At 37.0% G+C, this 62,017-nt stretch overlaps 2 protein-coding genes across 2 annotated transcripts; both read left to right on the top strand.

The window, feature by feature from the left end:
* The first annotated feature begins 26,184 nt into the window (after positions 1-26,184).
* Positions 26,185-27,920, top strand: LOC140138309 (monocarboxylate transporter 6-like). Its single transcript, XM_072160220.1, has 2 exons — positions 26,185-26,899; positions 27,796-27,920. The coding sequence occupies exons 1-2, from the start codon at positions 26,185-26,187 to the stop codon at positions 27,918-27,920; spliced, it is 840 nt and encodes a 279-aa protein (XP_072016321.1).
* An 11,086-nt stretch (positions 27,921-39,006) lies between these two features.
* On the top strand, positions 39,007-58,995 carry LOC140136788 (uncharacterized). The gene is made up of 9 exons (XM_072158382.1): positions 39,007-39,630; positions 51,057-51,444; positions 52,491-52,744; positions 53,171-53,347; positions 54,571-54,889; positions 56,472-56,641; positions 56,909-57,092; positions 57,667-57,841; positions 58,808-58,995. Exons 1-9 carry the CDS (start codon positions 39,340-39,342, stop codon positions 58,968-58,970), a joined length of 2,121 nt encoding a protein of 706 aa, XP_072014483.1. The 5' UTR covers positions 39,007-39,339; the 3' UTR covers positions 58,971-58,995.
* Positions 58,996-62,017: the final 3,022 nt, after the last annotated feature.

Genomic DNA, 62,017 nt, shown 5'->3' with positions numbered 1-62,017 from the left:
TTTACCCAGATAAAATAATTTTCAAAGCAAGAATGAAAACCCTTTTTGTCAGGGTTACAATTTTAAACGGTAATCGAATAATCGTTTTCAAACAGGGGGTGCGGCCGCCCCTCCCCCTCAAATTTGCCAAAGTGTACAAAAAAGTTCAAAAAGTTCTAAATTTGCGAGCGTAGCGAGCAAAAAAATTCAATTTTTTTACGGGTTTTTCGTCAAAAGTGTCCAAATTTTGAAAAGTCCACTTTTCACAAAATCGCCCCCCCCCCGCCCCTTGGGAAAAAAGTCCACTTAGCAATGTATGAATATATGGAGAGGTCAAACAGGTTGTTTATTATCGTCAATTTTAATATTTTGCGACAATGAAAACAATTAACACTGAAGACACACTCTGGCACCTGCTACAACTTGAGAACAAGTCCTCAAACGTTCGAAATTTGTAGTTGCTACAAACTACTCGGCGGTTCGACTCCCGCAATGTAAATTAAAGATAATATCAGTTTGTAAAAAAAGTAACCGAGTCTGCGTTGCAACAACGACTGAGCCCTACGTGTTACAAATGTTCTTCAGCTAAGACCATAGATCAGTACGACAGCAACTTAGCTCACTTCCGGTAATTTTTACCGGCGTGACCTCTGCTGTTACGTAACGCAATGTTGAAAATCAAGTGGCAAATACGGTTTTTCAGAAAACATCAAAAAATGGAATACACGAGTCGTATATTGAGCCCATAGATAAGATATGAAACATGAGTATAAGGTAAAGAATAACGTGTACAAGTTGAATTATTGTGGAAAAAATGAATGCTTTTGGAGCGCGAAGTAGCCTAAAAATAGGCATGTCCACTAAAAATTGAAGTACTTTTAAATTGATTCAGACCTAACTTATTGGATGGGAATTGATGAAAGAAACATTTTGCCGTTTAAATAATCTTAATCGGACGTTTCATTCCAGAGATATGGCCTTTCGAGTGTCACGGTTTTATATAGGGCTGCTAGAACATGTTAAAAAGTTAAAGTCCAAAAGGAATACTAACAGAAAGTGCAACTTTAAGGTACTTTTTCTTAATGTATTTATTAACTATCTTATCTGGAACATTATATTTGCTTATAACAACATGAAAATAAGATCATCCTGAAAATTTAATCGATTTTGTTGACATACAACAAAAAACTATAAGACCTCAAAACCCATGGTTTGTTTGTTGAAACCTCAAGCATGATCATAGATGGCCGCCATGGAAAATATCTCCATAGAGGAGATGAACAATAAGTGCATTATTTCAAATGAAAAGCGGTAGTCTTAAACATTGTTCAATCTTTTAAGGTCAGCACATTTTATCTTCAAAAATTATTATATTTCATCATGGCATAAGTTTGGTAACATTAATCACTACCAATTTTGAGAAATTTGCTCCAACTCAAAGGTTGTCTTTACTACATTGAGCAATACACTGTGTGCATGGAAGCCATGATGGTCCCCGGTGTTTATACTCCCTATGAAATGGACATGGTAGTGAGAAGTGCACGGGGAAGTGCATGATTTGAGATGGGCCGCGGTAGGCTTAAACATTCTTAAATTTCTTAACATCCTACACATTTTGTCTTCATAAATAGTTAAATTTTATGAGTATGTAAGTTTGCTTGTCTGATTCACTCCAAATTCGGAGATAATTGCGTTTGAACACCTGATGCACGGAATGGTGTCACTTCAACCTGTTGTAGTTCTCATCTCATTAAATTTTTCATTAAAAAAGTTGATCTCTTCATGCAGGAAGGTCCTCTCTATTTACTGACCAAACAGGAAAAAGTTTGGTGAATGTTTTCTGGTGGAATCAGGAATTTCTTGAAACACCCTGATATAGGCCTACATTTGGATCAAAACAAGTATGTACGCCATTTAACATGCCTGGGATTTCTTGTATCGATCAGTTTCTCCATAGACAATACGTGTGTGAGTGCACGCACACAGTAAATGAAAAATCGTTCTAGTGGAAACTGTATTGAGAGTGGGCATCCCTACTAAAAAATGAGAGAAAATGCATGTCACGATCACTAAAATGGTTATATCTACAGCTTGGAGGAAACGCCGGTCTAATGCTTTTCTGTTATGATAAACATTAACCAGAGCTTGTATTAAATTTTCAGCGAAAATGAGCGGTGGAACAACCTACAATCTACGAAAAAAGTCCTTGGAACGCTTGGTACACTCTGTCGAAATCCCGTGCAGAATGTCATATGATCATGGAAATGACGTATATTTTGCCTGGAAACAAGCATGACATCTACAACAATGATTTACCCTTCCCCCCCTCCCCATCAATCAATGTTGGAACACATTGGGAAACCGCTGAAGACATTGGCATTTCTCAACATTGAACGGGGGAGAGGGGGGGTGAGAGTTTTCCGTTATTTACACGCAAGCGTTCTAAGACATATTTCGTTGATTGTAGTCGTAGGTTGAAAAGTTGTGTTCTTTGAGTCCTCGTGTCGTACGCGCACGTTGCAAGTGTCACGATGCTTCACGAAGCCGGCGCTGTCTATTTATGCATGTTATATTGATCAATATAACAATTAAAAACGTCTATTGTTATATATTTTATTAATGCAAAATACTCTATTGTGTAACAAAATATTGTAGTCGTCAAAGAAGGTAGTATCATCTCATTTAACTGAAGTACAAGCAGTTTTAAAAAGACTGTTGTTGAGTGAGATACCGTGACATGTTGAACGAGAAATAAGACAGCACAATAATACTCGTTGTAAGAACAAGATGCGATGGCTTTATAATAGTGGACAGAGCGAAGGTCTTCAGTGCGGAAGGTTGAGAGTTCGATTCCCATCATGTTATGCTTAGATTTTTTCAGTTCCGTTTTTTTGTTCTCTCCCTTTTGTCTTTAATAATATAGGCCTAATGCATGTCAGCTTGAAGGCCCACCTTTTTCATGATTTATTTCTTGTTGCTAAGTATTTCATATTTGGGCCTAATCCTACATTCGATTTGATATCTTTTTTAAAAATTGCATTTAAGTTCAGTAGCTTTCAATATGAAATAATTTCAAATAAAGCATGTCAAACTTAAGTAATTTTTAAGTTCAAGATTATACTCGGAGTAGGATTACCGTATCAAATAAAGGAACATCAACACAGATTTTCACGATTTTTAATTGGACTAGACCCTCCCCTATCGACAACATATTTTATGAGCTTTTATGCATACATATTAAATCACGAGAAGCACGAATTTCAAACCTAATATTTTGGCATATTTGTCATTTTTACACAGTGTCCAACTTACACCTCGGATTACACCTAATTGGAATCAGCCAAGTTCGTTTTCCAGATAGAGCAACTAACTTTGATGTCTTATTTAATCCCCCATAGAACACCCGAGTTAAGCGGTCAAGATATTAGGTGCTTTCTTTCATTTTATCTCGCTACTCCTGCTTCAAATGTAATGTGAAAACCTTCCTGACAGTTATTTATTAATATTATAAATATTGTTATCATTTTTGGAATAACAAACTTCAAATTTAATAAAAATATGAAAACTAGGATTTAAAAAAATGAGTTAAAATAAAATCAAAAATCAAAGAGAGGTGCTAGCGGGGTTCGAACCAAGATCGAACTTCCAAAATTTTAATTTACCCCCGGTATTTACCACCAAGCCATACCAGTGATATGATAGATACGGTAATAATAGCAATGTTATTCCCACTCATGGCTCACTCGTGAATTATATTTCTGGAATGAATTAACACCGTCCAAATAATGTAACACAAACCTTTATGCCGACTTTAAAATTGTTTAAACGTTGGGAGTATTATTTTCAAGGTAAATAACCAACAATGAACAATTGACAATGCAAGTTTCTTTGCAGGAAAAACATCGATCGGCCTTTATATTGCGTGACAGTAGTCACGCACAAACATAAACATTTCAACGTGTTCAATATACGACTAAAAATATACCCCAACCAAAATTGATGAAATTTTCAGGCAAGCTCACTTTAGTTATTCTATAACATGACACCCATTTGATTCCGGCGCTTTTTCTTGCTTGATGATATGAACATTTTGTGTTCGTGACATGCAATTTTCTCATTTTCCGAGCTACTTTGGACATGTTCAAGCTTCTTTATTGTCCATTTAATTTAACTTTTACAAGTTATTTGTTGCTTTACACAATGTTTGATATCTTATCTGTGGTTAGGGTACATAAATGGAGCAATATACGACCCGTGTCTTTCATTTCTGGAGCTATTTTGATAAAACGTGTTTGCCGGCTAAAATTTCAACATTGCGTTACGTAACTCGTGTTCACCAACCCGTATAAATTTTCTGTCGAACAAAAGAGGTCACGAAGTTGCCGTCGTACTGAGATATGCCAAATTACAGTCAAATAACTTAAAATGAAAATAGAAAATTAAAACACTCATCAACTTACTTTGTGCCACGACCGAAGCCAACAGAACACATGCAACAAAAATGAAACTCCTCATGGTGAAAAGTCAGCCGATCTCGCAAACTGGACGGCAGCCAGAAAAAGCAGGTAAATTGGGTCGCTCTCCTCGTCGAGAGCTACTGAACGGCAGCACAGATTCGAACCAGGAACCAGTGGTTGGTCCAATCGGAAGTGTTGGTATGGAAGCCGAGTTCCCTGGCAGATACCGTGCGCCTTGTTCAAGACCCACGAGGAGAATGATTTGAAACTCTTGGACGGACAATGTCAGCGCACACACTCGCTGACCAATTGAATGCATCAACGAATCTTTTATTAAAGATTTGCATGAAGCATTATTTTCTTTTGTCTCTTTTTCAGTATCCGGGATCATTCGAGCTTAAAAACCAGGTGTATATTTCAAAGGGTAGCTGTACGGGGTGGTCCAAAACAACTGTACCCAATTAAAAGGTTCATATCTCAAAATTGAAAAGTCTGCTTCAAATTTTTTTCACATATTCGTAAAAAAACATCTTCTTAAGAGTATTTGGTGAAGAAGCTATTCAAAAATGTATTAAATTAAAAACGTGACGCTAGTTTCAAATCGAAGGGTCAAAATTAACTTTGTCCACGCGAAGCCCGACTGGCTGTTGCTGAGACTAGTTGGTTTACTAGTCTCAGGGCTGTTGCGTCGCATCACTTGCAATAGCGAGTTCGATAGAGAATGATAACCACTCAGTATTCCCACACATTTGTTCAGCAAATTTATATAACACAATCAAATGAATCAAACATAAACAATTTAAATCTCAAGCTCCGATATTTCGTCATGATATGCAGCTTTCATGCTCCAAAGATATAAGAACAATTCTCTTCAAATATGCAAAAAGCAATAATTATTGTAACCTCAGACCTCGCTTTTTGTCATTACGGAATGCATGATATCTAAGTTATTGCACTTATTGCGTTCCTGGTAGGTGCAGGTAATATGGGACAGCAGGTAATATGGGACACCTGTTTTCATTTTAACAAAAAGTAGCTTAGAGAAGGTAAACACTTTAAGTTGATTTGTTAAGTGTTTAGAGACATCAATTGTGCTTCTAGAAATGCAGTTTTGGAGTCTGTGTATCAAACTCTTGGAAATCAATGCCAAAAGAGTGAAATTGCCCAAAAAATTATGTCGTTTTTTGGCCTGATATAAAATCAATGACGTCACATTTTATGATTGTGTATCCAAAAACTCTGGTACTGTGGGGGCATTTGTCATTTTTTATGATCTTTAGGTGATGGGTTAAGCTTATCAGCAGGTAAAATTCCACTGACAAGTGGCACTTTCCTTTTATAAATGATTATTTTCTCTGATTTTCAACTGAATGGGTGCAGGTAATATGGGACACATAGGAAATTGTGTGCATTGTCAATGCGAAAAGCAAAACTATTTAGAAAATTGAATTTTCTTGTAGATTTGAAGTGCTTTTATGTTATTGCAAAACGGATCGTGGCGAAAGCTAATAAATAATTCATACCAGGGTTTAATTGATCTGGGATGCGGACATTTCATTATTCGCAAACCACCGGGATTCGATATAGGTTTGCGTTGTAAAATGAAAATGAATAAGAGTGTCATCCCCCTGGTGATACCTGAATTTATCGGTCGAGCTAGAGTTTTCAAATATCATGCGAGACGAAGTCGAATTTATCGGACAGCTGGGTTATGTACAAAGGTATAGGATGCAAGATTCTGAAGACATAATAATTAAGTTGATCGGGTTTAAGTGGTATTAATGGTATTGCTTCCGCGGGCGGACAAACAAACCGGACAGCCAACAGATGAACATCAGAACTCTTGAAAATAAATCAAATTTGTTGAATAGTTTCTTTACAACATCGTCCACAATTTGTAACGGACCCGCGATTTTTACCCAGATAAAATAATTTTCAAAGCAAGAATGAAAACCCTTTTTCTGTCAAGGTTACAATTTTAAAATATCATTCTTAAATTACCGTTTTAAGGGTATACGAGGTATTGTTGGTCGAAGCAGCCAAAAAAACACGATTTTCATTATCTGAATCAATATATTATTGAAAAATAACACTTTTTGCAAAAGTTCATTCTACAAATCGTATACTTTGAAAACTTCTCAATTTATTGTTGTTAATGAATTATGTACGTTTTACAAAAGTGTTGTTTCGGCGCTTACAACATAACCATAGGACCTACAAAAGCATACTGATATTTGAATTTTTCGACACGCTCGCTATGAGTGAGCAATGCAATTTTTGCTAAAGCTCGCTACCATTCGCAAGATGCTGTGAACTATTTTTTCTGTTGCTTCGACCAACAATACATCGTATACCCTTAGGAACCGGGGGCTTGAGGGGCTCGGCCCCTCAATATTTTTTGGTGCGGGGGGCACACATTTGTCGTTTATGCAATCCACTTTGTATTGTCGACGTTTAAAATCATCCCAGCCAACCAAAATTGCTTCTCATATTTATTTTGCATGCAGTTGCATTGTTTTCTAACATTTTTGCACAAATTTATTAATTTTACTCGTATGTACGATAAACCATTCACGCGTAACTTAACTACTCTATGTTCGACTCAATTCACTTCCCCTAGGTTCGACTCCCCTCCCACTGCAGTTCCAATATAAATTGAAACTCCCGGCTCCGACCGGGAGTTCCAACAGGTGATATGTATGTGTTTAATGTTCATTCACATACATACTTTAGCCGTCGGTCCGAAGAAATCGTTGCTCCAAACATGATTGCAGATTACACAATTGTAATCATTTTTCAATTCAAAATATGACATGAAAACACAGGTGAGCAATGTATGAATATATGGAGAGGTTAAACAGGTTGTTCATTATTGTCAATTTTAATATTTTGCGACATTAATAATGAAAACACCGAAGACGCCCTATGGCACATGCTACAACAAGTCCTCAAACGTTCAAACTGCTCCCACTGTAACTACTCGGGGGGCTCGGGGTTCGACTCCCGCTATGTAAATTAAAGATAATATCAGTTTTTAACCGAGTCTGCGTTGCAACAACGACTGAGTCCTACGTGTTACAAATGTTCTTCAGCTAAGGCCATAGATATGCCAAATTACAGTCAAAAAACTTCAAATGAAACTAGGAAACTAAATGATTCAGTAACTTACTTTGTGCCAAGACCGAAGCCAACAGAACACATGCAACAAAAATGAAACTCCTCATGGTGAAAAGTCAGCCGACCTCGCAAACTGGACGGCAGCCAGAAAAAGCAGGTAATTGGGTCGCTCTCCTCGTCGAGAGCTACTGAACGGCAGCACAGATTCGAACCAGGAACCAGTGGTTGGTCCAATCGGAAGTGTTGGTATGGAAGCCGAGTTCCCTGGCAGATACCGTGCGCCTTGTTCAAGACCTACGAGGAGAATGATTTGAAACTCTTGGACGGACAATGTCAGCGCACACACTCGCTGACCAATTGAATGCATCAACGAATCTTTTATTAAAGATTTGCATGAAGCATTATTTTCTTTTGTCTCTTTTTCAGTATCCGGGATCATTCGAGCTTAAAAAACCAGGTGTATATTTCAAAGGGTAGCTGTACGGGGTGGTCCAAAAACAACTGTACCCAATTAAAAAGGTTCATATCTCAAAATTGAAAAGTCTGCTTCAAATTTTTTCACATATTCGTAAAAAAACATCTTCTTAAGAGTATTTGGTGAAGAAGCTATTCAAAAATGTATTAAATTAAAAACGTGACGCTAGTTTCAAATCGAAGGGTCAAAATTAACTTTGTCCACGCGAAGCCCGACTGGCTGTTGCTGAGACTAGTTGGTTTACTAGTCTCAGGGCTGTTGCGTCGCATCACTTGCAATAGCGAGTTCGATAGAGAATGATAACCACTCAGTATTCCCACACATTTGTTCAGCAAATTTATATAACACAATCAAATGAATCAAACATAAACAATTTAAATCTCAAGCTCCGATATTTCGTCATGATATGCAGCTTTCATGCTCCAAAGATATAAGAACAATTCTCTTCAAATATGCAAAAAGCAATAATTATTGTAACCTCAGACCTCACTTTTTGTCATTACGGAATGCATGATATCTAAGTTATTGCACTTATTGCGTTCCTGGTAGGTGCAGGTAATATGGGACAGCAGGTAATATGGGACACCTGTTTTCATTTTAACAAAAAGTAGCTTAGAGAAGGTAAACACTTTAAGTTGATTTGTTAAGTGTTTAGAGACATCAATTGTGCTTCTAGAAATGCAGTTTTGGAGTCTGTGTATCAAACTCTTGGAAATCAATGCCAAAAAGAGTGAAATTGCCCAAAAAATTATGTCGTTTTTTGGCCTGATATAAAATCAATGACGTCACATTTTATGATTGTGTATCCAAAAACTCTGGTACTGAGGGGGCATTTGTCATTTTTATGATCTTTAGGTGATGGGTTAAGCTTATCAGCAGGTAAAATTCCACTGACAAGTGGCACTTTCCTTTATAAATGATTATTTTCTCTGATTTTCAACTGAATGGGTGCAGGTAATATGGGACACATAGGAAATTGTGTGCATTGTCAATGCGAAAAGCAAAACTATTTAGAAAATTGAATTTTCTTGTAGAAATTTGCATTTAACATTCAAAATCATGTAACAAAAATGTTTTTAGAACAAAAGAGTGATTTTCTGAACTTTTTGATTTTCACCATAGAGATAACACAGTGTCCCATATTACCTGCACATGCAGGTAATATGGGACACTTGACGATGACGTCATTTTGACGTCATAGCGTCCAAACAAACATAAAAACAAGGTAACATTGCCTGTTTTATTAATCTTAAAGGACAGGTTGTTCATCATAACAATCTCTTGTGGGCATATCTTCTTTAGTTTTTATGCAAATAAGCTAAACGTCCTTAATGGTCCCATATTACCTGCAGGTACCCTATGTTCGGCAAATATTTGTTGCGTCGAGAAGTGAACTGACTTTGGGGTTAGCTGCAAGTTCCCTTTGAACCGCTGCAATATTTGCAGCTGAACGGCCAGTTCTTGGACGTCGTCCGCTTCGTGTTTTGTATCTATTCATCAGTTGTGAAAGTTGTTCGTATGGAGAGTTATGGTAGGTTTCGGCGGGACTCGGGGAACGAATCCGAAATTGACGCTGCACTTCCAAAAAGCTTTCTGTTCTTAAGTATACCTCTGCCATGAAAATCCTTTGTTGTGTTGTGAATTGACTTATATTGACACCTTGCAAACCTATTTAGAAATAAGCCACGCAGTCAAAAAATGCACGAAGGTCCATTTAAAATTCAAAAATTGCGCCAGGTGAAACCTTTGTAATTGTGTAATTGTTATGCTAATTGTTGGTCAATGACAGGAGTGAAGTTCGAGTACATGACAATTAAATGGGGATTAAAATCGATTGTATTTGGTTCATGAATGTAAAACAATTATCACTTTTCAAAGACAAGCCAAACGTATTTACCAATTACATGTATGCCTAACGCATGTATGCCTTACTCTTAGCAATTGGACACATCCCATTGAATTACGTGTGGACAAAGTGATTTTTGGCCCTCGGACGTAAAACGAGCACCATTTTATTAATTCAGCTTCTTTTGCTTTTATTTCTTCATCACATACTTTTAGAAAGATTATACATTTAGAATATGTAACAATATCATGAATAGCTCTTCTACAATTCGAGCAACCACCCTCTGTAATTGGGTAAAGTTGTTTTTGGACCACACTGTATACTACGTCAAAACGTATTCCGCTTCGAATAAAAATAGGTACCACGCCGAGTTGAATCAGATTAAATAGCGCGCTATTATAATCCTGATTGTTTATTGTTTGCTAAATCCAAGCGAGGTTATCCCAAATTTATCTACAAACATTCGCTTGCATTTTCTGTATTAAATGCTAAAATGAGCTAAAATAGAACAATTTTTTTGCAACTGTTACATCTTTTCGCCAATTTTTTCCCTGTATATAACTTTTACCAGTATTTAGAGCATTTTTGTCCCGCCATTTTGAGCCAGGGGCAACGTACACGTCGGGAAGTTAGCCTGGCCCAGGACCCTGGAAAAGGTAAATATAATCCATTAGTTTTTTACCAACATGACCAAGGTAATTAACTCCTTTTTTATTCAAACTTCAATGATAAAACTCATGAAGTCCAGTGGTATAAGTTAATAATCATGATAATCCTACTGAGTTCGGTTTTTCTGATCTTTCATTGATCTTTCATGTGTCAGTTTGCCCAACTTCATAAAGTCATTAAAATCATAAACGTTCTGACAACGTTTTAATTTAAAACACAAGGCAACAACATTTTTAAAATTTTATCAAAATGTTATTGTAAAATATTTTTGGCAAACATTTTTGCAGCATATTTTGTAAATTCTGAAATAACATGAATGTTTTTGCATCGAGTTTTTAAAATGTTTTCAGAACGTTATGAAAACGTTTTATACCTTTTATATAACCATATCCCTGATATAACCCTACAATAAACCATTTTGTGTTTGACCCCCGGGGTTTGACCATGACATATTTTGCGATGTAAGCTTAGAATTCATGAATTAAGCACCCTGGATATGTGATATGTATCTTATTATGAGTCACTATGTATTAAAAGATCAACAATTTGAGGCCATTTATATCAAAATGGTTGCATGTTTCAAAATTTTGACCCCTGTGTAGAGACCAACGTTTGGCATTTTACTCTTTCTTTCGCCTATAACTTGATAAAAATTCCCTTTAAAAGGGAAAGCCAGCCTCAATGTAGAAGAGGTCTTGTAATTAGTTTTGGTCAATGTGAAAGGCATTTTTAGGATCACGCTTACATCTACATGACAGTCCACCAAACCATCAACGATGAGAACATGCACACTGAAACAGCAGAAAACATTAATTCCTAATCTCAAGTCAACTCTTTTAATTCATTACATGTACTCCAAATTGTTCTGGTCTGTTTGTTTTGTTGTTGTTGTTGTTGTTGTTGTCGTTGGTTTTTTGTCTTTTCAGCTTTTTACCCACGATATCTCAATTTCCAATTTTGTAATACCAGAACTTACGAACTCAATATCTTCGCTTAGGAATGTCCGATTTCACTGCTTTCGATATATACACTGCCGGTTTGAGTTAACTTACATGTACATTTTATTTTAAACTAACTTAATTAATTCGCAATGTATAGTTTAAGCCTACTATATTATAATAGATAGTGGCCAGCACATTTATAAAGGACTGGTTACTCACTACAATCTTCACTCTTAAACTGTGTTTTTCTGAATGTGCTGATCATGTTGATTGCTAGTCGGAAACTCCTGCGAAGCTATGGACATGGCATCTTACATACTCCATTCTATAACAGTGTGCCTAGTGCCTTGTGTGTTTTCTCTTCAATCATTTTGTTGAATGTAATTTTATGAATCAAATAGTTATGTGTCATTTTATTTATAATAAAGCAGTTATTAAATTAATAAAGTAAGACAATTTATTTATCTATAAGTGCATGTCAAATGGGGTACATTGTTCAATACTATATGCATAAATTATGCCCATATTATAGCTAGGCCCTAAAAACTTTATTTTGCATCGGATTTTTCCCGTTGAAAAGACAAAACTGATATTTATGATAGCAACCATTTCATCAATAACATTTTGAGTCATTTTTATCCATAAAACGACACAGGATATGATAGATAACTACTTTCACATCAATATGGTCCATATGATCACAGATTGTTGAGAATCTGTGATATGATCCGAGGATATGATGAAGATTTTGATTCTATAGATCTGTTATCAACATGATATCACGCTGTTCAGTGGTCAAGGAGTAAGGACCCCCGGTCAAGGACACTGATATGACATCATAGGTGATGTCAGATTTTCTTCTGCTGACCATATGATGCTATATATAGGCCTATTAACTATTATTGTTACATTTAGGCCTTTAAACTTTTAAAGTCATAATTAATTAGTTCAAACATAACTTTGGTAATACTCACTCGTTTTCGTTCGTTGAAACGGCAAAACATACTTACTTTTCCTAACAAATCGAATTAAAATATTTTTAAAAAAATTAAACCAAAAAAAAAAAAAAAAAAAAATCATTCCAATACCACTAAAATATAATCTCTTGAGTAAACTGACCCCAAACCTGAAACAGGTACCAGCCCCGAATGGGCTGGCGAAAACGTTCGACGGTTCAAACTATGTTTTACGTTTCATTATGACCCGAGGAATACATCGGTGCGGTTTTGACCACAATCTAAGCACTTGTAGTTTTGAACGCCTATGCGTGGCTTAAGGGAGGGGTATGAACGTTTGGACAGTATTTATTGTGGGACATTAGAGCACATCAGACATATCGAATTGCATTCTGAATAAAAACAAAAAATACTGTCGAAACGCTCAAAACGCTCATTCCAGATCCCTTAAACAAACTGGAATAATTTGAGACTATTTTTTAAAATCAAAATAGAAGCACTTTTTACGCGACCCTGTGGATCTCAAAATGTGACATTATCACGACCTTTTTGCCCAATTCAAGAACTGAACATCAGAGATAGGCTAACTTTTCTTATACGATGACAGAAATACATTTCTCTGTTTTTACCCGGATTCGACCAACTTTGAAATTTGGAACGTGTATATCAGCGGCCATTTTTGTTTTATGCAAATTAGTAGTATCCCCCAACTTCTTTTTTCTCTCCTTTGATAATTGGGGGGGGGGTCTTTCTGGGAAACTTAAACCAAAAAACACTGATTTTACAATTTTGTCCAGATATACCTATTGTTTAGACTATTAGTCTACAAAATATAAAGGATAGGCCTATAAAGACCGACATACACGAGGCAATTTTCCAAGCAATTGCCTGTTGCACACACCTTGCAACAAGATTGCTCTGTGTATTTTGGATTTGCAAGGAATGAATCCCCCGTGCATCAGGCAAATTAATCCCCCGAGCAACAGGCAAAAAAGTAGAGATATGCTCTACTTTCAAGGTTGTTGCATGCAATCTAACCTCCTCCAGCCAATCAGCTGAGTGAACACCGGCTGGTCACTGCATTCATTTGGGAATGTGTAGGAGGCACCATACCAGCTTGATTCACCATCCATACCATGATAATGTGTGCACATGCTACATTATAATACACTTGTAGGCCTATGTTGTTGTTGGTGGTGGTGTTTAGCCCTTTTGATCTTAGTTTTCCTTAGCCTTTTCTTTATGGAAAATTGTATAGATATACAGGAGAGGATGGCAATCTTTTGCTTTCAGGACAACACATGAGCCATTTTGATATGATTACGAAATCATTAACCACTACTTATGTTTTGCCCAAACGAATGGCCACGCTCAAGGAATTGCAAGGCCCCACATTGCTTCGTGTATTTTGATCAATTGCTCAGCTTCATGACCCGGCTTCATGGTCAGTGAGCACATAACTCACCCACTAAGTAATGGGCCTTGCAATTGAAATTGCCTCGTGTATGTCCTTCTTTAGACGTTTTAACATGTTTGATAACATTAAAAATTATCATGAGAATCCGTGAACAACTATTATGATATTTAGTCCTACTTTACTCGTCCTACTTTAGGAGCTTGCAGACCTTTTGTACTCTGTTGCCAGGGACTTATGAATAGGCATTAGAATTTCTATGGTAAATGACATAACTGGTTTGATATAATAGATGGGCGGACCCCAACGATCACGATTTGCTTCGGTGAATTCACTTATTCTTATTATTGTCGTTTTATCTTTTCTGTTTCGGGAGCTCTATTGTTCAAAAACGAAAACGCCACGCATGGCCATTTTGTTCCGACCTGTTTAATAGTTTTGAGACGCATAATGGGCCGAAGGACATCTGACTAAGGCTACTGACAATTGCCCGGTGACTGACCTCGCTGTGTGTGAGTCGAGCATGGTAAGGCATAGGTCATTATGCTTTTAGACTACCCACGATTGGCCTATACACTGCGCTATATAATTCGGCACATATAAAATCAGAATTATTGTCAGTTTTTGAGTTCAAGACGCAAGCTTCTTTCTCAAGACGCAAGCTAACGACTATGATATCTGTTCAACACATATATTCAAGTGCAAGGAACCACATCTGGTTTCTTTAGACGAAATCATTTACGGGAGATATTCATCATTTTCTACCCCGGTATCCAAAGATTTTCGTCTGAATATCAAATCGTGCATAGCAAATTCACGTGTATCGATCCCGGGTATTGATTTTAGTATCTCTGGTGTACCAAGTAATATTATTAACCAGGCGATGTCGGTGTGTAGCAGTGGATGACTGTTAATAAAGGCTGGATAAGACAAGATTATGGAACACCCACAGTGTGTGGAAGACCGGTGTTTTAGTGGTCTAGCGCCCCTTTCGCTGGTCAATGAATAATATACATTTAAAATAGATTTGAGTATGTCAATTTTGCCTGAAGCAATTATCAGATTACCAATTCCAATGAAAGAAATACAATTAGTTTCACTTCAACGCACTTCTTTGGTGTGGCATATGACCAAGTTTTAAGGTGTATTTGGGACGAAAATAATTCCCCGTTTCATCTCTACATAATCATATGACCGATTTTTGCGCGATTGCACGAACAAGTATACGTAATTCTTGGCAACACTGATTACTAGTACTATACTACTGATTAATGTATATTTCTACGCTGGGCTATTTTCTCGAGCTACTCCCGCCTAGGCTGAAGTACCTATACACCCAACGCAAGTCAATTGAAGCCGTACAATTTATCGCGAATTTACGACCGTAAAATTTAGACACTTCTTTTGTCTAGATTAGCATCAACCCTCTCATCTCACGTTTTTCATGTCAGAAATTAACATAACTCCCGAAACCGGATCTTCGTTCAACTTTTCTGTAGACAACAAAAGACTAGAATAAAAGGATTGTTCACAGGTACCATGCTAACACTTCAAAATAACAATGAGATCCGAAACCGAAAACTGAAACCGAAACAGAAACAGAAAAGATAAAACGACGGTTACTATTTATGTGAGTGGAAGGCCTTCAACTGCACAGGTTGAGTGAACATGAAAAGCCAGCTTCGTAGTAAGTTACTTAAGCTGGCTTTTCATGTTCACTCAACCTGCACAGTTGTAACCAAAATGATGTGACAGGAAAAGGCTTTGGCTCTCGCGCGACTATACGTGCGGACATTTGATCAGGATTGCTCGGAATGTTTGTGAAAACTTGCTTACAAAACATTAATAGCATGTTAACAATGTTTACAAATATTTTACAACAACATTTTAGCAGCATTTTTAATTTGTCGTTGTATATGGTTTTGTTTCGTATAAAAAGTTTTAAAAACTTAAAAACCAAAATCAAAACATGCGTATAGCACGTTTATAATATGTTTTAACAACTTTGTTGTTTTAAAAAACATTCTTGTGATTGCTGGGATCCCGTCTAAGCAGTATTTTTTTTTCAATTTCATCACCAACTTTCATTTATCGCTGATTTTGTTACTTATTTTGAAATAAATCCATTTGGAACTAGAAATTCAATGTTCGAGGTTTCTGTGGCACTGGTTTGGCTCTCATCCAACAAAAGATCCTATAGGCCTTGGTTCTGAGAGCTGGCAAACTTGCTCGTCAAACTTGAAATGGAACAAAGGGTACAGGTCACCGGTCTTAAGCTTCGTTTTCAAATTATAAGCAGTAAACCGAACGTAGGTCAAGGTTATGCTTCAATTGGCTTTGATTATTTTGCCCAGAATACTCAGGTAATGAAACACCTGCACCTGAGATAATGACAAACTATTCTTTGGTTAAAATGTTCTTCCAAGCGGAACAATTATTTCGGACGAATTTCACCCAAATCGGGCAGTTTTTATTTTTACCCTTCTGGAGACCAAAATTTGACATTTTACCTTTTTACCTAAATGAACCATGATAACTCAGGAATACATTGCCATAGGTTTTATAACTTTGAACTTTTAACCCTGCTTAACTTTTCTGGTCATTTTGGTTAAAAACAACTTAGCATTTTACCCGACTTCCCCCATTTTCTACTTTTTGTTGTTGGGAAGATCGTTTAGAGATACTTACAACATGTACAACAAGAAATGTTGATGTTTCAATTTTGTCCAGGCATACCCATTATTTTCATAGTACCGGTAATATGAGTAGACTAAACACTAAAAGGAGTGTCGTGCTTGGGGTGTCGGGCCCTCGGGGTGTCGGGCCCTCGGGGTGTTGGACCCTCGGGGTGTTGGCCTTCGAAGTGTCGGCCCTCGAGGACCCGTCACCTTTAATTTGCAACCCATCTGAAAACCGTAGGCTATTGGTAATAATCACTAAGGAATGAAATCAAAACTCGACCGGCGGTTGACCGGCGATTCCGTCCGGATCCGTCCGGTTGCCATTGTTTAGAGCTAATACATTTTGTACGGAACCAGCGGTCAACCGCCGGTCGAGTTTTGATTTCATCCCTAATAAGTTAAATTAAGTACGCCCCATACTGCAAATTTGGAGAAAGATATTCAGTAAATAATAGGCTATACATGATGTAAGAACAAGGTTTCCAAATAGGCATAATATAGAAAAATTTGCAATAATATTATGTGATTCTAAATGAAATCTGGAGCTATGAATAAAAGGTTGCCGGTTTTGCAGGACACAATGTATGTAAGTCAAGTTTGGCACCTTGCCCTTCGTCTCGTCATGGTTGAGGTATATTAAATATAAAGTTTAGCAACCTGCTCTTTATAATGGACCAAGTTCGCCAACTAAACGCTTAAATCGACATTTAAAATAGCAAAATGGATTGTTTACCAGGTATCTGCTAGCCATCTTTGAATGATAAAACATCATTGTAGTTGAAAGCAAAATACTTATACGCTACTCAAAATTTGGCCACACCGGAGGAGCGCTTTCACCGATTGAACCAGCATCGTCTTTGAACAGCGGCGTATGTCGTTGCTCTGAAGATTTGAGTTTAATTTTGCTTTTACCGTCGTATATGAATATACATCATTATAATAGCGTTCGGCATGGATAGAAAGGATAGTATTTGGTCGTGGGTCGTGTTAGCGGCAGTGACATTCACACTGTTTTTGGAGATAGGAATAATCAAAGGTTTAAGTGTTCTGTTACCAGACTTAAGAGAGCACCTTCGTACCGACACATGGGTCATAGGAGCGTGTATATCACTATTACCTGGATGGGGGTATCTGTTAGGTAAGTTATGTTTTAAGGGTAGACGAGGTATTGTTAGTCGTATCGTAGTCTACTGTAGTAGACCATTTTAATTTATAATCCCCCTGACCATGGAAACTCCACCAATGACCTGTTCTGATCCAACTGCTAGCTATCCATTGTCACTGGGGGTGTGTTGTGTTTTATGCATGGAATGGTATGAATAATTATTGTTTATCAAAAAGGGAACGCAAAGAAGTCTATGTTGGTCGAAGCAGCCAAAAAATCTAAATCAATATATTATTGGAAAATAACACTTTGATGTTTTGCTAAAGTTTATTCTACAAATCATATACTTTGAACACTTGCTTGATTTATTGCTGTTAATGAGTTAAGGACGTTTTACAAAAGTATTGTTGTTTCAGCCCTCTTTACAACATAACCCAAGAACCACAAGACCTACAAAAGTATATCTGTAATATTTGAATTCTTCTACACACTCAATGATCAATGCAATTTTTACCAAAGCTCACTAACATATCCAATATTCATATCACTTGCAGGCAATATTAAAGCAATATACAGGGTGTCCCAGAAAAAAATACCGAGCGAATGAATTTGGACGTAAATCGAGAAATAGACATCAGAATCCACAATTCTAAACATCAGGGTATAACCCATCTTACTCTACATCTTATACGTAAATTTTACTGGAATCGGTTGACTGATTACGAAGAAATGACCGATTACATAACGCATCTATACGTCAACTCACTTCATTCCAAGTTTGAAAGAAAGATCATTCAACACAATGCGCATTGTCAATAATATTGTCAATTGGCTTCATGTTTTGTTCTGCAAAATGCTTTTCGTTCTTTTTAAACAATCTGTTTCTTGCAAAACATTTAATAAGGTTTTGTTCAAATTTGAAAACTTAAACAATCTGTTTCTTGCAAAACATTTAATAAGGTTTTGTTCAAATTTGAAAACCTACACCATATTTAAATAGAAAGCATGCATGTAAGACGAAGCTCGGTACTTGTAAACATCTTTTTTCGTTAATGTTGATATAAATGTTGCATATTTATTGCATAAAAGAATTTCAGCTGGCTTAAAAAAATTCTCACACACATTACCATTTTGCAATATTTCGTAGAAAGTGTAAATGCCAAGTTTAAATCTTTTAAGGGGGTACTACACCCCTGGCCAATTTTGTGCCTATTTTTGCATTTTTCTCAAAAATTATAGCACAATGGTGACAAGTAAGATATGTATGTTATAGGGGCAAGGACTACAACTACTGTGCTGAAAATTTAGCAACTCAAAGCAAGAAGTTATTGATTTATTGATCAAATATTGGTTTTCCCTCATTTTTGACTGTAACTCCACAACTGTTGTCTGTGCTGAAATAAAATTTCCAGTGCAGTAGTTGTAGTCTTTGCCCCTATAATATACATATTACTTGTCCCCAAATATGCACTATAATTTTGAGAAAAATGCAAAAATAGGCACAAAATTGGGCAGGCGTCTAGTACCCCCTTAAAACTTCAACATAATGTTGCATGCTATATCAACAATAACACGTAAACTGTGAGCACTTGATCATTGTCATTCTTCACTCAAATGTTCTTTGGAAAGTTAAAATATAACATACTTGCACAACCTAAAGAATTAAAGTTGGAAAGTTCCAATTGCAGAAATCAAAGTTTTCTCGGGCAAACTGTTATTCATGAAAGCATGAAAACATAACACCGTCGGATTATAAAATAGATAATGTGGACTAAATTTAATGAAATACACGAACTTTAGGAAGCGGTGAGCGAGTGTGAAAAAGGGGTCTGTGATCAAACTTGGAATGCACGCATTATATAATCGTTAATTTCTTCGCAACCAGTCAACCGAATAAAATAAAATATTCGTATGTGATGCACAATAACATAGGCTATGCGCTACATTTTAATTTTTTTGATTCTGATGTCTACTTCTCGACTTACGTTCAATTTTATTCACTCGGTATTTTTTTCTGGGACACCCTGTATTAAACCAATTATTGCGAGCAATATTTCCCCATGTAAAGCACGGTTTAATAAGTAATAATGTAAAGTCCTGTTTTGTCAATATTTAATTAACAGCAGGAAAGTTGGTTGTATACAACCACGTTTTTTGAAAATGCATAAAAAGTTTTACTGTTGCTAAAAATCTAGCTAATAAAAATGTTTGATTCATTATGTCAAATCGTATTCCAGCTATAATTAACATACTATTATATGCCATCAAGCACCGTGGCGCATCATTATTCATATAGCTATAAATATTGAGACAAATTCTTTTGAGATTGGTATTATTGTGATTAATGCGGTTGCTTTGAGTATAATGGGGTCATCATTAGCTCCACAGCAACGATAAAAAAGTTTGAATGGTTAAAAAACATGTGTGTTTGCCTGTTCATGATTATTTAGAGCCTACTTAGGAACCGTTCACAAACACTTGTTAGGGGGCCTGATGCAAAAAAATCATCACAAAAATTTTCGGGCCCCCTTTTCACATCTCAAAATTTCTGGGCCCCCTTTTTGACGTGAAAATTATGGTTCAACCCCATAGAAAAGCATATATGTTCCCAGGAAAATGTATGGTCATTTTTTCAGGGCACCCCTTTTTGCATCAGGACCCCCCTAACAAGTGTTTGTGAACGGTCCGTTATTTGTAACGATTGTAGGCCTATCATATTGTGTATTTGAAGGGACATATATGCCTAAGTTGTGCACTTGCACTGTTAGTGGCGGCACCAGGATTTTTTCAGGGGCATGAGGGGTGGGGTGGGGGGGCAAAGTGAATTTCAGGGGGGGGGCAAAATCGACAAATTTTGCGCAAAATTGCCGCAAAAAGTGGAAATTTACGTAATTTTGGGTGTTTTGCCTCAAAAGTGTGGGAGGGGGCAAACGGGGGGGGGGGTATTTGAGGGGGAAATGCCACCCCCCCCCATTAGGCCAAGGATGCACACCATGCAAGCAGTCAAGTTAGCTCAATCGACAAGGCGTTCGACTATGGTGCGAGAAGTTGCGGGTTCGAACCCTGGCGGTGCAGTGGTGCAGTGCCAAGTACGCTCTCGTGAAAAAATTGAGTTAGCTTGAAATTCCCCTGGACAAGGAACTTACTGATATAATTGTCCCATTGGGCATACTCTATTGCATTTAAGCTTAAAACTTTGATTTGTAGTCCGATCGAGTGCAGATCCGCCGGAACACGCTTTTCAATACGGAATAAATGCTAACCTCATCGTGACATCATTCAAGCAGCAAAGTTCATTTCCCATTGAAAAAGCGTTATCCGACGGATCTGCAGTCGACCATTTAGTTTGTATAATTTGTGCACAATTGATAGATTTTCACATTTGATCTTTTCAGTTACCGTATAGGCCAATCAAATTAAAAAAAATCACCCACCACTAATAATTGCAACAGAAAGCATTTAATCACCATTCATTTCAGAAAGGTGCCTAATTTGCATAAATCCAAAATGGCTGCTTATGCTGGGGTGAAATTTCAAATTTGGTCAATTGTTGTTAAAAACCATACCAATGTATTCCTTTCCTCATAAGGATTCAGAAAAAGTATAGTTTGACCTATCTTCGATATACATTTCTTGAGTTATGGAGAAAAAGGACAAAGTCAACATTTGGAATCCACAGGGGGACAAAAATTGGAAAATGCTCTGATTTTGATAAAAACAAATTGATTCATATTGCTCCGCTTGCAGAAACATTAAAAAAAAGAATAGTTTGCCATATCTCAGGTGGTTTATTACCTTGGTAACATGGCAAAGAAGATCGAATTCCATTGAGCCCTGTTGACCTTGACCTATTTAGTGATGTTACCTATGCCAAAACCTCCAAAACAATGCAATCTTTCTCATTTTGATTTATTTTTGCCAAAGGAACAATTTGAGACCAGTTGGACTAAAATTGGAGCATTTTTCCTAATTTGCAAATCCAAAATGGCCGCTTATGCTGGGGTTGAATTTCAAATTTGTTCAATTGTTGATAAAACGATACCAATGTAATTGGTCAACAATTGGCATCATAGGTAACAGAGTAAAGCGATCAATCAATGAGACTTTCATTTCGACTATTCAAGACCTTGGACTTGAACAGATTGTTGAATTCCCAACCCGTCTTCAGAATACTCTTGACTCATTAGGAAACGAATTTGGAGAAAATCTTCTGTTAATAAAATACTATGCTGAGCCACCAGCCTGGGTGGTTCACACTCAAGTAATTTCAGAGGATTGAGCTCAGTAATACATCAAAGAATGTCTTCCAATTCATGAAAACAAATAGATAATCAGCTTATTGGATTAAAAGCTTAGAGGGAATGTCTTGCTGCTCAGCGAGTGTTTGTAATTATCAGAAGGTTTTGTCCAAATTCATTCTCTAATGTGTTTCTTACAAATCGTCCAATATTGGTGAACAAGTGTGAACCATATCCTGGTGTTAGTGACCATGAGATCGTTGTTGCGTGTAGTAATACAAATGTAAGACGCCAGAAGCCAGTTAAGAGAAAGATCTTTATGTGGAATAAGGTAGATTCAAATACAATCAAACACAAGCTGTCTAGTTTTGCAGATGAATTTACATCAAACTTTGACTCGTCAACTCCCATTAGTGATTCATGGTCTACCTTTAGAAATCAGTGCATGAACATAATGGATGAGTCGGTTCCATCTAAAATGTCCTCTTCCCAAGTTCACCAACCTTGGATTAACTCAACCGTCAAGCGTCTTGCAAGACGCAAACAAAAAGCTTGCAAAAACAACTATAATCATGAAGATGATTGGAACTACTACAAGAAACTCAAACGCATTGACCAACAGAAATGTAGACAAGCGTACCATGATCATTTACACGGAAATGTTGGAGATTTGTACAGGGAAAACGATGTGACAACAATGGCGTTGCCCCTTTGTATCAAGATGGAATTATCTTCAGTGACAGCAAAGTGAAGGCAGAGATTCTGAATAAGCAATTTACATCAGTTTACAACAAGGAATATACCAATAGTCACCTAATATCATAATTGACTGTGAAGGTGTTCTGAATCTTCTTCAAAATCTGAAGCCGCACAAAGCTGCTGGCCCAGATAACATCCCACCCAGATTGCTCAAAGAATACACAGACGAGCTTGCACCATGACTGACTTTGATTTTTCATGCTTCACTTGCTCAAGGTGAAATTCAAACTGTCTGGAAGTTTTAGCACGTTGCACCGATTTTCAAGAAAGGAGACAGACTCAAAGCATCCAACTACCGTCCTATAACTACTATCACATCTGTCAGTTGCAAATTAATGAAGCATATCTTGCAGAGTACCATCATATCACACCTTGAAGATCGCCATATCTTGTCAGATGCCCAGTATGGCTGCAGGAAAAAACGGTCGCGTGAGGCTCAATTGATACGCACTGTTCATGATTTGCCAAACGGGTTGAACGAGAGACAACAAATTGACGCAATATTATTAGACTTCTCCAAAGCCTTCGATGTTGTGACACATAAGCGATTCCTTCATAAGTTATCTCACTTACGGGATAGGTGGTTATACTTTGGCCTAGATAAAGGACTTCTTATCCATTCGCTCCCAGCGTCTTCTACTTGAGGGGCAAGTCTCATCTGTAACATCTGGAGTCCCGCAGGGATCCGTCCTGGGCCCCTTGCTTTTTCTGTTTTTTATCAACGATTTGCTAGAGTGTGTCACACCAACCACGTGTGTCATTCAATCCTGACAAATGTGAAGTTCTATGTATTACCAACAAGCGACCTTCCATTCACTCCACTTATTCACTACATGGCCAATCTCTAGCCTTAACAACTAATTCCAAATACCTGGGAGTAACCATCAGCTCTGACTTATCCTGGAATGCTAACATCAACAGAACACAATAACCAAAAAGGCTAATCAGACACTTGGTTTACTCCGGCGAAATGTCAGCAAATGTCCTCCTGACATTAAGACCAAGTGCTATGAGAGCTTTGTCCGCCCAATTCTTGAGTGTTCATCATCTACATGGGCACCCCACACGCAACGAGTCTAGAAGCTGTGCAGAGATGGGCAGCAAGATTTGTAACTAGTGATTATCGCCGTACCAATAGCGTCACTGACATGCTTCAGTCACTGCAGTGGGATACACTACACCAAAGGAGGATGAGATCTCAGGTGGCGATGTGTTACAAAATAATTGCAGCATCCATTGTGGATATTCCAGCTGCTGAATACCTTACCATCAGAAATGGCAGGAACATTGATTCACTGAGAAGCCACAGTCATAAGTTCATCCAACCACGTGCAAGAATTTTTTCTTTCCAGTACTCGTTCTTTCCATATACCATTAAGCTATGGAATGATCTTCCTCCATCCCTCATTGCAGCTCTGTCCATAGACGCATTTCGGCACGGACTTGCTAGCATCCAGCTTCCATAATTGCTGACGCTATTTTTACTCGCACGAAGCACTGTATAAAAATAAACTCTCTTCACGTTCATCACTAGCACTTTTGTTCGCAGCAATTCTCAATATTGAGACATGCACTGTATCTATAATGAAGATGCAGATGAAGAAGAAGGCGTACCTTGAGGTCAATGGATAGGCCTCGGCTTATCCATATATGCTTGACATGCCTTGCACAGTTATCCTTGCAATAGCCAGTCTTCTCTTAATTTCAGTTGTGCTGTCTCAAAATCACTTTCCATGGACGTGGGTGGGGTTTGTATCATGTATTTGTAAATTTTATATACTTAAAATATGAATTAGATTGATCGAAAGTTGTTTAAAATATAATGTAAAATGTATAAAATTATGTTTTTGATTTAAAAACAATGAAATAAGCACGTTTGTGACTCACAAAATTATCCTGTCAAACTTCTTGCACCCTGTTAACCTTGGTATCAAAATATAATAACACACTACTATATTGACGGTAAAGCTAGATACAGGAGAAAATTTAAGCGCCAGTATTTAGTAATATTTTACAAATACATGTATCGTGTATTATGTGGAAGGGGTCATATACCACTAAATCAAGTTCCTATTCTTTTATGTGTTAAAAAGTACAAAAGAAATCGTCAATTTCTCTAGGTTAAAACGTCCTAGTGCATTCAAAACACCATTTTGCCAAAAGTTTATGATATATTCTACCCTAGAACCAGCATTCCTTTGGTAGTTGAGCAGCTCGGTTTTTCGCAGTGGTGCATTGAACATGATGTAAACCATACCAAAGCCTACAGCTCAACGCCTCTATGTTGTGACGTCATTTGGTGCAATGAACTAAAAAACCTTCCTAAAATATCAGAATTGTAATATTTTTTTTTAGCTTTTTATGCCTTGGATGATAAGAAAAACATCCACAGAGCACAACTATCACCAAAAATGAGCACATCGCCCTTCATTTCAATTTTTTCCATTAAAATGCATCAGGTATGGTCAGTGAATGGAAAAACTGTTTGTTATTTCTTCAGTCCAATAGGGTTGGACTTGATTTAGTGGTGTGATTTCTTATTCGGGTTCTTCTTCTTTTCTTCTTCTATTTTTAGTTATTTCATTAAAATGCTTCATCTTTACAGTAATAATATTTTTATAGAACAGTATCTGTTTTAGAAAGCAAAATAATACTTCTACGCTACTCAAATTTTGTCCACTCACCGGAGCGCTTTCACATGGTCAACCGGCGTCTTCAGCGGATGTTATTACTCTGAAGATTATTGCTTGTCCTATTACTACATCAATAGCAACAGCAATCTTCAGAGCAATAACATCCGCTGAAGACGCCGGTTGACCTGGTGAAAGCGTTCCGGTGAGTGTACCAAATTTGAGTAGCGTAGTTATTATTTTGCTTTCTATTTACGTTTCCCGCTACGTATGAATATACATCATTATAGCATCTGTTTTGTTTGACTTACGAAGGTCTTTCAGCAGGCCCATTGGTCAAGCGATTTGGTGCACGGATTTGTCTAGTTTTTACGGGCATTTTATCTAGTCTTGGATTGATTATTTACGCATGTGCTACAAGTATTCCAGTGTTTCTTCTAGGTCTACTGTTTGCAGGTATTACATTTATCTAAATAAATTAACATCAATCACCAGTCCGCCATAATTTATTTTTTGTTTTATTTTATTCTGTCTTGATTATGTATTTTCTAGTAATGTTTTGATTTTAATGTAAGGGCAATCCTTCAATTTATTGTGTTTTCAATATTGGATATGCCTGGCCTTGTACCAAATGTTATAAATATAAATAAATAGCTTTGTTCAGAAGCTCGTCTCTGTTATGCCGCTGGTGATTCACATTTGACGCGGCTGCATTTTTTGCGCCACCTTCTGTCGCAACGGCGAAACGTATAATGCTTGCGCTAATGTTCTCCATAATACGGTATATTTTTTCATACTCAGGTTTTATGCTTCTCCAAGAAAACATAGCAATTGGAATCGTTCCACAACATTTTGATAAATACTTCCATACGGCCGTAAACGTCTACTTATTCGGAACAGCAACTGCTATCCTGATAATGCCTGTTGTAACTCAGATATTGATGGAGACGTACGGTTGGCGAGGAACGTTACTACTTCTTTGCGGCATGTGTCTACATTCTGTGCCATGTGGTGCTCTGCTGACAAACAAAGAACAGGTTCAGGGAACAGATGATGTTACAGATTACTTATTTGTTCCAGCTGATGATGATGTTGATATGTTAATTGATAACAAAGACCAAAAAGAAAGTAACACATTTAAAGGCACGTTACGAAATATTCTTAACAAAGTTGATGCGTCTCTATTTACTGATTTCGCGTTCATCACGCGTGTCATATTACCCGAATTTGCGTACGGGTATACCTTTGCGGGATGGCTGATCTATGTTGTGTCATTTGCGTTGTCTAATGGCGCTACAATGAAGGAAGCCGCTATAGTAGCAACATGGGGAGGTTTTGGGGCAGCAATAATAAAAATCACCTTACCGTTCTTGGGAAAATTTATATCCTACAAGCAGCTTTTATATCTTTCCTCCATCATAATGACCTTGTCTATGGGTGTGTTATCAATTTGGAATACTTTAATTGGAATGAAGATTAGTACGTGCGTCTTTTGTATTGGTGCCGGTATACTTGCTACAGAAGTCCACGTCGCTGCTAAAGATATTGTGACTGAAGACCAGTTTGTTAATGCTATATCGTGGCTTCATCTTGTTTATGGATTTGCAGCTATTGCCAGTGGTACATTGACAGGTAATCCCCATAATTCCTATAATTGGCACTTTCCTGCCGTTGAGGGAGTAAACATTGATATCACGCCCAAAGTTGTCCTCGCTTTCGTTATTTAATAATCACGCCACACGATACCCTCCTTTTTCTTGCTTTGGTTATTTAATAATACGTGATATCCATATCACCCGTTGCAACGGCAGGAAAGTGCCAATTATAGGAATGATCTATAGCCTATTTGAGATATTGTCAGCAAGTCAGTATAGACAATACGTCAACCTAAACCCCGGATAAGGAGCTAAACCTAGGGTAACGAGCCTGAATTTAAAAAAAAAAACACGCCGTAGACCCAGGATAATGCCCGTAATTCTAGGTTTGCGTCCTCATCTGGGGATAAGGCCGTAAACCCAGGATAACGCTGGGGATACGGCACACTATACCGTGAAATCGTTAATTGGGTTTCAGAAGAAAATCATGGCGCTAGATGCATAAAGGTGATCTTAAGGGACTGAACCTATTATCTGAGGCTTGTGGATCAATGTCCAGGCGTTGTGCCTATGCATAACGCACTATAAATCACTGCGCTTTTTTATAATTGTTCTGGATTTACTGGGACATTTGAGCGCGACACTTTTTTAAGTGCGTGCAACCATGGCAACACTCACAAAGTTATAATTTTACTTTATTATTTTGACCCTAATCACGTTGTTTTTTGGGCTAAAAAGAAACTTGCACAGGGCAATTATTGCTTTATTTTTCTTCTATTAGGACTTTTAGGGGTATGTGGACTTGCCCCCCTATGCAAAGGTGTCCTGCCCCCCCCCTTCCGCCGCAATGGACTGGAAAAAATTGCCATTTATTAAGCTTAAATTGATTAAATTTCATTCATGTGATTATATGGTCTATGCATTTTTTTTCAGGTCTTATGTTCGACAAAACAGGAAACTTCATCCTTTCCTTCGTCGTTTTAGCAGCTGTTTCTTCGCTTACAATGATATCACTAGGAGTGGAAGATGTTTATAATGGATATAAGGCTACATTTTAGTAATAAGATCACTATAAAGGGACATGTTTACAATGGATATAAGGCTACATTATAGAAATAAGCTTATCACTATTATGGAAGATATGTACAATGGATATTAGGCTACATTTTAGCAATAAGATCACTAAATGGAACATGTTTACAATGGATATAAGGCTACATTATATTAATAAGCTTATCATTATTTGGAAGATATTTACAGTGGATATTAGGCTACATTCATATACGATCACTGAATGGAAGATGTTTACAATGGATATAAGGCTACATTTTTGTAGTAAGCTTATCACTATGGAAGATATTTACAATGAATAGGCTTCATTTTATTTATTTATATTACATTTGGCAAAAAGCACAGGCAATAGTGCTCAAGAGCACTAAATTAGAGGGAGGCCCTACACACAAAGCACGCCGAAACTAATCTAAAAAGCAAAAAGCAGATTAAAGGGCGGCAAGAATTTAAAAAACAGACCTCAAGAGAGGGAAGGTTAGTTTGGGAAAGGAAGCTGTCATGATACAGGTTCCAAGGGGGGGTAGGAGCAACAAATTATTCATGACGATGCGTGAGATTTTACTCATTTTCCAGCTTTTTGCGTGAGATTTACTACCTAGGCGTGAGATTATACTACCTTGGCATGAGACCGTGAGAAAGTGACCCAATGCGTGAGACTCACGGCCAATGCGTGAGAGATGACAGCCCTGATTTTACCATGGAGTCAAATATATAAGATAAGAATTCCATAACAGTTATTCTGTGCCTTTAAACATGTTAAATGAGCGCGGATGATGTTCATGTCACCGTCAGGCTGGGCATTTTACAAATATATAGGCCTAAGAATTCCATAACAGTTTTTCTGTGCCTATAAATTAGCGCGGATGATGTTCATGTCTCGTCAGGTTGGGCATTTTACCATGGAGTCAAATATATAAGATAAGAATTCCATAACAGTTATTCTGTACCTTTAAATGAGCGCGGATAATGTTCATGTCTCGTCAGGTTGGGCATTTTACAATGGAGTCAAATATATAAGATAAGAATTCCATAACAGTTATTCTGTGCCTTTAAATGAGCGCGGATAATGTTCATGTCTCGTCAGGTTGGGCATTTTACAATGGAGTCAAATATATAAGATAAGAATTCCATAACAGTTATTCTGTGCCTTTAAATGAGCGCGGATAATGTTCATGTCTCGTCAGGTTGGGCATTTTACAATGGAGTCAAATATATCAGATAAGAATTCCATAACAGTTATTCTGTACCTATAAATTAGCGCGGATGATGTTCATGTCTCGTCAGGTTGGGCATTTTACCATGGAGTCAAATATATAAGATACGAATTCCATAACAGTTATTATGTGCCTTTGCATATGCGCACGAGCGCGGATAATGTTCATGTCTGCTTCAGCTTGGGCATTTTACGTAGTAGAGAAAGGGTGAGAAACAGACCATTACCATAGATAATCGGCGTCTTGTTGAGGTATGGTTCGCATGTTAGTCGCTCAGGCGAAAACGATCCAGGGGGCGCAGCACTAATTCAGCGTCCCATAGGATAACGTGTGAATTCGGCCTACTTCAAGCGCCATTTCTGGCGTCCCTGCAATACTTGGCAAAATAAATTTGGTATCAAATTAAAGCTCTGTTTCTCTAGATTCCAAAACTTTTGTCGGCATATATCGATGACCATTGACTTTTTTCGCTATTTTGCGGTGCCAAAAAAAATAGCTAAAAATATACTAAACTCACCACTCACATTTCAAAATCGGGTTTTCTCTTAATCCGCCATAGAGAATTGCTTTTGAGATCAATTGTCCATTTTTTTTCTGCATGTTATCATTAAAGACACTTGTCGAATTCATATGAGCCAATATTGAGTGATTTAAAGTGAACATGTCGGTAGATATGGCCGCTACAATCTCATATTCACTATGGACTATATTAGCCGAATTTCGTTGTTACATAAAATGCGGAGTGATTTAGTGTTGCGCCCACTCCAGTTTAATGAAATGGCGGACGGGTATTCCCATCAGGCACCAGTGATATGTTTTTTCAAAGAAAGTCTACTAATTTAATATGAAATGACATTTTGCAATAGCAAAGTCAAAATTAGGACTTGCTGTCAATAATATGAAGGAAATATGTGACAGAGGCAAGGTGTGAAATACAAGTAGTATTTAAGGCAGCTGTGTACTCTCAGACATGTATGTAGTAAAAGTGCCATAACTTTGTAATTATTCACGCAAGACATATAAAAGTATACATTTTTATATAAAGACAATACATCACTGAATCTTAATATAAATACAGATTTGGTGTAAAAACAACAATTATGAAGAAAATCACAAAAAAGTGAGTTTTTGGCAATTTTTGTTCGGTACATCATAACAAAAAAACACTCTTTCCAAAAATGTTTGTTTTGTTTTTTTCTTAATCTTGAGACACCACTCCAAAAACATTTTTTTAGTTTTTGATATTGGCCTTATTTTTGAGATATTGACCATATAAGGCATCAAAATGAACTTTTAAAATTCACAAACGCCTATTTGCACAAAATGATGCCTAAAATCGGAAATAGACCAAAATATAAAAAAATGAGAAATCCGTTTCTTAAGGGCTGGGGTATGAACGTTTGGACAGTATATATTTTTGGACATCAGAGCACATCAGACATATCGAATTGCATTCTGAATACGAAGAATGTCATTCTGATATCAAATAATTTTGATTTTTTCAAATTCGCAATTTAATACACATTTTATGGCAAATCATTAAAATTGATATTTTTGATATTTAACAGTACTTGAAGTAAACTTTATAAATCTGATGATTTATACTTAAAGTGTATGTAGGTGGGATGAAAAGCCGACGATCAATTGAAAATTTTGAACTTTCGTATTGAAGATATGGATTTTTTTTCCCAAAACACCAAAACAAATTAGGTCTTTTGGGGAAAAAATCCATATCTTCAATATGAAAGGTCAAAATTTTCAATTGACGTCGGCTTTTCCTCCCTGCTACATACACTTTAAGAATATATCATTAGATTTATATAATTACTTCGAGGACTGTTATATATCAACAATTTGAAAAATATCAAATTTTTATAATTTGTCATAAAATTTGTATTAGGCCTATACACCTATCCGACTTCGCCATTACTGCGGTGTCCCCGATGTAAAACTGCGGTGTCCCGAGGTCGGGGGTTCCATCCATTATTTATTGTGTGATATACAGAATTGTACCCGGAATTGTACACAACAGTGATATTCAATACACAATCATGAGTATTGAATTACTAATTAAATCTCCCGCTCTGGTACATCTGTGTTGCCGTCAATAGAGGGCCAAATACAGTAAACGCTTCTCGGATTGGTGTATATTGTGATTTTCAAAAAATGAAAATTATTTGATATCAGAAAGACATGCTCCGTATTCAGAATGCAATTCGATAGGTCCGAGGTGCTCTCATGTCCCACAAAAAATACTGTCGAAACGCAATAAACGCTCATTTTAGATCCCTTAAGTCGATCATGCTTTTTATGATGAGCATAATAATATTGCTTACCTATAGATGCTGTATTTATTGAGTTATCGTGTACCTAAATCGTCATTTTACCGAGAAAAGTGGTCACATTTTGCACTTTGATCGAAGCTCACAGGAGAATGCGGCAGTTCTCGTTTTTCTACCTTACATTACGTGAACATCAGGTAAATCCACAGCCCCTTGAGAAGTTTGGGCGAAATCTATTCATATCTTGATGTTTAAATCGGGGAAAGAACTTGAATTCACATTTTATCAGCTAAAACGGAGCCATTTGACCGCTAGGTTTTTATGAAATCAGTGCTTCCGTGGCGCTTCCATAAGATGCGCCGCGCATGCAGATAAGCGTTGCGTATGCGTAGCGTATCTGTGCGTTACCAAATTGCGCGTCTACAAAACGTGATGCGTTGTTGCGCGCGTATACTGGATGGTACAACAAAGATTTTCTTTCCTTTTAAATTGCGGAAACGAGTGAAATAGTGAAATAAAATTAATAGAGCAGTTGGAGTTAACAAATCTGGATTTTCTTTCCTTGTATTTATAAAAAACATAACAAAGTAAATGCATTTCAAAAAAGCTCAATTTCGCGAAAGAAACAATGTCTAGAGTACACAGAGTGCACTGACCATTGTTATTCAAATGATTAATGAATAATGCAAATTGTATAGAGTTGTCAACGTTTGGAATACGATCTGTTTTAACACCATGAAATTTATATCTTAGAAAAAATGTGAGTATAAGCAGATATTTGAGATACCTAGTAACGTTGTGTCCAATGGTGCTCCCCGTTATGGGTAGGTCACAGCAAGGGGGTGACACTAAATTCACGGTTGTTCTATTAGCAACGCAAAATCTATGAAAAATTCAGCTGGTTTACTAGCTAGAAAGTGAGGCCAGTTATCGATCCGTTATAGCTCGTTATGAATAATTCATGTTCGACCCCTTGGATCATGTTAATTGAGTTTGGCAAATAAACGCTCATTTTAGATCCCTTAAGTCGATCATGCTTTTTATGATGAGCATAATAATATTGCTTACCTATAGATGCTGTATTTATTGAGTTATTGTGTACCTAAATCGTCATTTTACCGAGAAAAGTGGTCACATTTTGCACTTTGATCGAAGCTCACAGGAGAATGCGGCAGTTCTCGTTTTTCTACCTTACATTACGTGAACATCAGGTAAATCCACAGCCCCTTGAGAAGTTTGGGCGAAATATATTCATATCTTGATGTTTAAATCGGGGGAAAGAACTTGAAAAAATTCACATTTTATCAGCTAAAACGGAGCCATTTGACCGCTAGGTTTTTATGAAATCAGTGCTTCCGTGGCGCTTCCATAAGATGCGCCGCGCATGCAGATAAGCGTTGCGTATGCGTAGCGTATCTGTGCGTTAACATATTTCGCGTCTACAAAACGTGATGCGTTGTTGCGCGCGTATACCCCGATGGTACAACAAAGATTTTCTTTCCTTTTAAATTGCGGAAACGAGTGAAATAGTGAAATAAAATTAATAGAGCAGTTGGAGTTAACAAATCTGGATTTTCTTTCCTTGTATTTATAAAAAACATAACAAAGTAAATACATTTCAAAAAAGCTCAATTTCGCGAAAGAAACAATGTCTAGAGTACACAGCCGCGTTAAGATACCCGACCTGACCTTCCATCATGGCGCCCTATTCGTCTTATGTATTTCTATTATGCTCTCAAGAAAAATAAAATACCAATATGCACTGAGCAGACAGAATGTTACTTGGCTCCCAGCATGAATTATTGATTTTATACGGAGGTAAAGAAATGCACAGTGTATGTGCAAGCCGTACAACAAAGGCAACAATACTCCAAATATTTACGGTAAATCTGAATAGTGGTCATATGTTGACATATCATGTGGTCGGGAAATCACATGGCAACATTTTAAGATTTCAGGATTGTTTACTAGTTAATTGCCATTTGTACTCCTTATTATTTATCTTTGTTAATTAACATATATTTTAAATGCTGATAAATCGTGGTTGGCTGCCCATGATATCTGTTAAATTCAATGTTTCATATAATTCTACCACGCAGAGGGGGTCACGCAGCAGAATTTCACATCACCTGACTTAGTTAGATTTCGATGCCCTGCTGTTCAAATTCATGTAAATTCCAAAGTTTATACATTTAATATATTTAATATGATACTAATTTTTGTTATAACCAACTGGTACACGAAATATACTAGCTTATTACCTATACAGAAAGGTGATTATCAGCCTTCACTCAGCAAATTGACATGCCCGGCATAGGGCCCTATGCAGCCATTCTCCGTCTGGATAACATGACTGTCGCCCTCAATACGTCTGGGCACAAATTTAAATAACAATACGCTATTTACATATCAATGCGGCCTCATGCTAATTAAAGCTGCCCCATCCAGGAGTTCATCTATGGTCACAGGCTTTGCACCCCCAGCCTCTTGACTTGTAATGAGTACCGCAGGTTAGTTTGCGAAGCTCCCCTGGTCGGGCAGTATCCCGGGGGTTCTTGCCTATATAGTAGCTAATTTACATGGACCGTTGAGCGATTTGGGGATGGGTAAGGATAAAGACAGATTCCCTTCTAAAAACCAATGGCAAGTTTACATACATGTACTGAGTATACATTCAACGAAACTGTTACTTTTTTATTTATGAATAATTATTTACTTTGTTATGCTAATTAAAATTTAATTTGCATAAATTTAACTCAGCTCCAGTGGTGTTATATGAATACGGTCATACGGACTTCAGGAGCCTTCTATAATTTTCTCTTGTCATGTAACATTTGCATTTAAATCAAGCTGTAAATTCATTTGTTCCGTAATTCTATAAGAGACTATTAACCAACTGAGATTCTAAACACAGCCAAATTAAAAAGTCTCCAGTAGTTCCGTCCCCATTTAAGGGGGTACTACACCCCTGTGGTAAATTTGTGACTATTTTTGCATTTTTCTCAAAAAATAATAACACACTGGTAATAAAAGTTATGTATATTATTGGGGCAAGGAAACCAATTACTACACTGAAATTTCAGTGACTCAACACAAGCGGTTCAGTATATATGATAGGAAATGAGGTACTAGACTACTCCGTAGTCCACTTGCCCATTGTCATGATTGTGCATACTCTGGATATTGCATTTAAGCTTAAAACTCCGATTTAATTAATGTGTGCACAATTGATAGATTTTCACAACTGATCATCTTTTCAGTCACCGTACTCCCTCTGTATGTTAGCTTCCCAAGTGGACTACTGACTTTGGATTGCAGTTAACATTTTTAACATGGGACTCTATGGAGAGTTAGGCCAATTTCTGGCCTAACTAAAATTGGTCATGATGTAATGCATCTTTAAATGAATCTGGCTTGTGATTGGTCGCCCAGATCTCGTTATTGTTTAAATCCTCCCGACACGTACCATTACCATTAACTATACATGGTACACATCTATCTTTGGAATGCGGCGCTTTTGTGCTGGCGCGAAAGTTGGTGGATGAACGTACGCATCTAGCGCATATTGTACCACCATGATTAGTCTTGTGGTTAGATTTGATTGATAAACAAGTATGATTGACAGTGTGTTTTAGAGAACGAAGTCCCTGGGTAAAGTTCTGCTTAAAGGTGAAAGTCCATAGTCGATTTTTAACTCGTAATAAACTGGCAGATTCTAAAATTAGAATTGTTCAGTATTGAAGTGCCATTATAGTTATGCCATTATGATATATAATTATATAAACCTTTTCATAACCATTTTATACTAGTATTTTGATGTAATAAATATCAGTATAATTTCGAGTTCAACTGAATGCGTTCATCATGATTAATAACGTATTTTTATTTATCAAAAATCGACTATAGATGGCATAGTCTAATGAGGTACATACTAGCGGTACCTTATTTCTTATCATAAATAACAAACAGCTTGTCTTGGGTCACTGAAATTCCAGTGTAGTAATTGGATTCCTTGCCCCTATCATGTACATAACTTTTGTTACCACTGTGTTATTAGTTTTTGAGAAAAATGCAAAAATATACACAAATTTATAGAGGGGTGTAGTACCCCCTTAATCAGACTCTGATGAGTTTATGGCAAGATCATTTGTATTATAATTTTCTATACACTTTCCTTCGAAGGTTGATACCAAATTTGATATCAAAAGTTTAATCATCGTGAGTATAGGAGCCGTTGTTTGGAAATTCGTGCAATTTCAAAAATGACAAATTACGAATTGACCACGCAAAAGTCAATGCATGGCATCAGCTTATATTATGTGGCCTGAAGCAACCCGTACAGGAATCATTGTACACTTGCCTGCGCACAATTGAATAAGCGGGGTATTTGATTTGCATTTTGGCATGCATGGGTAAACCCCCGGGGGGGGGGGCACTTCCATGACAGATATGCATCATGTGCCTCGGGATAGACCCCCTTTTTCAAACCAGCTTGTACCCAATGACCCCCTTTTTTGTGTTATGGTCCCACCTATTACCCAATGACCCCCTTTAAAAAAATTCATGTACTCAATGACCCCCTTTTTCTATTTCCTGCTATACCCAATGACCCCACTTTTAATTCCCAAATTTAGGTGGTTTTTGTGTTCTCCTCCAGAAATAATGAGATTTTTCACCTTTCCAAGATGGCCAAGTTGTTTTTACGCAGTTTGGCACTTATTTATGTGTACTTAATGATACTCTTTTGGCAATCCTGTACTCAATGACTCCCATTTTACTTTTTGTTACCCCAACGACCATCCTTTTTTCAAAGTTTCATACCGAATGACCCCATTTTTATTCAGGTTGTGTACTGAATGACCCCATATTTTTGTAATTGTACAATTTGACCTGAATGCCCCCTACTTTTAACATGGCCGAGGCACATCCCTGCCATTTCAGATAGGGAGTGCCTCCCCGGGGTAAACCTTTAAGGGGTACTACACCCCTAGCCAATTTTGTGCTTATTTTGCATTTTTCTCAAAATTATAGCACATTGGTGACAAGTAAAATATGTATATTACAGGGCAAGGACTACAACTACTGTACTGAAAATTCAGCAACTCAAAGCAAGTAGTTATTGATTTATTGATCAAATATTGGGTTTCCCTCATTTTTGACTGTAACTCCACAACTGTTGTCTGTGCTGAAATAAAATTTCCAGTGCAGTAGTCGTAGTCGTTGCCCCTATAATATACATATCTTACTTGTCCCCAATGCGCTATAATTTTTGAGAAAAATGCAAAAATAGGCACAAAATTGTGCAGGGTTGTAGTACCCCCTTAACCTGCCGGCCTATTCAGGCGACGTAATTCTTGGCACTCACGCTAGTTCCGCTATGTGATACAATTCCCTATGTCATTTTTAAAATTGCACGAATTTCCCAACAAAGGTTCCTTTGCTCACGATGATTAAACTTTTGATATCAAATTTGGTATCAACCTTCGAAGGAAAGTGTATAGAAAATTATTATAAAAATGATTTTGTCATAAACTCATCAGACTCTGAGTAAATGGGGATGGAACTACTGGAGACTTTTTACTTTGGCTGTGTTAACATGTATGTTGTGATCCTTTCCATAGTGTTTCTAGAATGTCCATGGTATTCCTTTTGTTTAGCTCGCTGCCCGAGACCGTTATCTTGAGCTATTGTGTTGATAATGATCTCTGGGCAGCTAGCTACCTCCATTACTCTATAGGTAATGGTCGAAGCAACGAACCTTAAACAAAAGGAATACAATGGATAATCTGTGAATCGAAAAGGGCTAGACGTATATTTGAGGATATTCTTTATAAATAAAACCAAATAATCTCTCGGTCGGTATAGAATTTTGACCAACACTAATTAATTGTCTCGCGTGTAATTTTCACATTACAATTAAGCTCAAGTAAATTATTAAAGACAAACCACCAAGCTGTTTGAACCAATATTGTGATATCTTCTTCCATAGCATTATTGTTATTTTCATCTGAAATTCTGGCAATCCATTTTATTTTTAAAGCAGATATTTGATAAAAAGCAAAATAATACTTCTATGCTACTCAAATTTGGAATACTCACCGGAGCGCTTTCACCGGGCCAACCGTCGTCTTCAGCGGATGTTATTGCTCTGAAGATTGTTTATATTGCCTAGTACTACATCACTAGCAACAACAATCTTCAGAGCAATTAAACATCCGCTGAAGACGACGGTTGACCCGGTGAAAGCGCTCCGGTGAGTATATACCAAATTTGAGTAGCATAGAAGTATTATTTTGCTTTTTATCAAATATCTGCTTTGATGTAAATTTGTTGCAACTGTGCAATTAACGTCTTATCGGTGCTTTGTGTTTTAGTATATTTTATTATATACATGCGTTGTAACAACGTTGTGTGCGGTTCTTTTAAATGAGCTTTAAGCGCCTAAAATGTGGTTATATAGCACCATTTCCAGCCTTCTCTAAGCTTCATCTCCATATAATAGACTTAACATATAAAATGGCAAGGCCCATAAAAAGCAACGACTTGTAACATAATACTAGACAACTGTGGTAGTAGTGCAGTTTTTCCAGTACTGGGATGTCCCGGTAGGATCTACACTGAGCAAGAAAAGTAAGATTGGGGGCGTAATACGATTCCGTGGCGTAAAGCAATGCCATGCCATGCCAGTAGCTGCCAGTATAGAGAGTTTATCCAAATTAATGAAAACCTGGTGTCAATAGATATATTAAGTATATTTCAATGTAATATACCGCCCTCTTCCTATTTTCATTGACTTGATTATTGAAATTTCGTACAGGGCCTATAGGGTTGCACTTTTTTTTTTATATGAACAGAACCAATTTTATAGTTTTATTTACCAAAAAAAAGCTGAGTGTTCGAAGATAAGAATCACTGCGCTTCACTGTGCACTGAAAATAAACTTGAATTATTGAAGTTGTCATTGCTATTATTATTATTCCCCTTGACCATAGGCCTATCAATTTCTTGTGATTTTGGCAATGGGTTAAGTCATGAAGTGGGACACTTAAGGCTAAATGAGCTCATATATAACAGAGACATGGTACTTTTTGCCTTTTGATATAAACTCACAGAATTAAAGAATTCTGTGCATAAATTATAGCTAATGAGATATTTTTAAGTAGTTTGTGATCAAGTACTATATGGCTTATTATTTACTTACTTACTTACTTAAAATTAATTAATTACTCGATGTTCATTTTATTTCAATTTCATTCTTTTCAATATTGTTTTAAGAACCAAATACACAGCCTTGTAATTTTAAAAGCGAAATATTGAGTCTCTCATACAGACACAATAAACAAAGTTAGTGTATTTGATTTAAATACAAAAGAATGTCAGGTCACCAAATAAAAATAGTAAATACAGACTTCAAAGTTATAGTTTACAATTCGCACATGCATACAATTCTCGGGTCAGTGGTCTTACTGAATATCAAATTCACGATCAACTGAGTACGCCCATATCTTATGGCATAGTATTTATTCAATGCAATATTATGCTATTGACAATACCGGCGCGGGTAGAAACAATCTCACCTATATTGAGTTGTCACGCTTGCTTGACTATTAAAATTATTTCTACCTGATCGATGCAGAAAAGTTTGTCTTGTCAGAAAATGTACAGTGCCGAGTTTCCTCTTAAAGCTAAGTTAGTGGTACTTGCCATGCTTACATGATGAGCATTTTGGGGATATATACAACTATATAGATTACTTTGGGTATAGTATGACCATTTTGATTGAAGTTGGAGCCGTAAGCTTATAGCTCATGAAGTATATTTAAGCATCGCATGACAATATAGGCCTACATTTTAGTTGGTACATCGACACACCCAATGGATATAGACAAACCAGACACATAGGCTGAGTTATGGCAGCTATATCAGGTATTCCACCAACTACTGAAGAACTACTTTTCAAACTCGCTCAAGAGTTTGTCATCTGTCCAATCTGCAGAAAACGATTCCAAGAGCCAAAAAGTTTAGCATGTTCGCATACTTTTTGCAAGGGCTGTTTGCTGATCAAGATTTCACCTCGAGCACGGCATATATCATGTCCTTCCTGCAGACGGCCTACGTCAATGCCAAGCAAGGGTATCTCAGGACTAATAGATAATCAGGCTATGAACCAGCTTCTACAGGAAACACAACTACATAAGCAGGTAGGATACCAGCATTGTATTTTGCCCGGGGTATAATGGTTACCGTCGATTGTCCGGGGTCTCCCCGTCAGTCCGAAACACCGTCAAGCCGAACCACCGCCAGTCCGAAAATCTAAGTTAGGGTTAGGATTAGGGGTAGGGTTGGGCTTAGGTCTAGGGTTGGCGTCTTTTTCAATTAGATTTTCGGGCTGACGGGGGTTCAGATTGACGGTGTTTCGGACTGACGGGGTGATCCAATGGTCCTACGGGTTATTACAAAATCCAATAAAATTATAATAAACCCTAATCCTTACCCTCAGCCTATATTTCACCCAACCCTGACCTATGATCTAAGCCCTAACCCGGGCTCTAATCATAACCCTTACCCTAAGGCTAACCATATCCATAATCCTAATGCTATCCCTAACCATAACCTTAATCCTAATCTTAACTTAAAATGCCAAAACCCCAAGTTAAACCATTTTTGTACAAATGATCTTCGACACAGCAAGCACAAAACGTTATACAGAAAAAGATTAAATGTCGGTTTATATAAAGGGTATAATAAAGGGTATATAACGTTATTATAACTTTCAAAAACAATTTTGAAAATTTGCTGCAATACATTCTACATGCCTTAAGGTGGTAATTTGTGACTATTTTTGCATTTTTCTCAAAAACTAATAAAACACTGGTAACAAAAGTTATGTATATTATAGGGGCAAGGACTCCAGTTACTACACTGTAATTTCAGTGACTCAAGACAGGTAGTTATTGATCAAATATTGGTTTTACCTCATTTTTGAATGTAACTCCACAACTGTTGTCTTTGCTGAAATAAAATTGTCAGTGCAGTAGTTGTAGTCATTGCCCCTATAATATACATATCTTACTTGTCACCAATGCGCTATAATTTTTGAGAAAATGCAAAACTAGGCACACAATTGGCTACCACCTTAATGTTATTTAAGTGTTGACAAAATATTCTGCAAAAATGTTTGCCTCAAAATATATTACAATAATATTTTGCAAATCTGAAAACAATCATGACCTTTATAAATCCCGACATTTCAAAACGTTTGGACTAAAATCAAAAAACGCTTATCGTTTTAAAAACATTTTTGTATTTGCTGGAGACTAATTGAGCTGTTCCCTTTTTGATATCTAATTAAGGTGGTACTACACCCCTTATAAATCTTGAGACTAATTTTGCATTTTTCTCAAAATATAACTACACACTGGCAACAAAAGTTATTATCTATAGGGGCAAGGAATTCAATAACTTCACTGAAATTTCAGTGATTCAAGACAAGTGGCTCATTTTATATATTTAAGAAATGAAGTACATTCTAGCGGTATCTCTTTTCTTATCATAAATAACGTAGGCCTATCACTTGTCTTGAGTCACTGAAATGAGTCACTGAAATGCCAGTGTAGTAACTGGATTCCTTGCCCCTATAATATACATAACTTTTGTTACCAGTGTGTTATTAAAATGCAAAATGGTCATAAATTTATCAAGGGGTGTAGTACCACCTTATTATGAGCGTTTGGACGGTATTCTTGTGGGACATGAGAGCACATCAGACATATCGAATTGCATTCTGAATACGAAGAATGTCATTCTGATATCAAATAATTTTCATTTTTTGAAATTCACGATATAATACAAATTTTATGACAAATTATTAAATTTATATATTTTTCACATTTTTGATATATAACAATCCTCGAAGTAAATGTTATAAATCTAATGATATATTCTTAAATGCTGGGAGGAAAAGCCGACGATCAATTGAAAATTTTGACCTTTCATATTAAAGATATGGATTTTTTCCCCAAAAGACCTAATTTTTGGGTGTTTTGGGGAAAAAATCCATATCTTCAATACGAAAGGTCAAAATTTTCAATTGATCGTCGGTTTTTCATCCCACTATACATACACTTTAAGTACATATCATCAGATTTATAAAGTTTACTTCGTACTGTTAAATATCAAAAATATCAATTTTTAATCACTTGCCATAAAATGTGTATTACATTGCGAATGTCAAAAATCAAAATTATTTGATATCAGAAGGACATTCTTCGTATTCAGAATGCAATTCGATATGTCTGATGTTTCTAATGTCCCAATAAATACTGTCCAAACGCTCATACCTCACTTTATAGGTGGTACTATTACACCCCTTATAAATTTTGTGACTAATTTTGCATTTTTCTCAAAAAATAACTACACGCTGGTAACAAAAGTTATGTATATTATAGGGGCAAGGAAATTACTTTACTGAAATTTCTGTGATTAAGACAAGTGGCACATTTTATATAATGTTAAGAAATGGGGTACATTCTAGCGGTATCTCTTTTCTAAATTAACGTAGGCCTATCGCTTGTCTTGAGTCATTGAAATATAGTAACTGTATTCCTTGCCCTATAATATACATAACTTTTGTTACCAGTGTGTTATTATTTTTTGAGAAATATACAAAATGGTCATAAATTTATCAAGGGGTGTAGTACCACCTTAGTATGAGCGTTTGGACAGGATTTTTGTGGGACCATAGACCCTAGAAATTATAATTTCTAGGGTCTATGGTGGGACATGAGAGCATGTCATGCAGACATATCGAATTGCATTCTGAATCCAAAGAATGCCCTTCTGAAATCAAATAATTTTGATTTTTTGAAATTCGCCATATAATTCAAATTTTATGACAAGTTATTCAAATTTGACATTTTTAAGTTTTTGATATATACCGTAACAGTCCTCGAAGTTTACTTTATAAATCTAATGATACGTACTTAAATAAGTGTATGTAGCTGGGATGAAAAGCCGACGATCAATTGAAAAAGACCTAAACCTATTTTTTGGGTGTTTTGGGGAAAAATCCATATCTTCAATACGAACATGACGAAAGGTCAATATTTTGAATTGATCGTCGGCTTTTACAAGCACAAAACGTTTTAGACATTTATATTAGCAAAATGTTAGAAAAGGTTGTCAGAAAACACTTAAATGTTGGGTTATATAAAGGTTACATAAAGGGTATAAAACGTCTTCATAAAATAAAAACATTTTTTGAAAACTGTTGAAAAATTTGGCAAAAATGTTTGCAAATATTTTACAATAACATTTTGACAACATTTTAAAAATAATGTTACAGTATGTTTTCGTATACATAACGTTTTAAAAACGTTTTCATGACCAAACATAATAACCCGACATTTAATGTGTTAAAACGTTTTTACTAAAACTAAAATATGATCCGTTTAAAACATGTTTAAACGTTTTTGTGTTTGCTGGGTATCAATATATGTTTTATTTGGCAAAAGAGGATATTTTTAAGTCCTAAAAAATAGTGCTGTATTTTTCTGGAATCGGGAGTAAGTCAAGCCAAAGTTTTTTCTCAATTTGACTGGACAATTCCTTGTCAATAATAACCCTGCATTTGTATTATACTGTATAAAGATAATAGGCCTATTATACATCAGATACAACTGTCTTCTAACTTGGGTGGCTATGTTTTTGAATCGATCTGATCGCAAAGTTTTTTTATTTTGGTCCCAGTATTCGAGTCCGGTGGGGATGCGGTATACAATAACATAGCAGATATTTTGTTTATATATAAATCATTATTTAGAAGGCAGATATTTTTTTATATTTTTGAATCAGCTCAGTCTTCTCCAAATTAAATGTGAAACTTGCGGGTATATTGGGGTGCGTATATGGTCAATTCCAGCCAAAGCGGGACAAAATTCTCTCTGGGGGCCATTTTGAAAATGTTTTCCTTTTCAATTCTAGACTTATCAAATGAGACGATCATATCTAGTGAATCATCAGGTGGAAGTGCCATCGGATTGAAAAATGACTTTTCTTGCTAGACCAAATAAAGTGTTAAATGCCCATATGCATGTTACCCACGAATTCAAGCCTTTTTCACCTGTTGTACGCCATAAAATTTCACTTTCTCTAATATCTTTCAATATTTTATGTGTGACTCATATACACTAGAAATCGGTGAAGACTTTGAACGTAAAATAGAATTTTATTACATATATCTACAAAGAAATATTTTGGTTATTACAAATTTTAGGAAAGAACCAGGTGTACAGTTAAGATTGTGTCAATTCTTCGAACTCTTTCCAAAGTGGCTGTCATTTAACATTACTGTATTATTTCGAAAGATTAGAATAAATGGTTCATATAAATATAAAGTTAGATTTTGTATCTCGTCGCAGGATGAGGATCTCGGATGGATTCGTGGGTAACAGCGTCTGGAAAATAGCAATTCCTATAAAAAAATTTTAATAAAAATAAAAAATACTTTTCCGTATGTCAATAATTTAGGCTGCAATGGCACTAAAATGAATTTTAATCAAAATACAAACTACATGGAATATTTAGAATGGATCATTATGGCATTTTGGGTATAAAATTGTGAGAATAATGAAGTTGCCAAATTCAAATAGACAGAGCAAACAGTTTTATATTATTATTTTAGTAAAATCATTCCATATTTTCATGCAGCAATATTCTATTAAATCGTGTTTGACAGTTCCTATGTACTAAAAACACTATCAATACATTGTTAACTATAATTTAAGTAGGGATTCGTGGGTAACCAAAATGTTCGTGGGTAACACATATTTGAAGGTATGTATTGGTAAGCGGCAAAATAGAAAATATTACAGAAGGTTGGAAACCATCATGCGGTTATTCCTCCATTGTGTTTCAATGATTCCCGTTTCTCTAGCCAATTACATTTACCCAAAAATGGTAATTTAGGATAATCAATCAAAACTTCATGATACAGCTTCAGTATACCTTCAAGAGGACGCTATTAAACAGGACTGTTTTGGAACCTATTTCGCATGTTTTCAAAATGTTAAGATGCATAAGAAACATATAATTTACGAGTAAATCCTTGGATTCGTGGGTAACGCCGAATTCGTGGGTAAAGCTATAAGTACTATAGTACCGTTTGGGGTTTGCGTTTCTTAGGTGCATAAACTGTAAGTACTGTAAACATTATAGCATACCCATGGCTTGAATAGGCCTATGTGCTGATTTAAACTTAAAATAAACAATCTCCTTGTTTTTCAAGGTTAGCATCTATTCGGGATTCGTGGGTAACAAAAGTTTAAACCGTCGTAGATTCTTTTTAAAGCGGTGAACGTATTTTTACGATTTACAATTTTAAGCGCTTGTCAAACTAAATTCAGTGTCCAAAGTCATTAAATGTTAATTTAAGTTTTGGCAATTATATTTGCTGGACTCGTGGGTAACAGTTGATACGTGGGTAACGTCAAATTTGATTTTATGGAATTTTATGGGTAAAACGTATTTGCATAAAATAATCACTTGGACCTCAGAATTATAGAACGAAACTTCGTTTCATGATATAGTCATTTATGGCATATTCACTTAACATTTTTCAGAACGATCATTTTATTTTTGATACGCGGGTAACAAAATTATTAGCCAAAAACTTTGGTGGAATTCAATCGTTTTACATATGATGAGAGATCATGCAAACGTCTTTCTAACGGTAATAATTTCATTTTGATTGAAGGACATTCAATGACATTATATGGTGCTTTATCTTTGGATTCGTGGGTAACGCCAATTCATTTAAGCTATCATAACTTGTCCCCTGGTATGACTTGCTAGTAAAGGCCTATATGCACAAAGAGAGCACATTGGACGTGACATGATATGCTCCATCAATAACGTGATTTCCTTTATTAATGACATTTTAAAGTGGAAAGTTAACATAGAGAGAATTTTGTCCCGCTTTCGCTGGAATTGACCATATATATTGCATGCTATTGCAGCGCGATATGAGGAGGTCCGGAGCCAGGAAAGTTTACCTTACTGTAGAAATGGTATTGTAATAGCCTATTGATATTGTTGATATAATGAGCACGGTGCCAAATCAAATCAGTAATATGATCGCTATGCCAAATGGGTCTGAGAAACATTTGGGGTCACGAAATTCTCTAGGAATCAGATCTGAATCAATTTTTGAAAGATGATTTTTTGGCATGGTTTAGTTTTTCTAACTGTCATCAACCAACTACCAGACAGGAGATACTGAAAAGTTCACTTTGGTACAATGAAAACATTAAAGTGGGTAAACAAAGTTTGTATTGCCAGCATTGGGTTCGTAATGGTGTTGATCTTGTAAATGATCTATCAAATGAGAGAGGGGAATTCCTCTTGTTGGAGGATTTTATGCGCATATTTCATGTTCTTTGACAAACTTGGTGACAACTTTAGTTTACCCCACTATTCCATTTCACTTTGATGCTCTCTTTAAAGATAGAAAGGGTTCCAGAAGAATACAATATTCTGGTTTCGAGAAAACCAACTGTTCGTAAATATGTACAAAAATGGGAAGAAAAGCTTGAAGCTACATTTGATCCTTCAAGATTGCCTGTTATTTTTAATACACCCTTCAAATGTACAATAAGTACTAAACTCAGGTGGTTTCAATTCAGAATAATTCACAGAATCCTTGGTACAAACTCATTTTTATTTAAAATTGAGATACAAGATTCCAGTCTGTGCACCTTCTGTCTGGAGGAGAATGAAACTTTAATTCATATGTTTTGCGATTGTCGTGTGGTTAAGAAATTTTGGGATGATGTGAAAAGGTGGATCGAGAACAAAGTTAATATAAATCTCTCTTGGAAAAAAAGAAAATCTGCGTTTTGGCGTTGGTCCTAGCTATATTGTTTTGGATTTGATTCTAGTGTTATGCAGATTTCATATAAAATGAAAATGAAAGAAAATAACCCTTCGATCCACATTTTCAAAAAAGAATTGCAAAATCATTATAAATTAGAAAAATATATTTACATACGTAACAATAATATTGGTTTATTTTATAAAAGATGGGGTATTTTCAATTCACTCTGTAGAGAATAAGATTTAGAATCTCATACACACGGAGAGGTTTTTGCATGGCGATGTGACTGAGGTTTTGTACTTGCATAGCGTTGTGTGAGAGCTTCTCTGTGTATATGAAATTATATTTCATCGTGTGTATCATGTATCATTGCGTATCATGTGTATGATTAATGTTTACCTCAGTTAAACTTGAATAAATGGGTTTTTTCCTCTGAAAAAGGGGGGGGGGGAGGAATCAGATCTAATGTATGCACAATGTAAGGGGGGATTGCGTCGCAGTCATGTGAAGGTTTGGAATCCGTAGAGCTGTTTAGGCTATTTTGTTTTGCTATATCTGTAAAATTAGTCGCCCTTATTATAATTATATATAGACCTAATTTATACATAGGCCTACATGTTTTGAATCCAATTTAGCAATTGTAAGAACACAACATATATATAATTAAGTAATAGACATGTTATATATTAGATACTGCCATTTACCTTGGTTGGCTAGACCCATAATCACGGAGTTTTGTGGATTCAAACCCTGACAAACGTGTTGTGTCCTTAGACAATTAAGACACTTTATTTTGTTTGTCTCACTCCACCCATATGCAAATGGGGAGATGTTTAGAGTAGTCAGGGTCCGTGTGCCGTTATAAAAGTACTAGATAAAGGGTATGGTGAGAAACTGAGACCATATCAGAAATAATGTGTTTAGGACTGGAGAATATTGGTTGGTTCGAGAACGTCCCATTTTATTGTTTTCAGAATAACAGTTAACTATAACAATATTCAAGTTTGTTGCATGGCAAATGCGGACCAGACTGACATCAAACCAAAATAACAGTGTGTCACTGCGCTATAATGAAGTAATCTATCTTCTAGACAACCATTTAAAGGCCCATTCAGTGATTTGCTCATCCGGACAAAAGTAACAAATTCAGTATTATTTTGGTACCTTTGTCATTGTTATAGATGTGCTAACATAGCCTGCTAGTGGTTCAGCCGAAAGCTGTGTATTTGAGACAAAATAAGGCATTTTACATGAATCTGTAATTTATATACTGGCAGTATATAAATTAGCTACATGTATTTGAATGGTCGTCAATACTGCTTTTTTCTTTGTTTTTTGCAAAATTTGTCATTTCAAACATAACAAATGACAATTTGAATGACTTATCCTTCACTTTTAAGCAATTTATAAACATTTTTTTTTACACTTTCGCTGGGATCACTGAATGAGACTTTAATATGTCGCATAAACGAACAAGGTAGAAACAAACCACTGACATTATTGTATTGTTGCCACAATCATGTAATGATAATACAAACACCAAAGAGAGTTTCAGTGTTTGACTTGGATTCTGAAACTAAATCACTGGAACTGACGGTTACCATCACTTTGATACCGCCGGGGATCTCTTTTCTCATCTTCTCTGATTTAATTAAGGGTATACGAGGTATTGTTGGTCGAAGCAGCCAAAAAATAGATTTTCATTATCTGAATCAATATATTATTGAAAAATAACACTTTGGTGTTTTGCAAAAATTCATTCTACAAATCATATACTTTGAAAACCTGCTTAATTTATTGTTCTTAATGAGTTACGTATGTTTTACAAAAGTGTTGTTGTTTCAGCCCTCTTTACAACATTACTCAAGAACCGCAGGACCTACAAAAGTATATCTGTGATATTTGAATTCTTCGACACGCTCGCTACGAATTGAGCAATGTAATTTGTGCTAAAGCTCACTTACCATTCGCAAGATGCTGCGAACTACTTTTTGTTTTGGCTGCTTCGACCAACAATACATCGTATACCCTTAATGTTATCTGAACCAGAGAAGCAACCAAGTGGGACAAAAGGGAGTATAGCAGTCAAGTTAGCTCAATCGATAAGGCGTTCGACTATGGTGCGAGAGGTTGCGGGTTCGAACCCTGGCGGTGTCTAGTATGCTCTCGTAGAAAAATTGAGTTAGCTTGAAATTCCCTTGGACAAGGAACTTACTGCTAATTTGTCTCGTTGTAACCCGTACGAAAATCGGGGAGCTGATCCTGGTTGCGAAGGTTATTTGTGGAATGTCTAGGGTGTGCGCTCTTGAAGCAGCAAAGTCCCTGAATTGTTGTTTAATGGAATTTATGGAATTATGTGGGCCGTAGTGGTCAGCGACAACCTGTAAAGTGTGCTGAGGCTTGTGGATCAACGTCTAGGCGTTGTGCCTGTGCGGAGCGCGCTATAAATTACTGCGCTTTTTTTTTTTTAAGATTAACATCTTATGATATGCTTTATATGATCTGCAAGGTTTATACATTCATATAGTTAATTACATTAAACATTGCTTATAGATCGTATTAATCTACTTAAAAGTTTTAGAGTAATCCCGCAGATTTTGATTAATCTCTTTGATTGACTACATTATTGATCATATTTTTGTCGATTGCAAATTGAAAAAATATTCTGTTCCGTATTATTTCCGTTACATTTTAATGATTACAGAGTAATGTACACTCACGCTAAATGACAAGGTACAAACGTTCTCCTTTTTGATATTTTGTTTTGTTAACCTTGACAAAATATCGAAGTTTTCACACGCCGCATTATTCCAAATTTTGTATACATGAAGGTCACCTGTAAATGCAGTTTAAAGTATCATGAGTACATGCACCTTGCTGACATAACAAATGCAAATCCACCTTCAAGTATATTCTATCATAATTACTGGATCGTAACATAGGGAATCGTTCAATAGCATTCCATTGTATATTAATTTAACATATACATAGTACATAGTACATATACCTATGCTACGTCTAAGTATTTGAACTTAACCAACATAATTGTGGTAAGTCAGGTTCAAAGGAAGTGTACGGCTATCACAACATTCTGTCTTAAATGTTAGAAAAATAATTATCAAGCACGAATCACATGGTTTTATTTTAAACAAATTCATATTGACAATAAAAATGAATTAAAACTGACGGCTCTCAACACGCTATATTTAAAATTCCCGCGCCGAAATTGTCTATAGAGCACTAGACTAAACCCCCGGGACTAAACCATGACCTATCTGTTGAGCTGTTCTAATCTGTGAATCAAGCATTGGCTGGCAGCGGTCACTATTTCGTGATCAGAGGAAAAGGGCAGTCTGCAGGACCTGTGCTAATTTTATGCATGTTGTGCCCTACCAGAAGGATCAGGCACATTCTCCGATAAAGTGTTCAAGTTTAGTCTCAGGAATGACAAAATGCATACCACGAAGAATTCATGAAAATCATTCAGAATCGTAAACTTTAATGGTTTACAGAACACGAAACAATGCATGGGTGATTTTCAACAAAATTGTCGTCCAGGATTGAAACATTCAGCAAACAATTAACTGAAAAGATTGGCAATGTCTTGGGGACTATCAGCAATAACGTCATTGTATTGCATGGTATCAGGAATGGATGGGCGACCAGATAATGACTTCACATGTCCCAAAAAAAAACCCACTTACTGTGAGAATCACCATCAGCAAGAGAAGCAAGATAGGAATGTTTAGCTCGCTTAAGCAGGTTGGACAATCTATTTCTAAGGTGATTGTACTTTACATAGATATCTTCCCGCTTAGTGGATTTCCATTTTTTGAACAATTGATGTTACAACCTATAGCTCCACCCATTTTACAAACTAACTCCCAAGTATAAGTTATATTAATAAAAGTCAATTCTTTCTGACGAAACAAGTCTGAATATGACTTGAGACAACGGGCGACACAAATTTGGCATTTTGAACACTTTATCGGAGAATGTGCCAGCAGTCTCGGGACCTGTGGTGGTCAGATGGATTGTGCATGGTTTATCAGCATATAAATTCCTGATTGGACATATCTTGTTTGACGTAACTTAAGTAATAGTTGTGCCTGACATTGCAGCCTTGTCTCACTCAAAGTTTATAGTGTAACAGGATGTGTCTTTTTGCGTCCTTATTATGCTTCATTGCTGACGATAAGCGCTTTTTTTAAATTTGATTTGTTCAGGTTTTGACAACCCTGGATAACCCAAGAAAGCCTCTATTGAAGCTTATTTCCATTGGGGTCCATTTGAACACCGGGACGGGTTGGGAACAGTCAGGGGTTAACACCCTACTCTTTTCGAAACTGGCTGCGAGATACATGTACAGGTATGGCTCTCTGTACACGGGACCGACGGCTTAACGTCCCCTCCGAAGGACGGAGTACTTTCATGATTCGTTTACCCAATTCTAAATGAACCATGGGGAGAGCGGAAGTCTGAATTTAATCTACAGAAGTTGCCAATTAATTTCAGACTGTTTTTTCCAAGTCAATATCCCAGCAAATCGCCACCGCCGGGAATCGAACCCGGGACCTCATGCACTAAAGGCAAGTACCCTAACCATTGCGCCACGCTCTCCCTTAATTTTAGTGAAGACACAATTTTACAGGAATTACCTTTCATTACGACCTTGTGCGTTGTTGAAATACATTGTGGTATTTGTTTTAATACTCGTACATTTACAAAATCTGTCATCTCAATTTTGTTTTTCAGGAACTATTCGCCATTACAGAAAGCGACTGGCCAATTTGTGGCATGTGCGGAGCAGCAAAAGAACGTCGTGCGAGCAATCGCTGCATCGACTGTAAACAATTTTTGTGCAAGGCATGCTACACTACTCATATGCAATACAATGTGGGTGCCTTACAGGGTCATACCATCGTATCGCTGGACGATATTCAACACGGTAGTGGCAATGGGTCTATCCCGGCTGGGTCTGTTTTCCAAACCAAAGGGCGAGTGGTTACCGAATGTCTACAACATCCTGGAGAATCTGCACATTTCTATTGTGAGACTTGTGCCCAACATATATGCCGCGATTGTACGGTTATTAATCATACTAAACCAGAGCATACTTACACGGAGTCTCGGGATGCCGCAGGTAGGCCTACAAAATACAATCAAAGAAATATTCAGTTGGCACACTTTGACATTATACTGGAACTCTTCGTTGCTGCTCTGAGAGTTCATGCAGTGAAATTAGTACACGGTTGTTTGATGGGATCATTTATTAGCTTTTCAAACAAAACGTAATGTACAACCAAATTTTAGGCATAAACAGCTAAAAGTGACATCATGCTAATGTATACAGATGCTTTTGGGTCATTCTCAACTTTAATTTCCCCTCTTTTACAAAATTATTCACTTTTATAGTATATTTTTAAGCATTTTCGTATATAAAATGTATCTAATAATGACAAAATTGGTGGCGCTATTTAGTTACTGGAAATTACTCTTAAAGCTTGTAATACAAATAATTCCTTTTATTGTTTGATAAAATATGTTGATAAAATTTCCTCGTTGCTTGTTTCACCTATTCCAGCTGTTTTAATGGCAGTATTAATCCCCTAACCCTGGCAAATAAAGAAATATGATTTAGGATAAATAGCGCCATCTATAGTTTGCATTTAGTTAATAATGAAGCCAATTCTATAAACATCAAACAACCGTGAGTATAACTATGTTTGATGAGAAGCACTTCCCCTTTCCCCTTCCCTCCCCATTCCCCCTCAACCAATATTGGGAAGACTGGAGAGCCCAGTGTCAAAATTGCTCTCATCAACATTGAATTGGGGGAGGGGAGCAGCGATTTACAGTTATTATGCCAGAGTGTGCCAACATTAATTTCTTTGATTGTAGATACAAGTTTAGTGATGCTTAAAAATTAGGCATAAATCCCGGGCATATAACACGAATTTCGATAGCGCTCTATACGTCATCAACCTAAACTGAGAACGTTACCTTTTAAAAATTTATACTCCATCTCTGAGCGACGAGCGATTGGTTTCTAGCTAATGGGGTAGCGCAATCTTTGTTGCGTTGGGGAAAGCGCGTTAACTTACTGGTCAATACCAATCCCTCGTCGCTCAGCGATGGAGTATAAATTAAGCTGACAACATCTACAAATAATCTCTTACCAACTTGCAGGTAAACGTCGAAAAACAATCCGTCTAAAACTAACTGAACTTCGTGACAGCGCCGAGAGATTAAGACGCATCTCAACTCAAACAGGGAGCACTTATAAAGAAGCGCGAAAACAGTGTGAAAGTATAAAGGAACAGATAAAGCGACGAGCAGACGAAGAAGTGGCGCGAATTCGGGAAGCAGAAAGTCGTCTGCTGAAGGAAATCGATGAATACGAGTCTTCAGTGTTGGGCGGTGCTCCCAGTGTGGGCGAATCGGTAGGTTAAAGTGCACTTTTTGAAATGCAGTGATTTACTTTAGTTTTTATTCACAAAATATGAAATCAGACTGCCAATCATTATAATAATGGCCTTTAAAATAAGCAAGATATGCGCAGATTAGGAAAATTTGAAAGATGTTAAGTTTCCAGGCTGGATAAATGACGGAATAAACAATGGTTAACTATATTGTGTTTTGAAAATCCAAAATGGATATAGGCCTACGCTAACTATAATCACAGCTGTAGGCTACCTGCAATTTTTCTTACCTCTCTACGAGGAGTGTGCACATAATTCCTGAATGGTAGCTCAAAATTAAGAGCCAAGTGTTTGTTCTAAGCCATATTCTTTACTACCGTATTAACCATTACACTTGTTGACTATTTTGCTTATTCCTTTATTTTATTTCATGCCTTCAATCTGTAGGAACTTGAGCAAGATCAACATGAAGTGGAAAGTTTAATGCAAGTCCTGCATCAGATTACGGAAGAAGCTCGAGATGACAGTTTCTTAACGCTTTATCCTGCACTCAAGGACAAGATGACCAGTCTATGTGATAAATGTGCCAAACTAGAAGCCAAACCACTACCAACACGTGATCAGGTAGACATTATACGTTTTCTTTATTGATTATGATGTAAAATTATAACTCTGTTGCCAAGAAAAAGGAAAGAGGAAAAAAGCGGAGTGCGCTACGCACAGGCACAACGCGCCAGACGTTGATCCACAAGCCTCAGCACACTTTACAGAACTCACATCAAGTAAAAAAAACAATCCTAAATGAAACAGAAGAAATATCAAAGATTATACGAGCAGGTTGTTTTTGAGTAATACACAAACATTATCAGAGCCTGTATTCCGTAACAGAAAAACAATTTAGTCTCGGGAAAATCTGGCTAATTGGTAAACGTTTTAAGGTCAAATTGTATGTGGGTTTAATACCATTCATTTTAAAAGTTTCTAAATATTCCAAATACACAATTCTGATGAATGTGCCAAGACAGAACTGATGTTGTCGACCTATGTGTAGTCAACTGTAATGCTATGCGTGCATGTTCTATATATATATATCATTGTTCTATCCATAGCGTTCCATATATATACATGAATAAAATTGGTATATGGAGCTCTATTGTTCCACCAAATTGTATATCTTTTCACAGCAAAAGCAGCTTTATGATACCGGGTATACCCATCTTTGAGTCAAATCAACATTATTGGGTAACACTTTAGTTAATTTGACTAATGCACAAATTATGCATTATTTAGGGATAATCTTTGTCCAATTTATGTTGGGTTGTTGTTTGCCCAAATATCAAGACTGCAATTGTCATTCAACAAAATGTCAAGCTAGCTCAATCGTTAAGGCGTTCAACTATGGTGCCAGAAGTTGCGGTTTCAAACCACCGAACACTACTATAACCCTGGTGATGGCTAGTACGTTCTCGTGGAAAAATTGAGTTAGCTTGAAATTCCCCTAGACAAGGAACTTGCTGCTTGTTGTCTCGTTGTAACCCGTACGAAACTCGTGAAGCTGATCCTGGTTGCGATGGTCATTAATTTTGTGGAATGTCTCGGGTGTGCGTTCTTGAAGCTGCAAAGTCCCTGTGTTGTTGTTCAATGGTTTATGGAATGATGTGGGCCGTAGTGGTCAGCGACAACCAGTAAAGTGTGCTGAGGCTTGTGGATCAACATCTAGGCGTTGTGCCTGTGCATAGCGCACTATAAATCACTGCGCGCTTTTTTCTGCCGCGTAACCTTCTCTAAGGATCTAATTTGAAACAGGTGATTACAGATCTTCCCAAATCTTTCAATACGATTAACAGGTACCCAGCACGTTGCACTTCGAGCCTCATCCAAAACCTAACGTATCCTTTGAGCTAGGAGTAGTCACACAACGAACACAAGTATCGACGTGGAACTTAGTCGGGAAATTTGGCCGAGAAGGTCAAGGTAAAGGAGAGCTTCGATTTGCCAAAGGTATAGCTACGACTGCTGATGGTCTTATTGCAGTCGCCGATGATACCAATCGACGTGTGACTGTGTACGGAAGAGATGGGCATTATCAATTCTCGCTGGTTGCAGAATCACGAAGATATGGCAACCTGATGCATGTACCAAGTGATGTAGCTGTCAGTAGTACCGGTAAGTATTAACGTCGACAATGTTGGCAAATTGCTTGTCTTTCTGTTAGAGGACACATGTGGTGGCGCATTATAAAAGCTTGGATTCATGATCGGAAGGTTGTGGGTTCGAAAGCTTGTGGTACTATCGTGTTGTGCACTTTATTAGGCAACGCACGTTACCTCAATAAATTTGTCTCTCCCTGCCGAGTTGTATAAAAGTTACAGACATATTATGATCTACCAATGAACTACCCCTCCAACTGATAGTAAGACTAGGTTGGGAGGGCGAGTTAGCGCAGCGGTAGTTCTCTCGCTTTGCACCACTGAGGTCCCGGGTTCAAGCCCCGGCGCGGCCCAAGGACTCATGTGCACTTGGTTTATCCCGATTCCATGCTCGCTCTCGCAGGTTTTCTCCGGGATCTCCGGTTTCCTCCTGCTTTCAAAAAATCGGTGATTAGTTGTTTGGTTATCAAAACTTCCTTCACCCAATGGAATTTGGGGAGCTGCACAGATAAATGGTGGATGTTACAATCTAAGTGCGGATAGGTTTGCGCTATTCTGGCTGCACAATGCCTAGTTGATGCGATCTGATTGTGATGATTCACCATAGCAGCGAAATTAGAGCGCTTTGAACACTCCGTGATCTGTGGTAAGGCGCTATATAAATACCGAAATGTATTTATTTATTTTTATTCCTGTGACCAGTCATTGTCCGTAATGACATTGCACATCCCAGTTCAAGCAGTGCAAGCTCTGCTCAGCTGACTCTAGCTCAAGGGTCTGCTGGGTAATATAGGGGCATTGACTTAGCACGCTGGTTTACGCCACTCATACCAGCTGTTCCTAGCCTGAAAGTAGGATGGAGTGCCCAATCTCTGATGATGGTTTAATTAAACCTATCTCTGATGGAAGCGGGCGGTTGTGCGCACTTAAAACCGGTTTAACCCACCAGAGTCTGGTCCTAAGTCCAGAGACCTCAGAGAATCGATTGATGCCTACCCAAGACAAGGAGATATGCAGTTCAAGAAATACTTCCCAAGACACATTCAAAGAGGCATTATAATGGAGTGCTCATCGGTATAAGGGTGAAATAAGGCTCCGAAGGTGACTGCGCTGGTGCTCTACCAATGAATTACTTCTCTAGTGATGTACTGGAGGAATGACGAACCGATACAGGGGGTTTGGCCCAAGCGCCGATGGGAAAAAAGAATTGGGCATTTTGGCCTTTGAACATTGCTCCCGCACGACGTTTACCTTTGATGTTTTGTTATGCTCAATATGTTTTACGACGGGTATTCGTATTAACAATTGGGGTTCAATTGGTTCGCCGTCGGTCAGCTATGATACTGACAAGGTTTCATCAGGATGAACTCCGACTTACTATTATAAGTGATGCATGTAGACTGCGCCTTGTCTGCAGGGTACCAATGGTAGATTGCTACTTATCTACTTAAGATATGGAGGCTCTGGAAAGAGTCGTCTAAGTATTTGAAAGAGTTGTCTAAATATTTGGGCCGAATTCACGTATTCAATTGTATTTCTAAATTACTGCAAAGATACTATTTTAGGCTTCCTATACGTTCGTTTTCCTTTTTGTACAGGACATTTCATAGTTGTCGACCGAACGGGCTTCATTAAAATATTTGATCGTCGAGGACAATTCCTTAACGAATTCAGCGTCTTGGACAAGCATCGGTCATCAAACAAACGCCTCAGCAGAAGTCTTCGAGGGACTTTTGGAAGAAGTAGCAAAGGTGGCCGAAAACGAGATGTAAGTTTATCAGTTAAATGTTGTTTTCTAGATAAAGTAACCCCATTCGTGTTGTCTTTTTTTCTTCGATGTTTCAGCTTTCATATCTTTCATATATAGCAAAAGGTGACTTGAAAGATAGGTTTGTTGACAACATTCTATAATCTTATAATGTTTAAGATTAAGATTTCGACGTTCTTCTTAGGCATTTAGCTTCGTCTTCAACCATAAACTGTTCACAGTCTGTGTTTCAACTGACGAGCATTCTTTTATCATTAAACGCTGCAGGTGGATCTTTGTTGTGTTGTAGTAGATTCACGAAACCAAATCCTCGTCGGTGATCGTGGTCGGGGCGTTGTCAGTGTTCACGAGAATAACGGTGTGCATATAAGGACGTTAAGATTACATAACAAACCTTGGTGCATGGCTATCGGGGCTAATGACAATGTTCTTGTTGGGGACTACATCATAGGTAAGGTTTTTTGGGACGTTCGTAAAATTGCAAGCTTGCCTGTGGTAACATGGGGAAAGGATTACTTCGTAAATATTGACGGTAACACGGTTACATCACACGCTTTCAAACATGAGTTTTCCAAAAGACGTTTTTGGACATTGATCCTTTGCCACTGCGCGGAGATCCAAAACAAGTGACACAGAATGAACTTGTAGAAAGCTCGCTTTCCGTGAAAGTGTCTATGAATTATGTATGGTCCGCTTTCCTGCTTACAGCTGACTCCGAAACGTCTGGATATTAATTCGAACTACCTGAAGACCAATTCAAATTAACACATCTCCAGTCCTTGTGCTCTGTACATAATTATACAAAGTTGAGTTTAATACTTTGTGAACGTTTGTAAGAAACATCCATTAGAGTTTTGTGTCTAATGCCACTATTTTACAATATCGAAATGCAGTTGATCAAAATCGAGACGTTATTATTTTAGTGAATTTGTGGCCATGGTTCCACTATATAGGTCAACATCTTGAATATAGGACCTGTTTTAATATATTTACATTATATTGATGACTTTTTTTCTTTGGTAAAGGTAATGTTGAAGTTCTTACTACTGAGGGTCATTCAATATTGAACATCGATCCGGTATTCGATGGTAAGCGTCTCAAAGCAGCTGGTGTCTGCGCTGACAAAGACTTCATTTTCATATCAACTCACAGTACAGCTCCTGGCTTCGGAGGGGTATTGCAGTACACCAAAGAAGGAAGGTACGTAGGCCCTATCACTAGGATCTACAACATGCTCATCTATCAGGGGCACAGTTTTAACCCCCAATACATTTGTATATACATTCATTGAATGATCTTTGAAGATTTGGGTACAAACACACATACTCTGCAACTTGAGGTCAAAGTTTGCACTATGATTATGTAATTGAGGTTATTGGACTATGCCATTTGGGATGAGGCTATTCTGGTCCATAGTGTATACGAAGCAGGTACGATTTTATCAGGTTCAGATGGTACCGATAAGGTTAACACCGTTTTGTAAATAAGCCCAATCGCCATTCTAACTTCCGGTTTTTGAGAGCAGTTTTGGGACACTTTGACCTCTGACATATCGGGAAAATTGATGTAATTATTATTAATTTTCTTATTATTGTCACAATTTTGATCATTAAAAATACCAAATAATTAATTTATAAAATACTAATATTTTTTTATATTTGTTTTAAATATTGTAAAACATTTTAGATTATATTTTGTACGCACAAAAACCCAATATTTCTGAATTTTCTGAAAGGTCAAAGGACAAAGTGTCCTAAAACTGCAAAAACTGTCCTACAATGCATTGCAAACTTCCAATGCCGATTGGGCTTATTGAAGCTGGAAAGTTGCCTAAAAGTTCAGATGTATTTATTTCACTGTCACAATGTAACATCATAATAATTTCGCATAATTATTCACAAAGAAGCATGCATGAGAGCTTAGCTTCTTCTGCCTGTGGCTCATCCAAACAGCCGCCTTGCAGTGCACCTGCGAGGGATAAGACGGGCAAGATAAAGTGCAACACATCGGCGCTGCAGGGATTCGAACTCACGACGACATAGAATTAACTCACGAATATGGCTCGAACCGAGTTTCCACTATCTCGACGTGTATCCCCTTTCTAAACCGAGCTAATTATTAATTATTTTCGTGTATTTTTTTCCTATTATCTCTTTTGTGGCACAGACTACTTGGCTGCATTGTGTCGGATTTGTGGAACCCTCTTGGTATGGATTTCCTACCATCAGATGGCAGTCTCATCATAGCAGACGTAACGTCAATCAAGAAATATCTGCCAGAAATACCAGCCAAAAGCAAAAGAACCAACATTGACCGAAAAGGACATTGACAACAACCAATTTCACACTTGCGTACAGGGGGCGTAGCCAGGGTGGCAGCAGCCCCTGTGATAAGTCTTACCCGCATCCCCGTGGGTTGCTGGCTAGTCGTATTTAAGGTTTTAAGACTTTTTTGTACTTGTCCATTTTGGGTATTTCCGTCAAATCTTGCCCATCCCTCTCCATTCAGGCATCTGAAAATGGTCCTGGCTACGCCATTGCTTGTGTGTTGGCAAGAAGTGACCTGAGCGCAAGAAGACCGTAAGTCCACTTGGCCCCTCACCGTGTATACACTAAAGTTACGTATAGTATCGTAGGGTTTTATAATGTTTAAAACATGTTCCAGGGTGAAAACATCATGAAAGGTTGTGAAAGATTTGTTTTGGCCCCTGAACATGTGTAAAACATTACCAAACTATACGCAACTTTAGTGTGTACATGTTGAGGGGCCAAGTGGACTTACGGTCTTCTTGCGCTCAGGTCTTCAAGTTGTAAATACGCCGAGAAAGTTAAAACACCTCTGTTAATTGTTACTTTCACGGGTTATAGGCAAGTTTTGAGTGTTGTAAGGAAACTTCCCCGGGAAATCGTACCAAAAGGTACTCCATAGGGGCCTACTCATCAAATAAAATTTGAATGATTTTGCACCCTCAGAAATGTTTTCAAAATTTGGGTAATCTGAAATGCTAGTGGGCAAGCCCGGGCCACTATCAAATAATGTTTCAGTATTTTATTCATTGACTCTCTCGATCTCGGGTTATTTGTATTCATATGAAAAATTAAAAAACATATTTACATGAAAGTAAATTGCTTAGCAATAAATACCTGTACAGGTAGTAAAGCATATAATCAAGTATTGATAAAGTAAGGAAATACAATATGATATAATTTGGAAGATGAAACAAGATTAATTGAAAACAGTGGTGTAGATTTCTTTTTGACATGGGGGGGTGGACTTTTTTTGAAGTAGTGAATGCAGCACATTTTGGCGACAAAATAAGTTTGTGGAATTTTGCCATATTGAAGCTAAACTGATGAAATATGGTACAAAAGTGGAACAATTTCGCGCAAAGTGACCATTCTGGGTCAAATATGTTGTTAATATACGGGCGTCCACATTTTGTGGGGATGATTGTATGGACCATCCCCTATCAAAATATTGGGGATTTACCCCGCCGGATCTACGTCTATGATTGAAAGGGAGAGAATAATCTCACAAAATATTGCCAATTTGAATATGATACTGGATTAAGGGGTGGGTCGCGAACTTTTGGACAGTATTTTTGTGGGACATGGGAGCACATCACATCAGACATACGAGGGGTCGGTCACGCACTTTTGGACAGTATTTTTTGTGGAGCCTGAGAGCACATCAGACATATCGAATTGCATTCTGAATACGAAGAATATCCTTCTGATATTAAAAATTATATTATTAAAAATTGATATTTTTAATATTTAACAGTCCTCGAAGTTAAATCTATAAATCTAATGATATGTGTGTGTAGCTGGGAGGAAAATCCGACGATCATTTTAAAATTGTTTCCCCAACAGACCTTTTTTTTTTAAAACCCTTTTAGGGAAAAAATGTAGGTCTTTTTGGGTAAAAATGTATATATCTTTCATACGAAAAGTCAAAATTTTCAAATACTCGTCGGCTTTTCCTCCCAGCTATACATACACTTAAGTACATATTATTAGATTTATAAATTTTACTTTGAGGACTGTTAAATATGAAAAAAGAAATCAATTTTCAATAATTTTCCATAATGTGGATCCCCGCCAAGTAAAACATCCAACCAGTTTTAAATGTGTTAAATTTATATGAAATATTGATGTTTTGTGGCAGCATAGACCAGGTTCTATGGTGGCAGCTCGACATGCCGCATGTATATAGACATTATTATCTATACTCGTAAATTTTACAGTATAACCAGTTGATCTTTTTTAAATATTATATCATAGATTATAATAACCGAAATATTATTTTCACCTGTTCGATATTTGTTCATTATTACTATTTTAACAGTACTCGAAATAGCCAGGATATCCCGAACTATTTCCATCTTTATTTTACTGTATTGTCTCCAAGTTTCTATTTTGCCATTTACATGATACCAAAAGTTGTACATATGTCGTTTCAAATCTTTCTTATGTAAAACAATGTAGATTTATTCATCTCTAATTGTTAAATTCTGAATTTGACAAAAAAAACCGCATTATCATGTATGACCTGAGACGAATATTCGTCTCAGATCATGACTATAGGACTAATTTGCTAGTATTTTGAAGAACGAATTAAAAAAGACTAGTTTGCGTATGACGTCCTACCAACCAGTTCAAAAATGCAGTACTGCGCAGGTCATCGACCAATCATGCCGCGCCTTTGCCCTGACGTCAATTATATTCAGTATTAATGCCATGCCAGTCATCATTTACACGGAATAAATTATAGGAAACTCTGTTTTTAATGAGACTAGCACTAAGAAAAATGAAAGAAACAAACAAATTCAGTTTTATCGGTCTTCGAAGCCTTTTGTAATTGTTGAAAATGCCGCAATATTCACTACCAGATTTCTATTATTACTAACCCCAGAGGTAGGCCTACACTACATGCTGTGACTACTCTCGAGTAGGCCCTATACCCGCAGCATTAATGCCAGTAGTACCGGTGCCTGTACCGTACATGTGATTCCGAGGTGTGTAGCGGCCCATCAGTACCTCTGGAGCGGCAGCGATAGGAGCCAAGTTGTTACGTATTTTGAAAAACGCTAGATATAGCGCACATATCATACGGGATATCCACTTTAATAGAGAGATGGGATGTTCCAAACGCAGCACGTGCAACGTACGTTAATACCATGTTAAATATTGCTAGTCTCGGTTCCAAACTGGATTGTGCTCATTCGTCACGAAGGAGAACAAGTTGGCTGGAATAAAGACTATAATACCGGTATTTGATCTAATCTAATCTAGGTCGATAGAGGGCATAGTGATTGAAAAATTAACAGTAAGCGCAGGCTACTGAGTCTTATACATCTGGGTGGAGAGGAGTAAT

Source organism: Amphiura filiformis, chromosome 17 (assembly GCF_039555335.1).
Source record: "Amphiura filiformis chromosome 17, Afil_fr2py, whole genome shotgun sequence".
NCBI lineage: Eukaryota > Metazoa > Echinodermata > Ophiuroidea > Amphilepidida > Amphiuridae > Amphiura > Amphiura filiformis.
Note: the sequence above shows the minus strand (reverse complement) of the source record. Positions and strands in the feature narration are given on the sequence as shown.

Bases quoted from the DNA above. Each gene is read 5' to 3' on its own strand.
- LOC140138309 (XM_072160220.1), top strand. From the start codon at position 26,185: ATGCCTGTTGTAACTCAGATATTGATGGAGACGTACGGTTGGCGAGGA. The intron at 26,900-27,795 runs GTAATCCCCATA...ATTTTTTTTCAG, and splicing joins TGCCAGTGGTACATTGACAG to GTCTTATGTTCGACAAAACA.
- LOC140136788 (XM_072158382.1), top strand. From the start codon at position 39,340: ATGGCAGCTATATCAGGTATTCCACCAACTACTGAAGAACTACTTTTC. The intron at 39,631-51,056 runs GTAGGATACCAG...TTTGTTTTTCAG, and splicing joins AAACACAACTACATAAGCAG to GAACTATTCGCCATTACAGA. The intron at 57,093-57,666 runs GTAAGGTTTTTT...TCTTTGGTAAAG, and splicing joins TGTTGGGGACTACATCATAG to GTAATGTTGAAGTTCTTACT.